Source organism: Oryx dammah, unplaced genomic scaffold (assembly GCF_014754425.2).
Source record: "Oryx dammah isolate SB20612 unplaced genomic scaffold, SCBI_Odam_1.1 HiC_scaffold_25, whole genome shotgun sequence".
Classification (NCBI taxonomy): domain Eukaryota; kingdom Metazoa; phylum Chordata; class Mammalia; order Artiodactyla; family Bovidae; genus Oryx; species Oryx dammah.
The window spans coordinates 33,517,520-33,589,608 of NW_024070209.1; the positions used below are offsets into that span (position 1 = coordinate 33,517,520).

Sequence of the window (72,089 nt, forward strand, 5' to 3'; positions counted from 1 at the left end):
ATCCTCTACATAGAAAACCCTAAAGACTCCACCAGAAAATTACTACAGCTAATCAATGAATATAGTCAAGTTGCATGATATAAAATTAACACACAGAAATCCCTTGCATTCCTATACACTAATAATGAGAAAACAGAAAGAGAAATTAAGAAATTAATGCATTCACCAGTGCAACAGAAAGAATAAAATACTTATGAATATATCTACCTAAAGAAACAAAAGACCTATACATAGAAAACTATAAAACACTGATGAAAGAAATCAAAGATAACACAAATAGATGGAGAAATATACCATGTTCATGGATTGGAAGAATTAATATAGTGAAAATGAGTATACTACCCAAAGCAATCTATAGATTCAATGCAATCTCTATCAAGCTACCAACAGTATTTTACACAGAATTAGAACAAATAATTTCACATTTTGTATGGAAATACAAGAAACCTCAAATAGTGAAAGCAATCTTGAGAAAGGAGAATGGAACTGGAGGAATCAACCTGCCTGACTTCAGGCTCTACTACAAAGCCACAGTCATCAAGACAGTATGGTACTGACACAAAAACAGAAATATAGATCAATGGAACAAAATAGACAACCCAGAGATAAATCCACACACCTATGGACACCTTATCATCAACAAAGGAGGCAAGAATATACAGTGGAGAAAAGACAATCTCTTTAACAAGTGGTGCTGGGAAAACTGGTCAATCACTTGTAAAAGAATGAAACTAGATCACTTTTTAACACCATACACAAAAATAAACTCAAAATGGATTAAAGATCTAAACGTAAGACCAGAAACTATAAAACTCCTAGAGGAAAACATAGGCAAAACACTCTCTGACATAAATCAAAGCAGGATCCTCTGAATATTGGAAATAAAAGCAAACATAAACAAATGGAACCTAATTAAACTTAAAAGCTTTTGCACAACAAAGGAAACTATAAACAAGGTGAAAAAGCCTTCAGAATGGGAAAAAATAATAGCAAATGAAGCAACTGACAAATAATTAATCTCAAAAATATACAAGCAACTCCTGCAGCTCAATTCCAGAAAAATAAACAACCTAATCAAAAAAAATGGGCCAAAGAACTAAATAGACATTTCTCCAAAGAAGACATATGGAATGCTAACAAACACATGAAAAGATGCTCAACATCACTCATTATCAGAGAAGTGTAAATCAAAACCACAATGAGGTACCATTTCACACCAGTTAGAATGGCTGTGATCCAAAAGACTATAAGCAATAAATGCTGGAGAAGTTGTGGAGAAAAGGGAACCCTCTTCCACTGTTGTTGGGAATGCAAACTAGTACACTATGGAGAACAGTGTGGAGATTCCTTAAAAAACTGGAAATAGAACTGCCATACGACCCAGCAATCCCACTGCTGGGCATACACATCGAGGAAACCATAACTGAAAGAGACATGTGTATGCCAATATCCATTGCAGCCATGTTTATAATGGCCAGGACATGGAAGCAACCTATATGTCCATCAGCAGACGAATGGATAAGAAAGCTGTGGTACATGTACACAATGGAATATTACTCAGTCATTAAAAGGAATATATTTGAATCAGTTCTAATGATGTGGATGAAACTGGAGCCTATTATACAGAGTGAAGTAAGCCAGAATTAAAAGCACCAATACAGTATACTGCTGCTGCTAAGTTGCTTCAGTCTGTCCAACTCTATGCGACTCCAAAGATGGCAGCCCACCAGGCTCCTCCATCCATGAGATTTTCCAGAAAAGAGTACTGGAGTGAGTTGTCATTGCCTTCTCTGCCAATACAGTATACTAATGCATATATATGGAATTTAGAAAGATGTTAATGATAACCCTATATGTGAGACAGCAAAAGAGACACAGATGTATAGAACAGTCTTTTGGACTCTGTGGGAGAGGGCGAGGGTGGGATGATTTGGGAGAATGGCACTGAAACATGCATATTATCATATGTGAAACGAATCATCAGTCCAGTTTCAGTGCATGAGACAGGGTGCTCAGGGCTGGTGCACTGGGATGACCCAGAGGAATGGGATGGGGAAGGATCTGGGAGGGGGGTTCAGGATGGGGAACACATGTACACCTGTGGCAGATTCATGTCAATGTATGGCAAAACCACTACAATGTAGTAATTAGCCTCCAAATTAAATAAACATATGTAAAAAAAATAAAAATTAAAATGCAAAGTTAAAAAAAAAAAAGAATCTGCCTGCCAATGCAGAGGACACAGATTTGATCTCCTTCACCATTCTAGCACCCTAAAACTTCATGTTTGATAGAGTAGATCTTAAAAGTATTCCTGGACTTCCCTGATAGTCCAGTGGGTAAGAATCCACCTGCCCATGAAGGGGACATGGATTCGATTCCTGGTCTAGGAAGATTTCAGGTGCAGCTAAACCCATGTACCACAAGTACTGGAGCTCATGTGCCCTGGAGCCTGTGTTCCACAACAGGAAAGAAGCCTGCATGCCAAAATGAAGAGTAATGCCTTCTCTCTGCAACTAGAGAAAGCCCATATGCAGCAATGAAGACCCAGTGAAGCCAAACATACTAAATTAATTAAATTAAGAAAAAATTTTATCTCATAAGAAAAAAAAATATGACTATGTATGGTTATGGATGTTAACTAGACTTATTATGGTGATCATTTCTCAATGTGTGCAGATAACAAATCATTATGTTGTACTATGCTAAATCTGAAATTCCAATATTTTGTCTGCCTAATAGAAAGAACAAACTCATTGGAAAAGACCCTGGTGCTGAGAAAGATTGAAGGCAAAAGGATACTGGGCGGCAGAGGATCAGATGGTTAGATAGCATCATTGACTCAATGAAGGTGAACTTAAGCAAACTGCAGCAAGCAAGTGGAGGACAGAGAAGCCTGGCATGCTGCAGTCCGTGGGATTACAAACAGTAAAACACAACTGAGCTTTTGAACAACAATGACAACAATGTTGTACACCTGAAATTAATGTAATGTAATGGGCATCACTGACTCAATGGACATGAGTTTGAGTGGACTCCGGGAGTTGGTGATGGACAGGGAGGCCTGGTGTGCTGTGGTTCATGGGGTCACAAAGAGTTGGACACGACTGAGCGACTGAACTGACATGTCAATTCTGTCTCAATGAAAATAACTGAACAAACAACAAAGCCCCTCACGTCTATGCCCTCCTCTTTCAGACACTGGTGGTGTCTAGTCTGGGCTCTTGTTTCCTGTCCTCTCTATGCAGTGGCCCTTCCAGCTCTGCCCTTAAGTGAGGCTCTCCTCCCTCAGTCCTTCCCCACACTCCTGCCAGAGTAATTTTTCCAAAATACAATTTACCAAAGTCACTCCTCTGCTTAAAAATATTCCAGTGAGTCAATAAATTAACGGGCTGGAAAGCTTCCGTTTGCCCTCCAAATCCACTCTTCACTGCTCCCCACCCTGTGCTGCATACCCAGCCCACCCCGGGAGGCTGACCTGTGCGGACTACATCAGTGGTCTTCCCAGGCCCTCTGGCTCCTGGTTGGCTTTGGCCAGTAGTGAGCACTGCAGAGGAGTGGATTGAGGGAAGAGAAAAGTGTATTTGTTTGCCCAGCTCTCACTTTATGAGGTTGCTGTGGGCTGTAATTCTTTTTTTTTTTTTCCCAAGATTTTTTTTTTTTTAATGATGAGGACTATTTTTAAAGTCTTTATTGAATTTGTTACAGTATTGTTTCTGTTTTATGTTTTGGTTTTTGGGCTATGAGGCATGTGGGATCTTAGTTCCCTCACTGGAAATTGAACCTGCATCCCCCTCCATGGGAAGGTGAAGTCTTGACCATTGGACTGCCAGGGAAATCCACTGTAATTCTTGAACAAAGGCCTTAGTTTCTAGTAACCAGTCCTTTACATGTAGCCCCTGCCTGCCTTTACCCCAACTTGCAAGCATGGTCCAGGTAGATAATGTGAATTGTCTAATGTGGTGTTGTATCAGCCCTGAGGTTTCCCCATATCTTGTTCTCATCTGAGTAGAGAGTGTATGTAGGTTTTTCTTTTATTAATTGGAATATAGCTGATTTATAATGTTGTGTTAATTTATGCTGTATGTAAAGTGTATTTTTAAATGCTCCCCAAAAACTTCCATGGTGGTTCAATGGCTGAAACTTCATGTTGCCAATGCAGGGGAACCAGGTTTAATCCCTGGTCATGCAGGAGATGCGGGTTCAATCCTTGGGTCGGGAAGATCCCCTAGAGAAGAGAATGGCAACCTGCTCCAGTATTCTTGCCTGGGAAATCCCATGGACAGAGGATCTTGGCAGGCTATAGTCTATGGGGTCACAAAGAATTGGACTAGCTTAGCAATGGCACCCTACTCTAGTACTCTTGCCTGGAAAATCCCATGGACAGAGGAGCCTGGTAGGCTGCTGTCCATGGGGTCGCTAAGAGCCAGACGCGACTGAGCGACTTCTCTTTCACTTTTCACTTTCATGCATTGGAGAAGGACATGGCAACCCACTCCAGTGTTCTTGCCTGGAGAATCCCAGGGACAGAGGAGCCTGGTCGGAGGCCATCTATGGGGTTGCACAGAGTTGGACAGGACTGAAGCGACTTAGCAATAGCAGCAGCAGCAGCAACTGAACAACAAAACAGGTTGTTCAGAACTAGATCCCACATGCTGCAACTAAGACCAGGCAGCCAAATAAATTAGTTTTAAAAATAAAATATGTATAAAAAATAAATCATTCCTCAAAAAAAAAAAAAAGACACTAGAATATAAGAAATTTGTAGAAGTTGCTTTTTATAACACTTTTATAGTGAAAAAATGAATGTAAGTCAATAGTCAAATTTTGGAAAAAATCATATTACCACAGAACTTTATTTAGTGTTTATGAAGAATTAGTTAAAACTATCCGCACTGTCCCAGAGAGATTCCTCTAATATTTGTTAAGTGAGAAAAGTAAAATATTTTGAAGTATAAACATTGTGCTCTCATGTCTGCAAAAATAAATTCTGAAAATGTAAAAATATGCTTGAAATTTAAAATTTAAAATACAGAAAAATACCAATAAATTCCTTAATATTGGCCATTGAAGCTGCTAAGTTAAGTTGCTTCAGTTGTCAGCTCTGCAACCCTATGGACTATAGCCCACTAGGCTCCTCTGTCCATGGGCTTCTCCAGCCAAGTATACTGGATTGGGTTGCTGTGCCCTCCTCCAGGGGATCTTCCCAATTCAGGGATGGAACTAGCATTTCTTTTGTCTCCTATTTTGGCAGGTGAGTTCTTTACCACTAGCACAATTTAGGAAGCCCAAAATCACTCAGTCGTGTCTGACCGTGTAACCCCATGAACTGTAGCCTGACAGGGGGAATGTGTAAATAGAGAAACAGGAAAAATATGGGAACTCAAGTAAAAAGGAATTAAATTTTTTTTTTAAGTAGTATGCACTTTATAACATTGCCAATTGCATAAAAATGTTATATATATTTGCCCATATCTATGTATACAGAGTTATGCCAGACATGCACAAATATTTACATTGGTTGTCTTTGAATGAAACTTCAGGTGATTGTTTTAATATTATACTGCATTATTTCAATTTTTAAATGATTGGCATACAACTAATACAATCAGGAAAAAAGTTATGTTCATGGTATAAGAGGAAAGAACTATACTCTTAAAAAAACTTGTGATGGCAGAAACAGACTAGAATTGTGAATCATGTGAAATATTTATATGCACTAAAGAGATTTGGGCCCCAAATTTCCATCTTGCTATGCAAGGAGTCAATGAGAGAAGATTATCTCTTGAATAATGTCTTAAAAGGAGGTTTCTTTTATCAAAAATTTCTTTTTTGACCCACCTTCTACAGTAATAAAAATAAAAACAAAAATAAACACATGAGACATAAACATAAAACCTTTTGCACAGCAAAGGAAACCATAAATAAGACAAAAAGATAACCATCAGAATGGGAGAATATACCTACAAATGAAGCACCTGAGAATGGATTAACTTCCAAAATATACAAAGAAGGCATGCAGCTCAATTTCAAAATAAAAACAAATAAACCAATCAAAAAATTAGTGAAAGGCCTAAATAGACATTTTTCCAAAGAAGACATACAGATGGCCAACAAATACATGAAAAGATGCTGAATATCACTAAACATTAGAGAAATGTAAATCAAAACTAGAGCTACCACCACACACTCATCAGTATGTCTATCACCAAAAAATCCTCAAACAATAAATTCTAGAGGGGGTGTGGAGAAAAAGGAATCCTCTTACACTGTCATTGAGAATGTAAATTGATACAGCCAGTATGGAGAAAAGTATGGAGGTCCACTGTAAAACTAAAAACAGATTTACCCATATTACCCATCAATCCTACTCCTCAGCATATACCCTGAGAAAACCATAATTCAAGAGGGCACCTGTGCCCCAGTGTTCACTGAGGCACTGATTACAATAGCCTGGACATGGAAGCAACCTAAATGTCCACCAACAGAGGAATGGATAAAGAAGATGTGGTGCATAGGTGGCTCAGAGGATAAAGCGTTTGCCTGCAATGCAGGAGACCCGGGTTTGATCCCTGGGTTGGGAAGATTCCTTGGAGAAGGAAATGGCAACCCACTCCAGTATTCTTGCCTGGAGAATCCCATGGACAGAGGAGCCTGGTAAGCTACAGTCCATGGGGTCGCAAAGGGTCAGACACGACTGAGTGACTTCACACACACAGTGCATATGCACAAGGGAAAACTAGTTAGCCATAATAAGGAACAAAATTAGATTATTTGTAGAGATGTGGATGGACCAGGCCACGTAGGGCCACCCAGGGCGGCTGGGTCATACTGGAGAGTTCTGACAAAATGTGGTGCACTAGGGAAGGGAATGGCAAACCACTTCAGTATTCTTGCACTGAGAACTCCATGAATACTATGAAAAGGCAAAAAGATAGGACACTGAAAGATGAACTCCCATGGTTGGTAGGCACCCAATATGCTACTGGAGATCAGTGGAGAAATAACTTCAGAAAGAATAAAAGGACGGAGCCAAAGCAAAAACAATACCTATTGTGGATGTGACTGGTGATAGAAGCAAGATCCGATGCTGTAGGAACTTGGAATGTTAGGTCCATGAATCAAGGCAAATTGGAAGTGGTCAAACAGGAGATGGCAAGACTGAATTTAGACATTTTAGGAATCCACAAATTAAAATGGACTGGAATGACTGAATTTAACTCAGATGACCATTATATCTACTCCTGTGGGCAGGAATCCCTTAGAAGAAATGGAGTAGCCATCATAGTCAACAAAAAGTACAAAATGCAGTACTTGCATGCAATCTCAAAAACCACAGAATGATCTCTGTTCATTTCCAAGGCAAATCATTCAATATCACGGTAATCCAAGTCTATGCCCCAACCAGTAATGCTGAAGAAGCTGAAGTTGAATGGTTCTATGAAGACCTAAAGACCCTTTAGAACTAACACCCAAAAAGATATCCTTTTCATTACAGGGGACTGGAATTCAAAAGTAGAAACTCAAGAAACACCTGGAATAACAGGCAAATTTGGCCTTGGAGTACAGAATGAAGCAGGGCAAAGGCTAATAGAGTTTTGCCAAGAGAATGCACTGGTCATAGCAAACACCCTCTTCAACAGCACAAGAGAAGACTCTAAACATGGAGATCACCAGATGGCCAACACCAAAATCAGATTTGGAGAAGCTCTATGCAGTCAGCAAAAACAAGACCGTGAGCTGACTGTGGCTTTGCCAAATGCAGACTGAAATTGAAGAAAGTCGGGAATACCACTAGACCATTCAGATATGACCTAAATCAAATCCTTTATGACTTTACAGTGGAAGGGAGAAATAGATTTAAGTGACTAGATCTGATAGATAGAGTGCCTGATGAACTATTAATGGAGATTCAGGACATTGTACAGGAGATGGATCAAGACCATCCCCAAGAAAAACAAATGCAAAAAAGCAAAATGGCTGTCTGAGGAGGCCTTACAAATAGCTGTGAAAAGTAGAGAAGTGAAAAGCAAAGGAGAAAAGGCAAGATATACCTATCTGAATGCAGAGTTCCAAAGATAGCAAGGAGAGATAAGAAAGCCTTCTTCAGTGATCAGTACAAAGAAATAGAGAAAAACAATAGAATGGGAAAGAGGCAATGGCAATGCACTCCAGTACTCTTACCTGGAAAATCCCATGGATGGAGGGGCCTGATGGCTGCAGTCCATGGGGTCGCTAGAGTCGGACACGACTGAGTGACTTAACTTTCACTTTTCACTTTCATGCATTGGAGAAGGAAATGGCAACCCACTCCAGTGTTCTTGCCTGGAGAATTCTGGTGGGCTGCCATCTATGGGGTCACACAGAGTCTGACACAACTGAAGCGACTTAGCAGCAGCAGCAGCAGAGATCTCTTCAGGAAAATTAGAGATAACAAGGGAATATTTCATGCAAAGATGCCCTCAATAAAGGACAGAAATAGTATGGACCAAACAGAAGCAGACAATATTAAGAAGAGGTGGCAAGAATACACAGAAGAACTATACAAAAAAGATCTTCATGACCCAGATAATCACGATGGTATGATCATTCACCTAGAGCCAGACATCCTGGAATGTGAAGTCAAGTGGGCCTTAGGAAACATCACTATGAACAAAGCTAGGGGAGGTAATGGAATTCCAGTTGAGCTATTTCAAATCCTAAAAGATGATGCTGTGAAAGTGCTGCACTCAATATGCCAGCAAATTTGGAAAGCTCAGCAGTGAAAACAGGAATGAAAAAAGTCAGTGTTCATTCCAATCTCAAAGAAAGGCAATGTCAAAGAATGCTCAAACTACTGCACAATTGCACTCATCTCACAGCTAGCAAAGTTATGCTCAAAATTCTCCAAGCCAGGCTTCAGCAATATGTGAACCATGAACTCCCTGATGTTCAAGCTTGTTTTAGAAAAGGCAGAGGAATGAGAGATCAAATTATCAACATCTGCTGGATCATGGAAAAAGCAAGAGAGTTCCAGAAAAACATCTCTTTCTGCTTTATTGACTTTGCCAAGACTTTGACTGTGTGGATCGCAATAAACTGTGGAAAATTCTGAATGAGATGGGAATACCAGACCACCTGACCTGCTTTTGAGAAATCTATGTGCAGGTCAAGAAGCAAGAGTTAGAACTGGACATGGAACAACAGACTGGTTCCAAATCGGGAATGGAGTACGTCAAGGCTGTATATTGTCACCCTGCTTATTTAACTTCTATGCAAAGTACATCATTAGAAATGCTGAGCTGGATGAAGCACAAGCTCAAATCAAGATTGTTGGGAGAAATATCAATAACCTCAGATATACAGATGACACTACCATTATGGCAGAAAGTGAAGAAGATCTAAAGAGCCTCTTGATGAAAATGAATGAGGAGAGTGGAAAAGTTGGTTACAGCTCAACATTAAGAAAACTAAGATCATGGCATCTGGTCCCATCACTTCTTGGCAAATAGTTGGGGAAACAATGGCTAACTTAATTTTTTTGGGTGCTCCAAAATCACTACACATGGTGATAGCAGCCATGAAATTTAAAAAACGCTTGCTCCTTGGAAGGAAAGTTATGACCAACCAAGACCACATATTAAAAAGCAGAGAATTTACTTTACCCACAAAGGTGTGTCATAGTCAAGACTCTGATTTTTCCAGGAGTCATGTATGGATGTGAGTGTTGAACTATAAAGAAAGCTGAGAGCAGAAGAATTGATGCTTTTGAACTGTGGTGTTTGAGAAGACTCTTGTGAGTCCCTTGGACTCCAAGAAGATCCAACCAGTCCATCCTAAAGGAGATCAGTCCTGGGTGTTCACTGGAAGGACTGATGTTGAAGCCAAAACTCCAATACTTTGCCCACTTGATGTGAAGAGCTGACTCATTTGAAAAGGCCCTGAGGCTGGGAAAGTTTGAAGGCAAGAGAAGTGGTAACAGAGATGGTTGGATGGCATCACTGACTCAATGGACATGAATTTGGGTAAACTCCAGGAGATAGTGATGCACAGGGAGGCCTGGCATGTTGAAGTCCATGGGGTTGCAAAGAGCTGGACATGACTGAGCAACTGAACTGAACTGAACTAGAGGGACCTAGAGACTGTCTTACACAGTGAAGTAAGTCAGAGAGAGAAAAAATATCATATATTAACACAGCATGTTGAATCTAGAAAAATGGTATAATTGGTCTAATTTGCAAAACTGAAATAGACACACACACATAGAGAACAAACCTATGGAGATTGATGAATGGGGGGTGGTGGGACAAATTGCAAGATTGGGATTGTCATATATACACTATTGATACCATGCACAAAACAGGTAGGTAACTAATGAGAATCTATTTGAGAGCTCAGAGAACTCTACTCAATGCTCTGTGGTTACCTAAATGGGAAGGAAATAAAAAAGAGAGGGGATATATATAAATGTGCAGTGATTCACTTTGCTGTAGAGTAGAAGCCAACACAAGATTGTAAACCAACTATACTCGAATAAAATTAACTAAAAATAAATTTAAATTTTTTTTAATGTTTTAAATCTTAAGATACTAAATTGGTTTTATCTGGAGAATTTTCCAAAAGTATCAGGCTTTGCTCTAAAATAATAAGAAAAGAAGAAAGATGACTGAGCTAGAAACAATTTAGTGGAGAAATAAGTCTAGATTACATTCTTGAAAGCTAAAGATTTCCATTGCTTAAGCGTAGCACCACAGGTATACCTAAGAGAATTACATATCTCAATTAATCATTTTAAAAAATAATGAGCATTCACGTGGTGAAATGAGTTGCAATCAATTTATCTTGCTTAATATTCAAAGAACTGAACTTAATTTCAAGACTGTGATCTTATGGGAGCAAAGCCTAGGAACATTATATATTTCAAACTACTTTTACATCAAGACTTCTTTCCTTTTCAACTGAAAAATCGCCTCTGTATTATAAATCAGTTTTACTCAAGAATCTTAATAATCCCATCAGTATGTTAGGCAAATATTACTGAGAATTTAAAATTATGTGCTGCCCCTTCTTCATTGGGAAAATTTTTTTATGATTGATTTTTAGATGCCTTTTCACTTTATTGTGTTTCATAGATAACAATTTTTGTTATTGTCGTTTTACATCTGCCAGTTTAATGTGAATGTCATATCAGTATTGTCTAAATCTGTTCTGGGAATCATCTGCTCTGTTGCCCTTTGGCTTCATGTAATAAATATATTTCTGCTATATATGTCTGACATATGCCCAAAGAAGGATAACATACTTGTTGATAGTGTTGCATGGTAACCATGGTTCTTGTCACTAAGAGCTTTTCATTTTTCATAACAGAGTTCCTTACATCACTTTAACATGAGTTGTCAATGTAGGTGCTTGACATAGTGTTCTTCCTATTAGAATGAAAAAAAAAAATCTCTCTCACATTTGTCTGTAACACCCTTTGAATACTGGCCTATACCTTTCTCTCCTCCTATTATTCTGTAATGATGGGAGGGGAAAAAATGTTATTTTGGCTTTTGAGAGAAATTTGCCTTTATTTTGAAAAAGTTGTAGTTTTCAAGATTTTTTTTTATTTATTTATTGCTGCAAATATGGGCAAAGAAGTATTCTAGCAGCTGTGGCAATTTAGCTCAAATGGATCATTTATATTGGCAAACATATGTACCATAAGCCATAAAAGGCAGCTTGTGAAGCCATTAAATGGTGAAATTCTACTTCACTGTTCGCTAAAACTTTGGAGACAGTAATTCTTTTATCTAAGCTTTGAAGGATGAATCAATATTCAGGTTAAGGGAGGGGGTCAAGTATAATTGATTATAGCCATAAGGGTAATGCTATGTCATTAAGATGATAATCATCAGGTATGATACCTTATTTTAAGACAAAGCTTATGTTTTGACAATCATTTCTATGGTAGAATGTAAGAAAAGTTTTATCTTGGACAGAATTTCATTTTTTTTTTTCTATGCTAATCTGTGACTGGTTACTTTAGGAAATAGGTATTTACCTTAAAGATTTAACTCCTTGGTGTGAACAGCTAGGTGCAAGGAAAGAATAAGAGTAGATTTACATATCATTTTAGAAACTTTCTGAAAAGAAATAGATTAAAGCCCCCAAAGTGATTCAAACCTCACTAACATCTTGCATTTTACAGCAGATAGGGTCACTACTGATCCCAAATAGAAACTCATTATAAAGAAAAGAGTGTGGGCTGGTGAGCTGACTCAAGAGCAAATCTGAATATTAGAAGAATGCTAGTTCTGGCATAGTTTGTGTCCCAGGCTAGAAGCTCTCTCCAACCTCATGCACACTGGCCTAGTAATCTTTTGGTCACAGTAGCTGGAAATGAAATCGGAATCAAAATAATTTTAAATTTAGGAACTCAAGCATGATGTACCAGTAGAAACTATGCAGGCATGTGTACTGCACAGAAGTGACCAAGGACACATCTTGTGTGTGAATAACACAAGAAGGACTCATAATAAGAAATCCAGGGTACTTTTGGTTAAAAAAATTAAAGAAAAGACCTCCCGATTATCTCTTTCCATCTGTCTCTCAACATTTATGACTGACTCCTGAGGTCTGGATAAAGAAGCCCTGAGGATTCATGTACTATGTTAACAGTTGAGGCACAAAAAGGAAATCTTGGAACACTTATTAATAAATTTGTGAAGTGTTTGAATAAATATATTTTAAAAATACTGATTAAGAATACTCTTAACTTTTTCTTTTGTTAGAGCAAACACAAAAAGATATGTTTGAAAAAATATTAACACTTCAAAAGTTTATAAATGTTAAAGTTACCTAAAAAGAAAGCTCTAAATATTTAAGAAACAGGTTTATATATAATACATCTTTTCTCCACAGTTATATAAATACAGTTTCACAGTATTCCACTGTAATAAAATTTGTGTAACATTATTAAGATTGAAACTTTATTTAAGGCCTATGTGTCACTTTCAAGGAGAAAGAAATAGATTCAACTTCCAGATAGAGTACTAGTAGTTAATCTAGGTATAAGCCATGATCTCATTATTTTCATAATGTTCTTAATATTGCAGTCTTCCTATTAATGTCTTGTCAAAAATCAGAAGTTACTCTATAAATGTGATTGGTGTTTCAACCAAATGAGTTGTAGAATTATTAGAGAAAGTTGAAAATATGGACCATGTGTCCTAAAATGTAAATAAAATGGTTTTTTTTTAATATAAAAGGAAAAGCAAATATCTTTCAGAAAGGAAGACAAACATGGGCCCCATGCTCCTACTTACTCTTCTTGCACAAATAGTGGCCACAGTTAGTTGACCACATTATCTTCCCTGATTAGCCTCAGAGTAACTTTGAAGTCAGGGTACCAGGCATCCATTATTCATAAAACAGAGTCAGAATTACAGATAAAAATAACCACCTGCACTTCAGTACTCTTGCCTGGAGAATCCCATGGACGGAGGAGACTGGTGGGCTACAGTCCACGGGGTCGCAAAGAGTTGGACATGACTGAGTGACTTCACGCACTCACACTTCAATCAGGTATATGACACAGATTGTGCGTGGGTTATTTGACAATGTTTTTTTTCTGATTATAAACATGTTATATGTTGTTGTTGAATTAAAAAACACAAGCTTAAAGACTGATGTTAAAACCATAAGTAAAGCATCTAGATTTAAGAACTATTAGTATTTTAGCACCAGCTAAACATTCACCTTTTAAAACTATTATTTGTGTGCATAAAATATGTATGTGTTCTTTAAATTTGAGACAATACATTTTGACCCATCCTAATTTTTCTTTTTTCAGTCCAGAGTAAAATAATCTTTCCAGATAAATTTCTCAACAAATATTCTTCAAAATCATTTTGCAGGTGAAATACTTTTCCATTGCATAGTTAGACCATTCTTGAATTCTGCCACTCTTTTTCTCCCAGATATTCATGATGTTTTTAACTTTTTCCCTAAGAAAAATTACAAACTCCATACAAATAAATAATTTCTATTTTTGCAAAATTGGTGGTGATATTTGACAGAGTATTATTATACTTTTGCAAATTTGCTCTGACAAAGGTTCTGACAGATGATTTAGAATGTGGTGAGGTAAAGATGCAGACCCAATGCATTTTAAAAGAGTTGACAAATCAGAACTAGCAGACAGCATAGTGTGAGCAGATTACATCCATGACAACTAGGACTGAAAGACTTCAGATCTGGCTTTCCTTCTCCAGAAAAGCCAGTATGCAAACAGGCCTCTACATCTTTTCAAATTCAGATTTGTCAGTATGGAGTCCCCAGTACACAGCATAAAAATCTATATCAGGGTCTGAATCTATAATACCAATAATATCTTAGAAATATTCACTCCTTTCATTATGAAAAAGTGTAAGTTCTCTGTAATATTTGTAAATTCCACTTTTTTTTTTTTTTGGTCCTCTCTGTTCCACTCTCTAGAATCATTTATATACAAGAAGAAAGAAAGAAGAGTAGGAGAAAGTATTGACTTGCTTTGGGCTAGAGACTAGGGAAGATACAATGTGATTTTAAAAAATAGATTATAAAGATCAAAAGAACACAGTAAAGTTTCCAAGTATAAAAATGGGATCTGTTTTAGAAATTATTTTATGAGAACTCAAATGACCTCATAAAATTGTTGGCCAAAATATGATGATAATATTTGAAGTAACATTTCAAATAGGTTATCTAATCATGGATACACTAAATATTTGGGAAGTAAACTTTATTCCTATATTTCCAATAATTTGGTAGAGTAGAAATCTTCCCTAAGAATTGCCTGGTGTCCTTCCAAATATACAAAACTGTAATTTGGAAGTGTATATAGCCAAGAGACTCTAGGGATATGCATTTCCTTTAAGAACTTCGTGTTTCATCTTGCTTTGATCAGGACAATGTTTCATGATTAGGAAGTAGATGTTATAGTGAATAACTTATGGAGTTATGGGAACTAAATTCAACTAGTAAGGGTGAAAACCTAAGATTAGTAGGTTAACAAAATGATGCTCTTTTGTATCATGCCATACCCCAGGAGTGCCAGTTTACAATATTTTGCTTATAAGCCACTGAATCATGTTCATCAGCATATGGAAAATGTTGAATACTTCCATTAATCGTTTGATTGCATAATAAGAGCATAGCACACCTAATGCATTTTCTGATGTTTTCAAATTCAGTGCTATTCCCAAAATAAGATTTTCAAACCAAAAATATAAACTGTAATTGTTTAAAAATATTATCACATAGACTCATAATAATTTCCAAATCAGGAGCAAGAATCTAGGCTGATACACAAAACAATTCATTAATACATAGGAAGAAAATGGTACAGATTTTTTTTAAAGTCATCTCTATTAGTTTGCTCAGGCTGCCATAACAAAATATCGTAAGTGGTGGCTTAAACGACAGAAATGTATATAACATAATTCTAGAGGCTGAGAAGTCCATCAAAGTGTCAGCTAATTTAGTTCTTAGTGAGAGCTTTCTTTCTGACTTGCGGACAGGTGTCTACTTGCTGTGTCTCCAGGGCATCTTCCTGAACCAGAGATTGAACCCAAGTCCCATGCACTGCAGGCAGATTCTTTACACTAAGCCACCAGGGTAGCCATATGTTTGGTATGTCTCATTAAAAAAGACACTAAAAGAAGCCTTTGTACAAGCAGCAAAGTTTGGAGACTGCTAATCTAGAGCATATTTTAATTCTAGTGGTGAGAAACTTACTGTGTCTCAAGATAGCACAGTCCATTTTTAGATAAGTATGTTGGAAGTTTTCTAGTATTTTCAATTAAAATGTATTTCACAGTAGTGCTCATTCATTGCGTTCACTTCTATTTCAGTTCAGTTCAGTTGCTCAGTCGTGTCCAACTCTTTGCAACCCCATGAATCTCAGCAGGCCAGGCCTCCCTGTCCATCACCATTTCCCAGAGTTCACTCAGACTCACGTCCATCGAGTCAGTGATGCCATCCAGCCATCTCATCCTCTGTTGTCCCCTTCTCCTCCTTCCCTCCAGCCATTGCAGAATCAGAGTCTTTTCCAAAAAGTCAACTCTTCACATGAGGTGGCCAAAGTACTGGAGTTTCAGCTTTAGCATCAGTCCTTTCAAAGAAATCCCAGGGCTGATCTCCTTCAGAATGGACTGGTTGGATCTCCTTGCAGTCCAAGGGACTCTCAAGAGTCTTCTCCAACACCACACTTCAAAAGCATCAATTCTTTGGCACTCAGCCTTCTTCACAGTCCAACTCTCACATCCATACATGACCACAGGAAAAACCATAGCCTTGACTAGGCGGACCTGAGTTGGCAAAGTAAGTCTCTGCTTTTAAATATACTATCTAGGTTGATCATAACTTTTCTTCCAAGGAGTAAGCATCTTTTAATTTCATGGCTGCAGTCACCATCTGCAGTGATTTTGGAGCCCCCCAAAATAAAGTCTGACATTGTTTCCACTGTTTGCCCATCTATTTCTGATGAAGTGATGGGACCAAATGCCATGATCTTCGTTTTCTGAATGTTGAGCTTTAGGCCAAGTTTTTCACTCTCCTCTTTCACTTTCATCAAGAGACATTTTAGTTCCTCTTCACTTTCTGCCATAAGGGTGGTGTCATCTGCATATCTGAGGTGATTGATATTTCTCCCAGCAATCTTGATTCCAGCTTGTGTTTCTTCCAGTCCAGCATTTCTCATGATGTACTCTGTATATAAGTTAAATAAGCAGGGTGACAATATACAGGCTTGACATACTCGTTTTCCTATTTGGAATCAGTCTGGTGTTCCATGTCCAGTTCTAACTGCTGCTTCCTGACCTGCATACAGATTTCCCAAGAGGCAGGTCAGGTGGTCTGGTATTCCCATCTCTTTCAGAATTTTACACAGTTTATTGTGATCCACACAGTCAAAGGCTTTGCATTGTCAATAAAGCAGAAATAGATGTTTTTCTAGAACTCTCTTGCTTTTTCCATGATCCAGTGGATGTTAGCAATTTGATCTCTGGTTTCTCTGCCTTTTCTAAAATCAGCTTGGACATCAGGAAGTTCATGGTGCATGTATTGCTGAAGCCTGGCTTGGAGAATTTTGAGCATGACTTTACTAGCATGTGAGATGAGTGCAATTGTGCGGTAGTTTAAGCATTCTTTGGCATTGCCTTTCTTTGGGATTGGGATGAAAACTGACCTTTTACAGTCCTGTGGCCACTACTGAGTTTTCCAAATTTGTTGGCATAATGAGCGCAGCACTTTCACAGCATCATCTTTCAGGATTTGAAATAGCTCACCTGGAATTCCATCACCTCCACTAGCTTTGTTCGTAGCAATGCTTTCCAAGGCCCACTTGACTTCACATTCCAGGATGTCTGGCTCTAGATTAGTGATCACACCATCATGATTATCTGGGTCGTGAAGATCTTTTTTGTACAGTTCTTCCGTGTATTCTTGCCACCTCTTCTTAATATCTTCTGCTTCTGTTGGGTCCATACCATTTCTGTCCTTTATCGAGCCCATCTTCACATGAAATGTTCCCTTGGTATCTCTAATTTCCTTGAAGAGATCTCTAGTCTTTCCCATTCTGTTCTTTTCCTCTCTTTCTTTGCATTGATCGCTGAAGAAGGCTTTCTTATCTCTTCTTGCTATTCTTTGGAACTCTGCATTCAGATGCTTATATCTTTCCTTTTCTCCTTTGCTTTTTGCCTCTCTTCTTTACACAGCTATTTGTAAGGCCTCCCCAGACAGCCATTTTGCTTTTTTGCATTTCTTTTCCATGGGGATGGTCTTGATCCCTGTCTCCTGTACAATGTCACGAACCTCATTCCGTAGTTCATCAGGCACTCTATCTAGTCACTTCCACTGTATAATCATAAGGGATTTGATTTAGGTCATCCCTGAATGGTCTAGCAGTTTTCCCTACTTTCTTCAATTTGAGTCTGAATTTGGTAATAAGGAGTTCATGATCTGAGCCACAGTCAGCTCCTGGTCTCAATTTTGTTGACTGTATAGAGCTTCTCCATCTCTGTCTGCAAAGAATATAATCAATCTGGTTTCAGTGTTGACCATCTGGTGATGTCCATGTGTAGAGTCTTCTCTTGTGTTGTTGGAAGAGAATGTTTTCTATGACCAGTGCATTTTCTTGGCAAAACTCCATTAGTCTTTGCCCTGCTTCATTCCACATTCCAAGGCCAAATTTGCCTGTTACTCCAGGTGATTCTTGACTTCCTACTACTGCATTCCACTCCCCTATAATGAAAAGGACATCTTTTTTGGGTGTTAGTTCTAAAGGTCTTGTGGAATTCATGGAACCATTCAACTTCAGCTTCTTCAGCGTTACTAGTTGGGGCATAGACTTGGATTACTGTGATATGGAATGGTTTGCCTTGGAGACGAACAGAGATCATTCTGTCGTTTTTGAGATTGCACACAAGTACTGCATTTTGGACTCTTTTGTTGACCGTGATGGCTACTCAATTTCTTCTGAGGGATTCCTGCCCACAGGAGTAGATATAATGGTCATCTGAGTTAAATTCACCCATTCCAGTCCATTTTAGTTTGTTGATTCCTAGAATGTTGACGTTCACTCTTGCCATCTCTTGTTTGACCACTTCCAATTTGCCTTGATTCATGGACCTGACATTCCAGGTTCCTACGCAATATTGCTCTTTACAGCATTGGACCTTGCTTCTATCACCAGTCACATCCACAGCTGGGTATTGTTTTTGCTTTGGTTCCATCCCTTCATTCTTTCTGGAGTTATTTCTCCACTGATCTCCAGTAGCATATTGGGCACCTATCAACCTGGGGAGTTCCTCTTTTGGTATCCTATCATTTTTCCTTTTCATACTGTTCCTGGGGTTCTCAAGGCAAGAATACTGAAGTGGTTTGCCATCCCCTTCTCCAGTGGACCACATTCTTTCAGGCCTCTCCACCATGACTTGCCTGTCTTGGGTTGCCCAATGTGCATGGCTTGGTTTCATTGAGTTAGACAAGGCTGTGGTCCTAGTGTGATTAGATTATCTAGTTTTCTGTGAGTATGGTTTCAGTGTGTCTGCCCTCTGATGCCCTTTTGCAACACCTACCATCTTATTTGGGTTTCTCTACCTTGGGTGTGGTGTCTCTTCATGGCTGCTCCAGCAAAGCACAGCCGCTGCTCCTTACCTTGGACAAGGGGTATCTCCTTACTGCTGCCCTTCCTGACCCTTCAATGTGGGATAGCTGCTCTAGACTTCTAGTACTTTATATCAAATAACCCATCCTTCCTTTCATGTCAGAGCCAGTTTGGTTGCATTTAATGCAATGATTAAATTTAATTCAATGCATTTAAATATTGAGTCTCTCTTATGCCATTGAATGTTGGGGATATAATCTTCACCCCCATGACTTTATGATGCATTTCTGGAGATATTCAATAACAAGGATTACTTTATTGACTTAAGGTCAGATCAAGGAAAATGATGTAATTAAATGAAGTGATGGATGTTAGCTAAATTTTGCAGTATATACATACATCAAATTATTCCTTAACTTAACACACTATTATACAAATTTTTTTGGGGGGGGTAAAATAAACCCTTTAATGTTTCAAACATTAGCAGGCTTCTAGGCAGAGAGCAAAGCTCAGATCTTGAAGTCCCCAAAGTGAAAGAGAATAAGGCATTCTCAGGAAGTGCCAGCAATTCAATAAATCAGAAGCAGATCAGGTGGTTAATGCTGAAATCTAATGTAGAATTAGATCAAAAAAGTTCCTGTCAGTAATGGTAAAAGTTGAGATTTTATACGTGGGATAATAAATAACAGTTAAAGATATTTAAATCTGGGAATGATATACTTAGTGTTTCAAGAAGTCCTTTCCAGTTATACAATGAGTAAAATGATTGGCTATTCATAGGCCAAGGAGGTAAGTATTTGTGGTACTCAAAATATCTACCTAGGCTAGAATGGAATTGATAGTGGCATGGCATTGCAAGAGCTATCAATTCCATTTCCATAACTTTTTTGTGTGTGTGTTGGGAAGGGGTGTAATATGGGTACAGTTATTTACTTGTAAGATCTTAAGACAAAGAAGTGAAAGCTCATTGATAAGATTGAGGATGTGGGAATAGTTACTTGTGAGTATTTCAAAAGACACAATGAGTGCCTTTGAGAAGTAAAATCAAGCAACAGGAGTTCAGAAGAGTATGATGATAAAGTATGAGTGAATATAGAAAAAAAACATAATTAAAAGGACTAATGTTTTGCAAAGTAACCAAGTTAAAGAGGGATATATAAGCCAGGTTGATAAAAGTTGGCTTTGAAAAGTATGTATGGTATATGTGTGTATAGTATGTTGCATTAAAAAAGAAGCTATTAATAGAGGCTTGTATACAAGGAGTAAAGTTTGGAGAGTGCTAATCTAGGGCTTATTTTAGTTCTAGTGGTGAGAAACTTACTCCATCCCCTTAAAATTTCCACCCTCTCAAAATCTCCATCCCCTGGTAGGTGATACAATGTAGACTTTTCTAGAGGGAGCCATTGATAGCCAAAACTGATAATTCTTCTGAGGCCATCCTGTCCCAGTTGACCAAGCTAGCTGTATGTTAAAAACAGCTGCACTGCCAAACAATTTCTTTGTGTTAAGCCCCTCTAGACTAAAGAGCTCCAGTTCCTAACTCTTCTTTGTAGGATATGAGACTATAACTTTTCATAAACTTGATTAGTCTTCACAAAAGAGATTACAGTTTGCTTATCACCACAGAAGGCAACACACTCCAGTACTCTTGCCTAGAAAATCCCATGGACGGAGGAGCCTGGTGTCCGTGGGTTCGCAAAGAGTTGGACATGACTGAGCAACTTCACTTTTTTTCACAGAGCAACTTATAAAATTTGTTTTTTTAATATATACCATATTTGTTGCAAAAAATGGCTAAAATAGGTGATATTAAAGTATGTTAGTGAGAAAAATGAGATAATAGGACAAAGAATAGTTTAAAAAAATAGAAGTCAATAGTAAGGTTAAGAATATAAAATATATGTTGTTATAATCTTGCATAATTGATAAAACTAGGCTACAAATTTGGCTATACTATTTCTTAATGTATATAGTATTTGTGTGTGATGTGTACATATGTTTGATATGTACATGTGTGTGAAGGTGTGCATGTGTATCTGGTCTTGATTTACAAAAAAAGAACAGTCAGAAAGCCATAAGGGCAGTAGTTTTTTGTGACTCTATTAGAGAGTTACCTCAGAATGTTTAAAGGTTTTAATGTACATGGCCTTTTGTGATGAATCTATCATCTGTGATTTCTGTTCACCAAAAGTTTGCTAAAAGGCAAAGCCCAAGAGAATGATATACTAAGGCTGTCAAAGATCACAGCAATCACTCCAAAATCCATTTCTGAACATCTAAACCTGTGAAGTTTGTGGAGATTTGGGAGCCTCATGCCTCTTGAAAATTCTTCTCTGCAACTAATCATACCAAGATAAATTTGGTAAATCACTCTACTGACCCCACACTCTGGCCAAGTCAATTATTCTAGATTAAAACAGATCTGACATTGCATATGAATTAGCTAATCTCACAGGTGCTCTGATCTGAAGTCAGCAGTCCTGGTTGACTCTGGCCATGGCACCTGAACTGCTAAAGTATGAAACCATTTGGGGCAGCTCAGATCTTTTAATGAATCTAAATTAGGGCCATAATGAACCAAAGTAAATAAATAACAGATGCTGATTAAAAAATGAAGTAGGAGGAACGAACCAATTTTGTTATGATTTTTCTTATATATCTTGACAATAAAGAAAAAAGAAAGAAATACATAATTTCAAATACTACATAAAACAAGGTAAATTTGTTCTTGAGTCTATGTCTAAAAGTTTCACATCATAGAATTCCTCAATGATTATATGCTTTCTCTTACATACTACAAAGATACTTATGGGAACTATATTTAAACCAAAGCAGAAAATAATTTGAAAAAGAATATTAAAAAGAAAATGTATGTATAAGTAAATCACTTTGCTTCTCAACAGAAATTAACATAATGTTATAAATAAACTATACTTGAATTAAAAATAAAAGATACATAAATATTGTATGTGACTCACCAAGACATTTAACTGATGCTTCTTTATTCACCTAGGTATGTACTTCCCTAAGGAATATACTTCTGCAGGAATGTACATGGCATGTGCTACCTAAAATAACCTCCAATTTATAGCAAAAAGACATTAAAAGTTTCTGATAGTGATTGTAATTGTTTTTAAAAATACTTTGAAAAGGAAGGATTTTGCATTTAAGGCTTTGGGGACAAGCATCATTGTCAATAATCAAAAAAAAAATAGTTTCATTATTTAGCTCTTTTTAAAATTTGCAATCTCTACTTCTATTTCTTTGGACTCTTCCTATCTTAATCCTCTAGTCTTCCCACTTTTTACTTATTCCCATCAGTTCAACCTTTTATCATTCTTTCCTGACCTATACAAGAAAGGCTTGTTTAGTCATTAATACCTGAGTATAAATTAGTTATTATGGACTGCCTCTCAGGACAATGGTAAATTCAGATGATGATAATTTAAATTATATGCCTGATAGAAATATTTTATAACTGAGAGATATACAGAAGAACAGAACATATAAAATTTTACTACTGATATTAAGATTTATTGAGAGTTACTCTGTGAAGTTCTTGTATGTTTTCCAAATAATATCTCATTTAAAATTCACAGCAGCCCTATGAGGTAAGACCTATAATTGTCATCATTAATACACATGGGGAAATTATGATAAATAGAAATTAACTAACTTTCCTATCTAGGTTTTAAATATTTTTCTCTTATGTAAACCCAAGTTCTTCCTCTAGCATTCAAACTTAGTATAGTTTAAAAATGGGACCTTTAAAAGGTGTATGTTACAATGTCTATATAAAAATCACAAAAGGAAAAAAATATATAGTAACACGGGATACTTATTTTTAAATTATAAATATTTATCAGCTAATTTAAATCATCTTTGTAACAATCTAATCCTTAAACATATATATATATAAAATATGTATAGTAACATATTCACTGTAGGTGACTTAGAACATATATAAACATTTAACAATAAAAACGTTTTAATTATGAGCAATTTTAACAACCACAGGAAACCACCACTTTGGTGAATTTCTTTCTAACCATATATTTATAGCTTATGGTGAATGGTGTTGGATTCATGATCTCCGAAGGAGAGAATTTCAGTTCAGGATCAAAGACGTGACTTCAGTAACTCAGAGCTTTGTGTGGCAAAAGATTTATTAGAGTGAAAAAGACACTAAGCTTAGGACATAGACATCACAAGGGGCAGAGAGTGCCCCACTCACTAGTTTTATCAAGGCCTTATTATTGAGAAGGTTCTTAAGAAGAAATATATCTTCAAGCAAGGTACGTTGTTGTTATATAATCATTAGTACAGAGTTTAAGGAAAACATACCCTTGAGTAAGATGAATTGTTTTGTTGTATAATCATTATCTCTGGGCTTAAAGAAAGTTGGTCTTTGAAATAAATTGTTGCCATAACAACTTAGAGCTTAAGAAAAAAAATGTCTTATGTGACTAAGACAGGAGAAGGAAATGGTAACCCACTCCAGTATTCTTGCCTAGAGAATCCTGTGGACGGAGGAGCCTGATGGGCTGCTGTCCACAGGGTCTCACAGAGTCGGACACGACTGAAGCGACTTAGCATGCATTCATGCATTGGAGAAGGAAATGGCAACCCACTCCAATATTCTTGCCTGGATATCCCAGGGATAGAGGAGCCTGGTGGGCTGCCGTCTATGGTGTCTCACAGAGTCAGACACAACTGAAGTGACTTAGCAGCAGCAGCAGTGACTAAGACAAAACAAGGTAAACAAACAAACAAAGTCTGTCATTTTCTCCATCTGGGGGGCACCAGACTTCTTATCAACCTACGAATTAATTCTCTCAATATACATGCACATATAAGTATTTTCTTTTACTTACTGTGTCAGTTCTGACAGTCTGATAATATTCATTCCATTCTGCCATTCATATGCACTGGCCCAGACACTGAAAAGCCAACTCTCTATAAAATCTGTTCAAATAAGTAAGAATGCTTTCTCCACAGTGTATTATAATTAACAGTGACACATAGATACTTCTATTTTCTTTGTCACTGCCATATTGCTGATTCTTCTCCTCTACAAATAGCCAAGTTTTAGAAATTGATATTGTCTCTTAGTTATCTTTGAAATTCACTTAGCACCAAAGAACAATGTTTTCTATGCTGTGGGAGTCACACAGCATAAATTAAATTAAACTAAGAATACACTGAAGACTGAAGAGCAGATCACAAGTCTTTTAAAACTTAAACATTTAACTAATCCACAATTGTAAGAGTTTTAAATAAGTATAAAAGCAAAATTAATTTGGAACCAAATAAGACAGTACATTTTTTTAATATTGCTAAGTTTATTCAGCAGAGTCTCACCAGGAATATTAACATCGTCTCCTAGTCTTGTGCATATATTATTATGTGTGTCCATTGATATTTACAGAGTAGTCTTGAGTGAACTTCTTAAGCTTATGAGAATAAGATCCATTTTTATAGCTTTTATGCCTTACTGAAAGAAATACACTTGAAGTATTTCTAAGTATATAATAACTTGATGGGTTTATGGAATATTGGAGCACATCATTATCTATTTTGTATGTCCCTAGGTTCTAAAAGGTTATTCCCCTTGCAGTTTCTGGAATTTGCTGAGAAAGCTAGTTGATTTAATTTGGACATTTTAAAATCAAGAATGCTATGCCTTCTACCTCATGTTACCTGAGGGAGCATTTCATACATTGCTTCCCCATATATTCATTAAAAATATAAATTCCCCAAGTGGTGTATATGAAGCATTACTTATGGTAGCAGGGCATGCCTGGGACCTGGTATATAAGAATATAAGGTAATAACATAAATCAGTTCATCACTGGTATGTAATATACCTCTCTGTCCATTGAAATCAGCCTGGGGAAAAGAACAGTGAGGCTTATTATACTTTTTTTTTTTTCTATCTCCATATGGTTTATCTCATATTACTTTTAAGTTCTTAGAAAGGAAATAGTAGTAAAACTCTTTAATATAGACCCAGAAAAAATATATATGCTTTTCAAAGTGTTTTTTAAATTCTTTGAAACCACCTTCAATGTAAATTTGTTAAACATTAAAAATTATAAGAATTATAATATAAAGACATTACTTTATTACTGCTAAACACAGGTTTCATAAATTTTATTTTTGAGACAAACTGATATTTAATATAAAATTTAGTTTGACTTAATTTAGCATAGAAGGTATTTATTTTTATTGGAGTTCTGTTACTGTATAAAATAGGTGTTAAAGTATATTTTGGTATAAACCTCTCCAACTTGTTTGCAGGTGTCATGTGAAATACATTTTTTTAAACTATAAGAAACTTCACCTTTATCTATGAACAAAATTATTTGCATGGCATAGTTGTGAGAGGTCATATATTTAACATGAAAAAGTTACAACTAGAGAATTTTATCTTTTGACTTTAAGAAAAAAAATTCAGCCTCTATATAACAAAAGAACAATAGTTAATAAATAAAACAGTGGGCTAGATTTCATCATGTTTTTCATTCTCTTCCTGTCCTAAAGGCAATGATTATAAATCTGTGAATCAGAGAAACACTGCAGAAATTTCAATATCTTAATTTTAATATTTTTTATTAGTAAAGATTAAACTTTAAATGATTGCTAACTGGTCATTTATAAAATGACTGTCAAATGTTTTTGCTCTAACTAGTGCAGCTAATGCAAAAGCAATAAAATACTACCCAATATACAACTTGCATTTATAAATCATACATTTGCCCATCTAACTAAAAGATACCCATGGCCCTCTTCAGCCTTGGGGTTCCTGAATAGCTGGATGTAATTTACAAAGAAAAAGAAAAAAAGCCTTTTAAATTTTACCTCATGATCTAGAGATGGTGATGAAAGAAATATAGAGATTCCACAACTCTTAAAAAGCTATAAACCATGGTGTCTGCTTCAACATTTATCAATTTTTAACCACTCCTACAAGGCTTCCAGCAATCAATTATTCCCTGACTCAATGAGGGACTTGAAGCTACACCAGATAAACCAGAAATCAATTTTACTGCCTTGTGGCTTATTTCTAAACATGTTTCTTTTTTACCACATCTAAAATAAACAAAGCCTGAATTTTACTGGTTCTGTGACAATTATTTTTAAAACACACGAAAGGGAAATGTTTTTAAATGAATGGAAAGGATACTTTCAGATTCAGACAATCTCCTTCCATTTTTCTTTTCTCTAATAAAGTTGAGGACAGAAATAATTTTTTCTTTTCTGTTTTTCATGAAACTGATTTGTAATTGATGAAAACCTTATTTATTTCAGTTAAGCCACTATCTTTCTCCATCCCATTTCTGTTGGATTGCTGTCAGATAATGCACGGAAGGATACTTATTTGGTAGAGAGAACTATTTAGCATACTCTATACCACAGCCAGTGGGACCAAGTGATCACCTGCCTCTTATTTTTCATTCTCTTATATATTATTTCTATTTGAATTGTTTTCTAACTTTTCATTCATAGCCCTTTGGTCCTCAATATACAACATTTCCATACAATTCAATCACCAGAACAGTATACTATATATTACAGAAAACATTCAAACTGGTCAGGAAAGTAAGGGATAAGTTAGGGTAATAGTTTTGAAATGATATTGAGAAAATATTTTAAAATAAAAAAAAATAAAATTTTGATTTAAATTTCAATGAAAATGTTTAAGTACTCCCTTGAGTATTTTTAATATACAGTTATTATAGATGTGGGCTCTGGGTTAACCAAAGAAAGAGTATAAAATGTGATTTCTATATATATTGCTATTAATTTGCTTTTCAGGAGAATAATTATTTTCAGAAAGTTATTAGTTGCACTTTAATAAATGAACATTTTAAAATATATAATTAGAAAATTGAAAGATTCCAAGAAAAAAAAAAAGACCCTGAAAAGAGTATCTAAGGAGGCAGGTGGAAAAAGTGTTAACCTAACTTTGTTAGCCTAATTTTGGAAATGAGTGAAGTACATAAGAGTAAAGACAAAGTAAATTGAATGTAAGCATTGTATTTTAGTTAATAAAACTGCTTCCCACTTGGGTTAACATTTCTGATATCACAGAATTGATACTATTAAGTAAATAAATGGCGGATGTTGGAAGCCACACTTCTCACTGTTAGATTTGGAGGTGACAGAGTGAAAGGCAGAAGACTAGAATGATCTTCTGGTAATAAGATAAGCTATGGATGGAGGTTCATGATATTGTACAGGAGAAAAGAATCAAAGCCCAAGTGGGCTTTATCCCAGGGATGCAGGGATTCTTCAATATCTGCAAATCAGTCAATGTAATTCACCACATTAACAAATTGAAAAATAAAAGCCATATGATTATCTCAATAGATGCAGAGAAGGCCTTTGACAAAATTCAACATCCATTTATGATAAAAACTCTTCAGAAAGCAGGAATAGAAGGAACATTGCTCGCTCGCTAAGTCTCTCAGTCGTGTCCGACTCTTTGCGACCCCATGGACTGTAGCCCACCAAGCTCCTCCATCCATGGGATTCTCCAGGCAATAACACTGGAGTGGGTTGCCATTTCCTTCTCTACGGGATCTTCCCAACCCAGGGATCGAACCTGGGTCTCCCGCATTGTAGGCAGACGCTTTACCGTCTGAGCCACCAGGGAAGTCCTCAACATAATAAAAGCTATATATGACAAACCCACAGCAAACATTATCCTCAATGGTGAAAAATTGAAAGCATTTCCCCTAAAGTCTGCAACAAGACAAGGGTGTCCACTTTCACCGCTATTCAACATAGTTCTGAAAGTTTTGGCCACAGCAATCAGAGCAGAAAAAGAAATAAAAGGAATCCAAATTGGAAAAGAAGAAGTAAAACTCTCACTGTTTGCAGAAGACATGACCCTCTACATAGAAAACCCTAAAAACTCCACCAGAAAATTACTAGAGCTAATCAATGAATATAGTAAAGTTGCAGGATATAAAATCAACACACAGAAATCCCTTGCATTCCTATACACTAATAATGAGAAAGTAGAAAAAGAAATTAAGGGAACAATTCCATTCACCATTGCAATGAAAAGAATAAAATACTTAGGAATATACCTACCTAAAGAAACTAAAGACCTGTATATAGAAAATTATAAAACACTGATGAAAGAAATCAAAGAGGACACTAATAGATGGAGAAATATACCATGTTCATGGATTGGAAGAATCAATATAGTGAAAATGAGTATACTACCCAAAGCAATCTATAGATTCAATGCAATCCCTATCAAGCTACCAGCGGTATTTTTCGCAGAGCTAGAACAAATGATTTCATAATTTGTATGGAAATACAAAAAAACTCAAATAGCCAAAGCAATCTTGAGAAAGAAGAATGGAACTGGAGGAATCAACCTGCCTGACTTCAGGCTCTACTACAAAGCCACAGTCATCAAGACAGTATGGTACTGGCATAAAGACAGAAATATAGATCAATGGAACAAAATAGAAAGCCCAGAGATAAATCCACACACCTATGGGCAACTTATCTTCAACAAAGGAGGCAAGAATATACAATGGAGTAAAGACAATCTCTTTAACAAGTGGTGCTGGGAAAACTGGTCAATCACTTGTAAAAGAATGAAACTAGATCACTTTCTAACACCATACACAAAAATAAACTCAAAATGGATTAAAGATCTAAACATAAGACCAGAAACTATAAAACTCCTAGAGGAGAACATAGGCAAAACACTCTCCGACATAAATCACAGCAGGGTCCTCTATGATCCACCTCCCAGAATACTGGAAATAAAAACAATAATAAACAAGTGGGATCTAATTAAAATTAAAAGCTTCTACACAACAAAGGAAACTATAAGCAAGGTGAAAAGACAGCCTGCTGAATGGGAGAATAATAGCAAATGAAGCAACTGACAAAGAATTAATCTCAAAAATATACAAACAACTTATGCAGCTCAAGTCCAGAAAAATAAATGACCCAATCAAAAAATGGGCCAAAGAACTAAATAGACATTTCTCCAAAGAAGACATACGGATGGCTAACAAACACATGAAAAGAGCTCAACATCACTCATTATCAGAGAAATGCAAATCAAAACCACAATGAGGTACCATTTCACACCAGTCAGAATGGCAGCGATCCAAAAGTCTACAAGCAATAAATGCTGGAGAGGTTTGTGGAGAAAAGGGAACCCTCTTATACTGTTGATGGGAATGAAAATTAGTACAGCCACTATGGAGAACAGTATGGAGATTCCTAAAAAACCTGGAAATAGAACTGCCTTATGACCCAGCAATCCCACTGCTGGGCATACACACCAAGGAAACCAGAATTGAAAGAGACACATGTACCCCATGTTCATCACAGCACTGTTTATAATAGCCAGGACATGGAAACAACCTAGATGTCCATCAGCAGATGAATGGATAAGAAAGCTGTGGTACATATACACAATGGAGTATTACTCAGCCATTAAAAAGAATACATTTGAATCAGTTGTAATGAGATGGATGAAACTGGAGCCAATTATACATCGTGAAGTAAATCAGAAAGAAAAACACCAATACAGTATACTGTAAGCCAGAAAGGAAAACACCAATACAGTATACTAACACATATATACTGTATACTGTATTGGTGTTTTTCTTTCTGGCTTACTTCATTCTGTATAATAGGCTCCTGTTTCATCCACCTCATTAGAATTGATTCAAATGTATTCTTTTTAATGGCTGATTAATGCCCCATTGTGTATATGTACCACAGCTTTCTTATCCATTCATCTAACACATATATCAGAGAAGGCAATGGCAAGCCACTCCAGTACTCCTGCCTAGAAAATCCCATGGACAGAGGCGCCTGGTAGGCTGCAGTCCATGGGGTCACTACGAGTCGGACACGACTGGGAGACATCACTTTCACTTTTCACTTTCATGCATTGGAGGAGGAAATGGCAACCCACTGCAGTGTTCTTGCCTGGAGAATCCCAGGGATGGGGGAGCCTGGTGGGCTGCCGTCTATGGGGTCACGAGTTGAACACGACTGAAGCGACTTAGCAGCAGCAGCAGCAGCAGCAGCAACACATATATATGGAATTTAGAAAGATGGTAATGATAACCCTCTATGCGAGACAGCAAAAGAGACACAGATGTATAGAACGGACTTTTAGACTCTGTGGGAGAGGGAGAGGGTGGGATGATTTGAGAGAATGGCATTGAAACATGTATACTATCAGGTAAAAAACAAATCGCCAGTCTATGTTCGATACAGGATACAGGATGCTTGGGGCTGGTGCACGGGGATGATCCAGAGAGATGATATGGGGTGGGAGGTGGGAGGGGGGGTTCAGGATTGGGAACTCATGTACACCCATGGCTGATTCATGTCAATGTATGGCAAAACCAATACAGTATTATAAAGCAAAATAAAGTAAAAATAAAAATTTTAAAAAAAAGAAAATTTGGGGTAAAGAGTAAAAATTGCAGCTAAACATTTTATCTGAGGTTCATAATTTAATTGAATAGATTTTTATAATTCATAAGACCTTTCCAGATAAATATGACAAATAAAAATTTAAAGATTTTCACTCTTTAACAGTGATAGTTTCCCTTCCATTTGAATGATCAGGGGAGAAGAGACTGTTTTAAATGATATATCAGTAAGTCCACCTCTCCATATTATTCCTAGAAAATTATAAGATGGTAGCACACATTTCTTATTTGCTTCATGACCATATTAAAAAAGAAGAAACATCTCATTTTTAAAGAAAACCTGGTACTAAGAAGAGCTCTGAACAAATATTTACTATAGTTTTGAATGCTGAATGTATTTTCATGTGTTTTTCAGATATGAGAAGGGTATTCAATGGTCTGATGTTTCCTTCTGCATTGAAATTATAGCATGAAGTGAGTTGTCTCCTTTTATAGTTAGCATTTTTATTGGATCAATCTTAGCTTAATCATTTGTATATAATTATTTGCATGTTCCTTCTCTTACATCTCTGAAAGGTTAGCATGCATTATTGTTCTGCATTGACAGTGGAGGTTACTAAAGTACACTAAGAATACAGAAGCTTATCAATGATCTCCAAAAGCCATTAAATTCAGCAGCTCCAACACAGAGAGCCTAATTTGCCTGCATACCAACTACCTATCATATTTTTTCTTAACCCTTTAGTCATCTTCCCAGCTTTTTATTACTCCCAATACTCAACTCAGTTCAGCTCTTGAAGACTTTGTTGAACAGTCACTCAGTGCCAGCAAAATGTAGCTTATCTGAAAGATATCATTATCTCAGAACATGGCATGCAGGCTTTTGATTGCTCCATGAATGGATGAGTAAATCAACAAATTCAAATGTACATAATTGGATACCTAACCCAATTTTAAAATGATACAAAATCTAGCTGAAAAGGAAAAGAAAAAATATTAAAAACAATGAATATAAGCTCTAAAGCAACTTACCTGTTAGATTATGACCTCCAAGAAAGTAGACAGTGTACCTATTTTACTCTACTTTGTTGCTTTTGTTCAGTCCCTAAGTCATGTGTGATTCTTTGTGACCTCATGGACTGTAGCATGCCAGGCTCCTCTGTCCTCCACTGCCTCCTGGAGTTTGCTCAAATCCATATCCATTAAATAGGTGGATAATTTCTCTTTTTGTCTTCAATCTTTCCCAGCATCAGGTTCTCTTCCAGTGAGTCACCTCGGGTGACGTACTGAAGCTTTAACTTCAGCAACAGTCCTTCCAATGAATATTCAGGGTTGATTTCCTTTGGAATTGACTACTTTCATCTCCTTGCAGTCCAAGGGACTCTCAAGAGTCTTCTCCAGTTTGAAAGCACTTCTCCAATTTGAAAGCATCAATTCTTTGCCTTTCATTCTTCTTTATGGACCAACTCTCCCATCTGTACATGACTACTGGAAAAACCATAGCTTTTACTATACAGACTTTTGTCAGCAAAGTGGTGTCTCTGCTTTTTAATATTATGTCTAGGGTTGTCATAACTTCCCTTCCAAGGAGCAAGCACCTTTTAATTTCATGGCTTCAATCACTGTCTGCAGTGATTTTGCAGCCCAAGATAATGAAATCAAATCAGTCACTTATAGAACTATACCTTACATAGATAGAGAACGTTCTTAAAATATATGTTGGTATAGCCACATAGCTGGTCTCCTTACTTATGCTCTAGCTCTAAGAGTATTCTCAAAACAAAAATCAGAGTGATTATCTTAAAATATAGATCAAATTATGGCACTCTGCCCCAAATCTTTCCCTGCTTTCTCATTTCACAAAGAACATAACTTAAAGTACTTACAATGGTTTCAAATTATCCAATCCCTGACACCTGCAATTCTCAAACTTTCTTTCTCACCAACCTACTTTGCTCCAGTCATTCTCACCTCCTCGGTTTTTTTTTTTTTTTTTTGTTTTGTTTTTAATGCCAAGAAACCTCCTATTTCAAGACCTTTAGAGTTGTTACTCCATTGGCCTAATATTGAAAGAATTTCTCCCTCATTTCCTCCTAATTACATTATATTAGCAAGACTCTCCTTAGTCAACTTATATTAAATTCCTCTTACTGAACCTCTGCCATTTCCTCTTATTTTTCTCCACAGCAATGACGACCATTTAAAAATATTTTAACCTACTTATTTACTTATTCTTTCTCTTTCCTGCTAAAAAGCAAGCCCCAAGAGGGGAGAGATATGACTTTCTGTTTCAGTATTATATAGATTATATCTCACATATTCCTGGTATGTAGCATGTGCTCAATAAATAAGAAAATAAAAGATCAGAAAATATTAGACAATGAAGTAAAAGCCAAACATCATGCCAACAATAGCAAAAACATAATTTGACAGTATGATATACTTATTTCTATTAAACTTACTATTATACTTATTATACTACCAAATGAGATAGTATTCATTTATAAATAATCATGTTATCAAAATAAGTCCCTCTTCCATTAATGGCATGGGTTGGAGTGATGTTGCATCACAAAGAATACAGCCTGTCCTAAAAAGCCTACCCCATGTCAAGGCATATATTAAGTCTTTAATACTTAAAAAGGCCTTAGTGATTGTATTTTTCTCTAAGCAATAAAGAATAAAGGATGTACCAGGAAGAAAAGCAATAGTAGAAGAATCCATAGGAGAGCTATGGATATATATGTCTATATATACCTCAATTGGGTCAGGATGATCCCCTGGAGGAGAAAATGGCAACCCATTCCAGTATTCTTGCTTGGAAAATCCCATGGACAGGGGAGCCTGGCAGACTACAGTCCATGTGGTCATAAAGAGTTGGACATGACTTAGCAACTACACAGATATCTCAAATATATATTTGAGGATAATATCAGGGAAAGAAAACAAATGGGACTAAACCAAATCAAAATCTTCAATATTAAATTTTTACATATCATTTTGCTTATTATCTCACTACAATTTCCAAAAACATAAACAAAAGTTCAATAATATGTGCTATAGTTAAAACAAACATTTACATAAAGTGCATGGAATTCCTTATTTTTATGTATCTCCACTAATTCATAGCACTTTATAAAAATCTGTCAAAAGGAGTTTGAAAAACTAGCATTGTTACATATTTGCAATCAGTTTTATCAAATGTATACTAATTCAACTTTTGCACTGAATTTTTTTTCAATTAAAAGTTAGAGATTCCTCAATACACCAAAGAGACAGGATGAATACACAGTAAAATTAATTTTAACACAATGCCTCTTATTCTACAAGTTTCCCTATTCAAAATTAATTCTTTAAACTACTGAACTTTTCATATAACTTCTTGTAATATCTCTTTTTTTCATTTTATTACATTCTATAGCCAGAATATTTGTAATGTTTTGACCTTCCTGGGCATTTGAAAAAAAAAAAAAAATGAAGCTTACAGGATAATTAGCTGAACAGGATTGCAGACATCTAGCACACTTGGCCTCAATCACAAATTTGATAATGAAAAAATCCACAGGGTTATGCAAAATGCTCCATAATGTAAATCATTGGTAGAGAAAAGACTGGGAAATAAAAAGGAAAGAGAGAGAGAATGAAGATAGGTATAAATGTAGTGCAATAATGCAAGCAATAAATGTGGAGTCTATGCTATGTCATTAATATGGGAAGAGGAAGAAGGCATGCAAGTAGTTGAAATATTTTGGTATTTATTATATACCTGTTTTGCAATGTTGAGACCTGAAATTATTGAAGACATATTTTGTTTCAAAGGTCCTCGTCCTTCCCAAATTCTTGTTTGCCACTCTGCTCTTCACATGTCATATATTAAATGTTCTCCTTCCTTTGTCTACTGTATTTTTCCAGCCTAAATTCACTCTTCCTCACTTCTTCTAAATAATCACAGTTGATTCTATCATCGTGCCCAATTGTCTATCTTCCTCCATTATCATTCTGCAAATCAGCACTTTTAGGAGTGGCTAAATTCCCCTAATCCTGGGGTCTTTCTCTGTCCTTATCACTCCTAATCTGTTGACAATATTTGCACCTTCATATTTTTATTGCTCTGTTTTTATACAATTTTTCTCCTCTCATGTTCACTGTGACACTTTCCCTTGATACTGAAAGGTTGTTGCTGAACGAAAGAACACTGGGATTCTTGGCCTCCAGAGGAGAAGAATCAAATCCAGGGCCACAGATGAGGCTTGATCACTCAGAGCTTTTGTGTAATAAAGTTTTATTAAAGTATAAAGGAGACAGAGAATGCTTTTGACAAAGGCATCAGAAGGGGGCAGAAAGAGTAGCCCCCTGCTAGTCTTCAGCTGGGTTATATAGTCACTCAGTTCAGTTCAGTTCAGTCTTTCAGTAGTGCCCAACTCTTTGCAACCCCATGAATCGCAGCATGCTAGGCCTCCCTGTCCATCACCAACTTGCAGAGTTCACTCAGACTCACGTCCATTGAGTCCATGATGCCATCCAGCCATCTCATCCTCGGTTGTCCCCTTCTCCTCCCGCCCCCAATCCTTCCCAGCATCAGAGTCTTTTCCAATGAGTCAACTCTTCATGAGGTGGCCAAAGTACTGGAGTTTCAGCCTTAGCATAATTCCTTCCAAAGAAATGCCAGGGCTGATCTCCTTCTGAATGGACTGGTTGGATCTCCTTGCAGTCCAAGGGACTCTCAAGAGTCTTCTCCAACACCACACTTCAAAAGCATCAATTCTTCGGCACTCAGCTTTCTTCACAGTCCAACTCTCACATCCATACATGACCACAGGAAAAACCATAGCCCTGACTAGACGGACCTCTGTTGAAAAGTAATGTCTCTGCTTTTCAATATGCTATCTAGGTTGATCATAACTTTTCTTTCAAGGAGTAAGTGTCTTTTAATTTCATGGCTGCAGTCACCATCTGCAGTGATTTTGGAGCCCCCCAAAATAAAGTCTGACACTGTTTCCACTGTTTCCCTATCTATTTGCCATGAAGTGATGGGACCAGATGCCATGATCTTCATTTTCTGAATGTTGAGCTTTAAGCCAACTTTTTCACTCTCCACTTTCACTTTCATCAAGAGGCTTTGTAGTTCCTCTTCACTTTCTGACATAAGGGTGGTGTCATCTGTATATCTGAGGTTATTGATCTGAGGCAATCTTGATTCCAGCTTGTGCTTCTTCCAGCCCAGCGTTTCACATGTTGTACTCTGCATAGACGTTAAATAAGCAGGGTGACACTATACAGCCTTGATGTACTCCTTTCTAGTCACTAGCAGTTTGTTAATGAAAGAAAAGAATGTCTTAAAACTCAAAACCACACCAGCTCTTCACCTATAAGATGCATTTTGGTATAATCTTGGCACCGAATGGTTCATCCTGGGCCATAAAATCATTAACTTGAATCTTGTAGAAGGACAGATTACCATACAAACAGTTTTGTTTACATAGATTAGGGAAACTATCATAGTATAACATACTGGTTTGTCAAGTAGGTTCTGAGCTATTAGGAGGAATGGACTTGAAAACAGAGTTTGGGGCAAATGCATAATACATTAGCATAACTTAAGACAAACATTTCCATAAGAAAAATGCATTGGCTATCTCAAGGTTTGAGAATAGTTAACTTCAGGTGAAACCAGGTGTCATTATGGCAATACAGTATTTTAAGAGAGACCTCCTTTGAAATTTGTATGGAGAAGGAAAAAAAAAATATATTGCTAGCTTGTTTCCTCCTGAGGCTTAAGAGAGATAAAAATGTCTGACACTTGCAGGCTATTTCCTCCTCTGTTTGGAGACCCGTGGCTTTCCTGCCTGTTACCTTCTCAATACTATTCAAATTGTCAGAAGGATAAAAAACGCTGCATTCTTTCTAGATGTTTTCTTTTTCATACTCACCAAACTTTTATGCCCTCAATATTTTTATCTCCTGTGTATCATCACTTCCACTCAGGTCTTTTCATCCTTCTTCTTCCCTATTTTCCTATTCCCTTTCTTTTTCCTTCTTTTCCCTTCTTTTTTTCTTTCCCTTCCCTTCTACCCCATTTCCCTTCTTTCCGCTTCCCTCCTCTTCTTTTGTCTTTCTAAACTGAATTAGGTTTGGGAAGATCCCCCAGAGGAGGGCATAGCAATACACTCCAGTATTCTTGTCTGGGAAATCCCATGGATAGAGGAGCCTGGAGGGCTACAGTCCATAGGGTTGCAAAAAGTCGGACACAACTGAAGTGACTGAGCATGCACACACGCATACTAAATTGTTTGTCTAATCTCCTTCAAGTAATAGTTCAATATAGATAATTCCCTTAATACCTATTATTGTATTTTAGCTTCAGTCCTATGAAGCATTTATACCTCTTTAATCATGGACAAATATAAAACCTAAAAAGGACTGAACAAATTCTCTGCCTCATAAAATGTCACTGTCTCCCTCCAGTTCTCTTAAAAACACTATTATTGCCCTATCATTGTTGTGCTTAGTTGCTCAGTCATTTCTGACTCTTTGCAACCCCACAGACCATAACCTGCCAGGCTCCTCTGTCCTTGGGAATTCTCCAGGCAAGAATACTGGAGAGACGTGCCATGTCCTCCTCCAGGCCTATCATTGTTAAACTGTTCCAAAATAAAGTCAGAGTCTTCTTTACCACTGATGCCTACAAGTGGCATTTAAGACTTCCATATTCAATTTTACTTCCTTCTTTACTTTGCTAACTTGATTTTTTATCACCTCTAGCTTGGCATATTGTAATATTTGTTGTTCAGTCACTAAGTCATGTCCAGTTCTTTGAGACCCCGTGGACTGCTTCACGCCAGTCTCTTCTGTCCTCCCCTACCTCCCGGAGTTTCCTCACAATTATGTATATGTTATAAAATACTCTGAACTAATTTTCCTGTTTTTAGATATGCCTAATTCAAAACCATTTAATTTCCAACTATTGAAATATATTAGGAAACCTCTCTAGATAGAATTGTTTAAGGCTTCTCCACAGACAAATGAAAGTCGCATTCTAACTGTGATATTTAAAGTGTTTTTTGCATGCAGTTACTGTTTCATTGCAGTTCAATTTGTTTGGTAGTTAGAATAGGGAAAAGTAGTCCAAAATGGTGGTGGCTAAAAGACAAGGAAGAGAAAAACCCACGAAAATAGAACAGAGGAAGATGAAAGGAAGGTCAGAGGACCTGAGTGAGGACTTCAGGTAGAACAGCACTCCTGACTAAGCCCAATTTTCATAGGGCAGGCCTAGGGGGAAGAAAAAAAACATATAAAAAGAGGAGCTAATGGGCTCTCTCTCTTTCTCTCTTTTCTTTGTGCGCTGGGGCAGTCTTCTCTTTGCATCTTTGGATCAACGTGTCCTCATGCCTGGAAGATGGATTTTCCTGCTACCTTCTAAATAAATTAGAGCTGTAACACTGAGCTGTCTCAGAGCTATGAAACGGTCTATTCATGACCTGAGAGCTATAACATGGTCTGTCCATGACCTGAGAGCTGTGACATGCCGAGGGGGCTTTAATTTCTGTCACTCCAAATCTTTGTTATGATGGGACAAAAACCGAGGAACGTACACTCACCTGACAAATTCATGTGAAATGTTATTACACTTCCTACATGATCCATCAAGCAATATTTTAATGGCAATAACATCTCATTTACTTCATAGCCCACTGATAGACATGGTTTAATCAGACTCTTGGCATCTAATCAATTAGTGACCTCTTATTTCCCAAGAAAATCTCCCCCAAGAGAACAGCCAATTAATGGTTAAAAATTATCATCATCATCTTCAGACCAAGAATAATCAGAGAACTAAAAACATTATTAAAATTGTTAAAGAAGAAAACAAAACAAAACAAAAATAGGCCCCATGTTTTGTCTCTCTACCTTTTCTTAGCTGGCTTTCATTTGCAGCAAGATTCATTGCTCCCATTTCCAGGCAAATGGGAACAGTAAAATGGTAAATAGTGGCATTGCACTGTTATCTATTGTAATACTTCTTATCTGTGGTGATTTTAAAATGTAGGCTCCAATTCAATAGCTTTGAGGAGGGGCCTGGATTCAACAGGTTTAAACATTTCTCAGGTAATGCTTTTCAAGACACACTTTGCATAACAAAGATCTTTGAAAGGCAAAAGAGGTGGAGATGGAGGAGAAAAGGTACACTTAAGAAGTGAAAGTAAAAAAATAAAAATGAAAAAACAATGACATCAGTTTTGCTGGGATGCCAGTTAATATGTTCCAGCTGGTTTACAATACGTGAATATAAAATCAATCAGAGGAAACATTTCATCAAAAAGTGAACCATATCACTGTGTTTCCACATACTTTGTAGACAATCCATATATATTTATTATCTCTCTTAATGAAGAAGAAGTTATCTGTAATTTTACAGTATTTTTATAACTTTTAATAAATTTGTGGTGGTGATCTCTCCAATCTTCATGCAGCTTCTGAGACTCTTTTTCTTCTTCATCTCTATCTTTGTTCAGTTGCTCAGTCATGACCATGTAGACAACAACACATCAGGTTTCCCTGCCCTTCTCTATCTCTTGGAATTTGTTCAAGCTCATGTCCATTGATTCAATGATGATATCCAACCATCTCATCCTCTCTTATCCCCTTTTCCTCCTTCCCCCAATCTTTCCAGCATCAGGGTATTTTTCAATGAAAAGACCCTGAGGTGACTGTTTGCATAGGTGGCCAAAGCACTGGAGCTTCAACTTTAGCATCAGTCCTTCCAATGAATATTCAGGGTTGATTTTCTTTAAGATTGACTGATTTAATCTCATTGCTGTCCAAGGGACTTTCAAAAGTCTCCTCTAGCACCACAGTTCAACAGTATCAGTTCTTTGGTGCTCAGCTTTCTTTATGGTCCAACTCTCACATCCATACATGACTGCTGGAAAAACAATAGCTTTGAATATATGGGCCTTTGTCAGCAAAGTAATGTCTCTGCTCTTTAATATGCTGTCTAGGTTGTCATAGCTTTCCTTCCAAGGAGCAAGTGTCTTTTAATTCCATGGCTACAATCATGATCCACAGTGATTTTGGAGTGAGGAACTTTAGTCTCTCACTGTTTTCAATTTTTCTCCATCTGTTTGCCATGAAGTGATGGGACTGGAGGCCATGATCTTCAGTTTTGGAATGTTGAGTTTTAAACCAGCTTTTTCAGACTCCTCTTTCACCTTCATCAAGAGGCTCTTTAATTCTTTGCTTTTTGTCATAAGGGTGGTGTCATCTGCATATCTTCAGTTCAGTTCAGTTCAGTCGCTCAGTTGTGTCTGACTCTTTGAGACCCCATGAATCGCAGCACGCCAGGCTTCCCTGTCCATCACCAACTCCCAGAATTCACTCAGATTCACATCCATTGAGTCCGTGATGCCATCCAGCCATCTCATCCTTTGTCGTCCCCTTCTCCTCGTGTCCCCAATCCCTCCCAGCATCAAAGTCTTTTCCAATGAGTCAGCTCTTCGCATGAGGTGGCCAAAGTACTGGAGTTTCAGCTTTAGCATCATTCCTTCCAAAGAAATCCCAGGGTTGATCTCCTTCAGAATGGACTGGTTGGATCTCCTTGCAGTCCAAGGGACTCTCAAGAGTCTTCTCCAACACCACAGTTCAAACGCGTCAATTCTTCGGCATTCAGCCTTCTTCACAGTCCAACTCTCACATCCATACATGACTACTGGAAAAACCATAGCCTTGACTAGACGGACCTTAGTCGGCAAAGTAATGTCTCTGCTTTTGAATATGCTATCTAGGTTGATCATAACTTTTCTTCCAAGGAGTAAGAGCCTTTTAATTAGGTTTTTGATATTTCCCCTGACAATCTTGAATTTCAGCTTGTAATTCACCTAGCCCAGCATTTTGCATGATATATTCTGCATATAAGTTAAACAAGCAGGGTGACAATATACAGTCTTGATGTACACTTTTCCTGATTTGGAACCAGTCTATTCCATGTCTGGTCCTAACTGCTGCTTCTTGGCTTGCATACAGGTTCCTCAGGAGGCAGGTTAGGTGGTCTAGTATTCCCATCACTTTCAGAATTTTCTACAGGGTGTTGTGATCAGCACAGTGAAAGGCTTTAGCATAGTCAGTGAAGCAGATTTTTTTCTTCTGGAATTCCCTTTCATTTTCTATGATCCAACAGATGTTGGAAATTTGATATCTGGTTTCTCTGTCTTTTCTAAATCCAGCTGTACATCTGGAAGTTCTCAATTCATGTACTGTTGAAGCCTAGCTTGAATGATTTTGAGCATTATCTTGCTAGCATGTGAAATGAGTGCAATTGTCTCATAGTTTGAACATTCTTTGATATTGCCCATTTTTGTAATTTCTTTATGTATTTTAACCTTTGCATTTATGTCATTTCAAATTGAATAGGACTAAGAAAAGCACTGACAACTACAAATATCAAGGTATTATTTTCTATTATATGAACTGTTTCCCCAAATCTAGTTACAGGTCCCTCTGGTTTAGTAGGTTACAATAAATGAGCAAACAGTGTCTCTAACCACCCCCAACCTCAAAATCAAAAACTCTATGATAATTCAGGCTCAAGTATAAAATCATAAAAAAAACTGGTTCTTAACTTCTGTGAGGAAAGAAGAAATAACAGGGGTGAGAGGAGCAACTGTTTTCCTTGCTTTGGAAAAGAATGTGCAGAATCTATCAATGCCCAATCACACAACACCTGCTCCCATAATAATCACTGTTATGTTGTCATTGTGCTAACAACGGCCCATAGACATGCTACTTATTGAATTGTCCAGCATTGTAATTTAAAGCAGACAGAAGTACAGTGGCCACATACAAAATCTGTGTTTGTGAGGAAGCCAGTTTCATTGTAAGAAAAGCAATCTATGATGAGGAATAAGAAATAAAATAGAATATTTGATGTGTAGAAGAGATCAGACATATAATTTGGAACTGAATTTATAAAATGCTAGTAGCTTCTGGAGTTTATTTTTTGAGGTGGGGTCTAGTACTTGCACAGTGGTACCAGATGTGTAGATAGTTTAAAGCAACAATGGAGCTGAATGAATATAGTAGTCTACAATTAATATGCATTTATAAACCATAAGAGAATTTTATCCTGCACTTATGGACTTATAAATGGGTCCATATATCATTTAATGAATTCTTATAACTAACCATTTTATAAAGCAGAGTTCTTTCATATACAATTTCAAAAATCTCAGTTTAGAATATTTTAAATTTTATAATATGGAATATAATATGGAATATTATATATATAATATTTCCATTAATTGGACATATAAAAAAACTATTTGATAGGTACATTATGTTTATTTATCTGTCCAATTAGGATTCCTAGTAATTAAGATCAAAATCTCATGAGTTCTAACAGGATGGTCATTCAGCAATCACATAATAAGATGATTTTCAAGATGAAACTGACTTTAAGGATAAGTTTAATATATAATGTCATTTTAAAGATGAAAAAATTAAAGCCTAAAGATATAATTTGACCCAAAGGGAGTTATTTTTAAGTTAAAATAATCTGGTTTCAATTTCTAAGAATCAGAATCTCTTTAACTTACTATTCCACTCTTATTCAGCAAACAAAAAATATGACATACAATTAAGTCCACTAGCATCTCTTGAGTCATTGATTCTTTATGAATATTTTTTATTCACATAAGAGTCTGACCATTATGATGGTGGTTTGGAAATAAATTACTACTGCCATTCAAGCTCCTCAAAATCTGTCAAGTGAGATTTGTACACACATGGAGTCATAAACACAGAATCATTTTATGAACCTGATAAAAGAATAAGCTGAGTAGAAAACTGTGGTCGGGAATATATGTCTTTCTTAAACAATCTTCTTATCACTCTCCAAAGACCATTAAGCCAAACTGCATTAACTTGAAATTTGACCCCATTCCCATAAGTCTGGGCTACATGAAGAGACAATGCCTTCCCCTCTTTCTCCTCTAATGAATGCTTACTTTGATCTCTGGAGACAGTGTTTTACCCATGTTTGTTAGACAGTTGAGTAAAGGAGAACTACTAAATTAATCAGAGGGACAATATAATCAATTTAAGATCATTGTACACTATTAGAAAATGTGGATGTTAGGAGAATTTTTCTGGACAAGATTTGTAGTAGAAATGAACCCTTAGGTAATTCTGTATACCTTCACATGGATGCTCCTTACCTGTAATCAGTGAGCATATTTTTATTTTAATGGCAGTTTAAAAATACACACACACACATATATTCTCTTTGGATAAGGGAATGTGCTTTTCTTTCTTTCTTTTTTTTTTTGGACTTCTAACAGGGAGAAGTTTAAAATAAAGATATAAAATAAATTTCTTATTTTATGTCTCATGGTACAAAAGATTTCATCATAAAAATATAGTCACCCTCACATACACATGCACATATACACATACCCATGTGCACACATGTGCACATACACACACTATTCCACACGTGTACACACTACTCAAAATCAAAAGACAACAAGAAATCAATGTTCCCCAAAGAGCCAGGCAGGCTGTCGTCTTGTATCATATCTTTTAAAATAAGTTCTTTAAGTTCTACTAGCTTTGCTTGTGACAAGAGAGGCACAGTGCTGACAAATTTAAGTGAGGACTAGTAGCTCAGTTGGTGAAGAATCTGCCTGCAATGCAGGAGACCCAGATTTGATCCATGGGTCAGGAAGATCCCCTAGAGAAGGGAAATGGCAACTCATTTCAATACTCTTGCCTGGAGAACTCCAAGGACAGAGGAACATGGTGGGCTACAGTCCATGGGATTGCAAAAGAGTTGGACACAACTGTGTGGCTAATTTTCTTTTCTTTCTTCCCAACATTGTAACTCTAGGAAATATTATGGGTTCACTAAACATTTTTCTCTTTTAAATTCTCTAACCCTTTCCTGCTTTATCACTTGCCCACCTTTTCTGAGGTAGAATAGCCATGCTGAATAACTAGGAGGTAAAACATGAGGAAAATTGTCCTCCTTAACTAAACAGAGTTACTAAGTTGATACTACTTTGTGTTAAACACATACTTGAATATTGTCTCTAGCTTTTCAGGCATATAAATTTGATTTTTCTCAGTGTGTCCATGGATATCCAGATTTACTTTAACCAATTACATAAATGAATAATATAGGAATGAATTCCAAATATTGATTCATCACAAGAATTAATGTTTGGTTGTATGGACTGATTACCTTTGTCTATAAAAGAGAAATTCTATAGTGAGATTTAAGGTAATTTGAATTTTGCCTGATATGCTCTCAGTTCAGTTCAATTCATTTCAGTCGCTCAGTCATGTCCGACTCTTTGCGACCCCATGAATCACAACACGCTAGGCCTCCCTGTCCATCACCATCTCCTGGAGTTCACTCAGACTCACGTCCATCGAGTCCGTGATGCCATCCAGCCATCTCATCCTCCGTTGTCCCCTTCTCCTCCTGTCCCCAATCCCTCCCAGCATCAGAGTCTTTTCCAATGAGTCAACTCTTCGCATGAGGTGGCCAAAGTACTGGAGCTTCAGCTTTAGCATCATTCCTTCCAAAGAAATCCAAGGGTTGATCTCCTTCAGAATGGACTGGTTGGATCTCCTTGCAGTCCAAGGGACCCTCAAGAGTCTTCTCCAACACCACACTTCAAAAGCATAAATTCTTCCACACTCAGCCTTCTTCATAGTCCAACTCTCACATCCATACATGACCACTGGAAAAACCATAACCTTGACTAGGCAGACCTTAGTCGGCAAAGTAATGTCTCTGCTTTTCAATATACTATGTAGGTTGGTCATAACTTTTCTTCCAAGGAGTAAGCGTCTTTTAATTTCATGGCTGCAGTCACCATCTGCAGTGATTTTGGAGCGCCCCCCCCCAAACAACAAAAAAAACATTGTACTGTGTGCCCAACTATTTCCCATGAAGCGACGGGACCAGATGCCATGATCTTCATTTTTTCAGTGTTGAGCTTTAAGCCAACTTTTTCACTCTCCTCTTTTACTTTCATCAAGAGACTTTTTAGTTCCTCTTCACTTTCTGCCATAAGGGTGGTGTCATCGGCATATCTGAGGTTATTGATATTTCTCCTGGCAATCTTGATTCCAGCTTCTGTTTCTTCCAGTCCAGCATTTCTCATGATGTACTCTGCATAGAAGTTAAATAAGCAGGATGACAATATACAGCCTTGACGTACTCCTTTTCCTATTTGGAACCAGTCTGTTGTTCCATGTCCAGTTTTAACTGTTGCTTCCTGATCTGAATACAGATTTCTCAAGTGGCAGGTTAGGTGGTCTGGTATTCCCATTTCTTTCAAAATTTTCCACAGTTTATTGTGATCCACACAGTCAAAGACTTTGGCATAGTCAATAAAGCAGAAATAGATGTTTTTCTGGAACTCTTTTGCTTTTTCCATGATCCAGTGGATGTTGGCAATTTGATCTCTGGTTCCTCTGCCTTTTCTAAAAGCTGCTTAAACATCAAGAATTTCACAGTTCATGTATTGCTGAAGCCTGGCTTGGAGAATTTTGAGCATTATTTTACTACCATGTGAGATGAGTGCAATTGTGTGGTAGTTTGAGCTTTCTTTGGCATTGTGTTTCTTTGGAATTGGAATGAAAACTGACCTTTTTCCAGTCCTGTGGCCACTGCTGAGTTTTCCAAATTTGCTGGCATATTGAGTGCAGCACTTTCATAGCATCATCTTTCAGGATTTGAAACAGCTTAACTGGAATTCCATCACCTCCACTAGCTTTGTTCATAATGATGCTTTCTAAGGCCCACTTGACTTCACATTCCAGGATGTCTGGCTCTAGATTAGTGATCACACCATCATGATTATCTGGGTCGTGAAGATCTTTTTTGTACAGCTCTTCCATGTATTCTTGCCACCTCTTCTTAATATCTTCTGCTTCTGTTAGGTCCAGACCATTTCTGTCCTTTATCGAGCCCATCTTTGCATGAAATGTTCTCTTGGTATCTCTAATTTTCTTGACGAGATCTCTAGTCTTTCCCATTCTGTTGTTTTCCTCTATTTCTTTGCATTGATCACTGAAGAAGGCTTTTTATCTCTTCTTGCTATTCTTTGGAACTCTGCATTCAGATGTTTATATCTTTTCTTTTCTCCTTTGCTTTTCTCCTCTCTTCTTTTCACACCTATTTGTAAGGCCTCCCCAGACAGCCATTTTGCTTTTTTGCATTTCTTTTCCATGGGGATGGTCTTGATCCCTGTCTCCTGTACAATGTCACGAACCTCATTCCATAGTTCATCAGGCACTCTATCTATCAGATCTAGGCCCTTAAATCTATTTTTCACTTCCACTGTATAATCATAAGGGATTTGATTTAGGTCATACCTGAATGGTCTAGCGGTTTTCTCTACTTTCTTCAATTTAAGTCTGAATTTGGTAATAAGGAGTTCATGATCAGAGCCACAGTCAGCTCTTGGTCTTGTTTTTGTTGACTGTATAGAGCTTCTCCATCTTTGGCTGCAGAGAATATAATCCATCTGATTTTGATGTTGACCATCTGGTGATGTCTATGTGTAGAGTCTTCTCTCGTGCGCAGGCTCGCAGCTGCCTGAGCTCAGTGGGCTGGCTCGCATCCGAGGTCAGTGGCGGCCGAGAGGAGACACCTCGCACCTCAGGCCAGGGGCGGTGACCCTGAGGAGCCACCCCCAGCCCGAGGCCAGGGGCGGCAGCTGGGAGTAGCCACCCAAGCCCAAGGCCAGGGCCGGCGGCTGGGAGGAGCAACCTGAGGAGTGGTGGCTGCGCAGGCACAGGAGGGCCTAGAGGAGCTATCCCACGTTGAAGGTCAGGAACGGTGATGGTAAGGAGATACCCCTCGTCCAAGGTAAGGAGCAGCAGCTGTGCCTTGCTGGAGCAGCCGTGAAGAGATACCTCACAGCCAAGGTAAGAGAAACTGAAGTAAGACGGTGGGTGTTGCAAGAGGGCATCAGAGGGCAGACACACTGAAACCATACTCACAGAAAACTAGTCAATCTAATCACACTATGACCACAGCCTTGTCTAACTCAATGAAACCAAGCCAGGCCTGTGGGGCAACCCAAGACAGGTGGGTCATGTTGGAGAGATCTGATAGAATGTGGTCCACTGGAGAAGGGAATGGCAAACCACTTCAGTATTCTTGCCTTGAGAACCCCATGAACAGTGTGAAAAGGAAAAATGATAGGATACTGAAAGAGGAACTCCCCAGGTCAGTAGGTTCCCAATATGCTACTGGAGACCGGTGGAGAAATAACTCCAGAAAGAATGAAGGGATGGAGCCAAAGCAAAAACAATACCCAGTTGTGGATGTGACTGGTGATAGAAGCAAGATCTGATGCTGTAAAGAGCAATATTGCATAGGAATCTGGAATGTCAGGTCCGTGAATCAAGGTAAATTGGAAGTGGTCAAACAAGAGATGGCAAGGGTGAACGTCAACATTCTAGGAATCAGCGAACTAAAATGGACTGGAATGGGAGAATTTAACTCAGATGACCATTATATCTACTACTGCAGGCAGGAATCCCTCAGAAGAAATGGAGTAGCCAGCATGGTCAACAAAAGAGTCCGAAATGCAGTACTTGGATGCAATCTCAAAACGACAGAATGATCTCTATTTGTCTCCAAAGCAAACCATTCAATATCACAGTTATCCAAGTCTATGCCCCAACCAGTAACGCAGAAGAAACTTAAGTTGAATGGTTTTATGAAGACCTACAAGACCTTTTAGAACTAACACCCAAAAAAGATGTCCTTTTCATTATAGGGGACTGGAATGCAAAAGTAGGAAGTCAAGAAACACCTAAAGTAACAGGCAAATTTGGCCTTGGAATGTGGAATGAAGCAGGGCAAAGACTAATAGAGTTTTGCCAAGGAAATGCACCGATATGCTCTAGAATCTGTCAGAAGAATGATATTAACAACTATATAATAGTGCAAAGCAGCCATCTTTGTGATAGGTATAAACCTACTAAATGGACCAGTCATCCACATAAGCTCACTGAAGTAGGTGTTGTTTTCTAATGGAAGGTGCTAAAAATTTATTTCAGTTCATTCTTGTTGTCTTAAAAATACTCTTTCAACACTCAATTATATTGATAACACTTAAGTTTTCTTTACCTGAATCACAATCTAATTGTATCTCTTTGAGATTAATCCCAATTTATGTTGATTTTATTTCATAACTTTCTCAGGCTCTTCAATCTCTCATTTATAATATATTCCTTATGTTTGCTATGATGATAAATTATTAACTCTTTCTTAATTGTATTTTCAGTTGATAACTCTGAATTTTAGTTTTAACCTTTATTGTGTTGGGAGTATCTGTTTAGTTTTCATCTTCATCTGGAAAAGATTGATCTCTAGGTGCTGACATGAGAAATGATCTTTTCATTTCCTCTAGTCCAAGATTCTATGTCAATGGACATCTTGTGGCAACAAGATAGAGGCACTATAAGACACCAGAATTTTCTCACTAATGTCAAGCTAGAGGGATAGAAGTATATCTGTTTTCTCAATAATCACTTTTATGCCATTACTTATTAGTAGTTCAAGCATTTGATCACACTACCTTTTGGCATACCTAAATCCAAAACAAAACAAAAAACTCTTATGTAACAGAATATTACTCAGCCACTAAAAAGAATGAATTAATGCCATCTGCAGCAACATGAATAGACTTAGACTGTCATAGTGAGTGAAGTAAGTCAGACAGAGAAGGAGAAATATTGTATAACATCATTTATATGTAGAATAAAAAAGAAATGATACAAATGAACTTATGTACACAACAGAATGAGACCCACAAGTCTTAGAGAAAGAAATTACAGTTGACTGTATACACTGCTATATTTAAAATGAATAACTATAAAGGACCTACTATATAGCACATGGAACTCTGCTCAATGTTATGTGGCATCCTGATTAGGAGAGGAGTTTGGGAAAGAGAGAATACATGTATATGCATGGCTGAGTCCCTCAGCTGTTCATCTGAAACTATCACAACATTGTTAATTGGCTATATCCCAATACAAAATAAAAAGTTAAAACAGTTAACTCTGTATGGTATATTGAGATATTTTTCCTTCTTTTCTTACTTTAGTTCTGTAGCTGTACTAATAGGTATTGAGGACTTACTTTGAGCCGACCTTATGTTAGGCATAGGAAATTAGAATAGCGCTTAGTATGATAAGCACTATCAGAAGAATAAAAGCAGGGTCTTTAGAAGAACATAAAAACTTTTAATCTTGAATAAAGTGTAGTTGCAATTTTTGGGGTCCCCCCTCAGTTTCAACAATTCTCTAGAAGGACTCATAGAACTTAGGAGTCTTTAAACTCATGGTTAAATTTTAGCACAGTAGAAGGATACAAAGAAATATTATCTCACAAGTGTTAAATGATTGTCTTCAAAAATACAAGACATAAGTATTGGCAAGGATGTAGAGAAAGGGAACACTTGTGCAATATTGGTGGGTGTGTGAATTGGTATACCACATAACAATACACTGGATTGCATATAACCATTAGAAAAAGTCAATATATCTTTATAGATGTTATATCATTAACTGAAAACCCCAATTACACATATGCAGGATGATGTGAGGCGCAGGACACAAATGATTTTCAGGGTCCAATCAGAGGAGAAGTCTGCCTTATCTTAAGAACACTTGTTGCTAAAGAACTATGACTATAATAAATGAACCAAATCTGATCCCCTATTTTGTTAAGACTTTCTAAGCAGCTCTAAAACTTTCTCATATCTTTGGTTTATCTTCAAAAAATTCCTAATGAACACTGTATCCCTCATGCAGACAGCTACTAGAAACGATTCCTAACGGTGCCTGTAAAGCATAGTGCTGGTTTACTCACTGAGACAGGCAGCATTAACGTTGGCCACCCTAACTTTGAAGGAAACACAGTACACAAGTGTATGGAGAATCACATATCGACTGCACAAAATAGGCAAATTTCATCTCTTCTTGCTTTCAGGAAAAAAAAAAAGGTCAAAGTGGTCACTTGAGACCAGAGCTTTTCTGATTTTTCTGTCTGATTAAACTTAAAGTGGAGTGTCAGTGGGCCAAGGAGCTTAAGGGCAAATGAGAAATTCAGTGTGCATTGTTACAGAACAGAGCTAAATCCCGTCTAGAGAAAAATGGTTTGGGAACTTGCTAATAGAAGAAACTCGGTCAGTTGCAAATATCTTATATAACACAGAGTAAACTCTTTTAAAATTGACAAAGACTGGATAGTTTTCAATTACTTTTCTGTCTACAAATCACATTTAGATGAAAGAGCAAGAGAGTAGGAAAAAACAAAATGAGACACAATTGTATTAATAAGGATCTTAGGGACACTTAGGACCCCATAAAGATAGAGATCAGAGCTGATCCTTTGACTTCAAGCTAATATTTGGTAGGGAGCTTGTTAATCTGCACAACAATATTAAAAGGAAGAAAGAAGAGGGAAGAAATGGAGGAAAGGAGAAGAGAAAAGAAAGGTGGAATGGAAAAATGGAAAGGAAAAGAGGAACAGAGAGGAGATGGAGGGAGGGAGGAAAACTGTTCTTTAATAACTTTTCTTTCCACTCCTCTGTTGAAACTGAATTCTAGATAAATCAAATCACTTGCAGTTTAACAAATATGATGATCTTTCTTTCTCTTGGTTCTTTGTCCAAGTTACTCCCTTTGCCTATGACACTCTTGTCCTTACCCATTCTAAGGGATATTTTCTACTCCTCCTTCAGAACCTGGCTCAGATGCATTGTTTCCTGGAAAATCCTCCCTGATGAACAATCAGATATATTTATAAATAATTGAAAGTAGTACTCAAAAACAAATCTTTAGCATAGCATTTTGATATATTTTATTTACCATTTTGCTTTTACATCTTATTCAGTTAGCTAGGTGTGGGTATTATCATGTTATTCAGTTCAGTTCAATTCAGTCACTCAGTCGTGTCTGACTTTTTGCAACCCCATGAACTGTAGCACGACAGGCCTCCCTGTCCATCACCAACCCTTAGAGTTCACACAAACCCATGTCCATTGAGTCGGTGATACCATCCAACCATCTCATCCTCTGTCATCCCCTTCTCTTCCTGCCCTCAGTCTTTCCCAGCATCACAGTCTTTTCAAATGAGTCAGCTCTTCACATCAGGTGGCCAAAGTATTGGAATTTCAGCTTCAACATCAGTCTTTCCAATGAACACCCAGGCCTGATCTCCTTTAGGATGGACTGGTTGGATCTCCTTGTAGTCCAAGGGACTGTCAAGAGTGTTCTCCAACACCACATTTCAAAATTATCAATTCTTTGATGCTCAGCTTTCTTTATAGTCCAACTCTCACATCCATACATGACCAATGGAAAAATCATAGCCTTGACTAGACGGACCATCTCTGCTTTTTAATATGCTGTCTAGGTTGGTCATAACTTTCCTTCCAAGGAGTAAGCGTGTATTATTAGCACCTAGCATAGTAACTGAGATCTAGTACATAATAGGTGATTAATAATGATTTCATGATAAATCTAACAATGATTCTCTAACTGTAACTACTACCATCTAAGGTTGAGAAGCGACAAAGAATTTGAGAGTATGTCAGAACAAACATGTTGCTAATAACGTAAAATAATGTATCCAAAATATAAAGATAGATCAGTGAAATCATGTTCATTCAAACATGATTAATAATTTAAGTAGAAAGAAATATAATTGAAGACATGATCCACATTATTTTTCAGTAGTAATGAGATATACTAGCTGGCAAAATGTGGGTGGCATTGCATCCCTTCTAATTCAAGCAGACTTCAATCAAATCAAATGTCCCTAGCTCCTTTCTCAGATCTACAAAATCTCATTAATATAATCCTTCCCTCCAAATCACAGGACACTCCTATCCCCCCAACCCAATTTCACATTCTGCTCCTTGACCCTCAGTCTTCCTCTCCTTTCTTACCAAATACCCGGCAATATAAAACTACTACCCCATACTAATATATTGGATAGTAAAATTATTTTTTAATGATAAGCTTTATGCTTAAAGAACATAAAAGTTGCCTGAGAAGGATTTCTCAAAGTATCATATGTCTCCTCAAATTGGAAAAGCAGCCCTCTTAAAATGTGACAAAGTTACATACTTGGACACATAGTACAATATACAGAGGAAGGAGAAATGAACTTGATTTTTTTCTTTTTCTTTTTAACCTGCCACATGCCAAGAATTAAGTGAAGAAAATCTAGCTAAATTCTCAGGATTATTTGGTTAACGATAAGTTAAAGTGGCTCAGTCGTGTCCAACTCTTTGCAACCCCATGGACTATACAGTCCATGGAATTCTCTAGGCCAGAATACTGGAGTGGGTAGCCTTTCCATTCTCCAGGGGATCTTCCAACCCAGGGATAGAAGCCAGGTTTCCTGCATTGCAGGCAGTTTCTTTACCAGCTAAGCCACAAGGGAAGCCCATTATTTGGTTAGAAGGGTATTATATATCCCATTTAGAGGTAAAAACTTAGACTCAGTATTTTGAAATAAATGCTAATACTCACACAGAGACTAGTAGAGTAGTATAGTTTATTTCCTTGGTCATAAATAATAATAAATGATTAGGTAGGGCATCAACTTTGGTTATTGAATCCACTGTTTAAATAAATGTCTCAAGACATTACTATATTTTTCTGGGTAGACAAGCATGTTTTAAATAATGGATGTTTAAGAGGGACATTCTGCAGTAAGGTGGAAAGCAAACATGTCATGAGAGTTTCAAACAAAATCCGTGCTTTGAAACACAGCCAAGTTATATTGAATATATAAACACAGCAGTGTGTTTCTGTTATTTGAAATAAATGTGGATGTTGTTTCCATTCTTGGATGCAAAATAAGATCATTGAGTGTTTAGGAGAGTCATCATTTTTTTTTTTTACTTGAAAATTTAAAATAATACAAGCCTACAGACCAGTGTCACTTTTCATCATGTGGTTCAATAACTACTCTAATACTTGAAAACCTAATTCCTGACATCAGAGATTATATCCCAAGTTTTAATAGGATTTCAGTGGGATAAGAATATGTGGGTGTGCTCAGTCACTTCAGTCCTGTCTGACTCTTTGCAATCCTATGGATTATAACCCACAAGGCTCCTCTGCCCATGGGATTTTTCAGGAAAGAATACTGGAGTGGGTTGCCATTTCCTCCTCCAGGGATCTTTCCTACCCAGGGGTCAAACCCACATCTGCCAGCGTCCCCTGCACTGCAGGCAGATTCTTTACCTACTGAGCTGCCTGAGAAGCCCTGGAATAGGAACATGAGAGTACAATGAAAGCTTTAGCAGATAAAGCTCCACCAGTCCTCCCTTTGTGTTACCAAAGGATGACCACATCATCTACAAATGAATCTCTAAGTTATAATCACTGCTTTTGTGTCTAATTAGGAACTAAAAGAAGAGGTGTTGAAATGGGCCTTGGAGTTGTACCTGGCTTGTGATTTATGAACCTTATTGTTGGGTAAAGGCTGCAAAACCATCTGTTTCTTACAATGATACGCAGCCTCTTAAATATCCAAAGCATATTTTTTCACATTAATGCTGGAATTTCCTTTCCATAAAAAACTTTATCCCTCGCTCAATAAGTCTGGCATTTTTATTCTAAGCTGCACATCTATATCTACATATTTTCCCTAACCTATATTCCTAGATCACTTCCATTTTATTGGTATATGTCTATATTCCTTTCCCTATATCAAATATTACTTTGGCATAATTTAAGAGATGTTACTTCTTGGTTATTTCTCACAGTTACCATGGTTAAATTTTTCAGTAAAATTTATACTCATTTGTTTTTTCTACTTCTGAATGGGCTATTTAGAATTAAATGCTGCATAAATTCCTGAAATTGGGAGTATACCTTTGGAGGATCTAAATCATATCAATATGACACTCTGCTCAGTTAATCAATGTAACATGTCTGTTTCTCTGTGGAGATGGATTGAGCCATGTTTTCGCTGAACCACAGACTGCTGAGTCTCATTTGACTACAGCACTACTAATGTGTCTTTATCTGAGGTATGTACTATTCATAGATGGGGTCTCTTCATCATCACCTGACCCAGGTTTCATCATTCTCCTTTTTCAAATTCTGTTCAGTACTTGACTTATGTTTTTCTCATAGACGTAGTTGTAATATGGTGATATCAAACCCTTATATGTTTAAATTACTTTTGTGAAGTCGCTCAGTCGTGTCCGACTCTTTGCGATCCCATAGACTGTAGCCCAACAGGCTCCTCTGTCCATGGGATTTTCCAGGCAATAGTACTGGAGTGGATTGCAATTTCCTTCTCCAGGGATCTTCCCAACCCAGGGCTCGAACCCGGGTCTCCCGCAATGTAGACAGACGCCTTACCGTCTGAGCCACCAGCCCACAAATTATTTAACACCATCAATCAAAGTTTGTCTTTGCTTAAATGGTTATGTCAACCTACACTCTCCGAATCTTACAAGCTAACTCATATTCATTATTCAAGATCAAGCTCCAATGCCTTCTCATTTGTTTTCAACATGACTCAAATCCCCTTTATAACTTTATTTTGAAATTCCAAGGTGTCTATGTATTTTCTGTGCAAAATTTCCTTAGAGATTGTTTTTGCTCATACATGTATTTTCTAATTATACTGGAATCTTTAACACAAATTTAGGTAATAATCTCCACAGTTGTTTTGGTAACTTTAATATAATAATCACTGAAATAATTTCAGCTTTCAACTGTAAGAAGTTTTTCTCCTCCAACACATCTCCACCATTTAACTGTAAATTTTTTAAAGAAAATTGCCTTTTCAGAAGATATAAAGCAGTGATTTATTGTTGGTAAAATCAGTACATTATTTTTGACAATCAAGCATTAATTCAAAACTAGTGAGATGTTTGGGACATTAAGCAGTTTCTCTTATTCTAAGTCATATGTGTAGAAGATGAGTTAAAATAGGGCAAACCTTTTTTTGAAGGGGCAGGTGAGCAAAATCTTCTTCCAGAAAACCTGAACTTCTGTCAATGAAGATTACAGATCCAAGCATGTGTGGTACACAAAAATTGAACTAAACTGTCCTCTAAATCAGTATTTCCATCCTTTTAATCATTTCAATACAATTTATTCAATATTGAATACATATCTACTGTGTTACTTGAACTGGTCTAGGCATTTTGAAGTTACAAAATTCAACTGTATGTGATTCTATATGATTCTAACTTTCAGCCTTCCTTACTGACAAGTTTGGGAGAAAAGATAAAAATTCAGATAAGTATAAATAAAATATATATTACAGAATGTGCTCTGGTAAGATTATAATTGAACATCTCTCATGTCCTAAGTGTTTGCGTGTATGTTTTTCTAATGTATCCCACAAGAAAGACTTTAATTCCAATTAGATAAAATCTTCAGGAGAAAGAGTAGTTATTATATTGAGCTTCAGAGAATGAGTAAAATATTGACAGATTTGAACAGGGTAGAGGTCTTCTGAGTCAGATGGGAACTCTTAGAAAAAGATGCTGCTACTCTATTTCTAGAAAAACAAATCGGGAAACCACTTCTATCTTTAGTGGTCATTTTTGTCAAATGGGTCTAAAAGCTTTCTAACCTTTGCCAAATGCATCACTCATCACTAACACTAATGATGCAGAAACTGACTCCTTCTCTACAGGATTAACGAGACCATGGTCTGTAGTCTTTGTTGGGAGACTAAAAGATGAAATAAAAAACAAAATGCCACAGCTAAATCCTCTTTAATCCTACCTGTTCTCTGTACCTGATGAATAACTTCTAAAGCTAGGGAACATTTGATTTGAAGTTCTATGTTAAGAACCAGGAGATTAAATTGAAAATATAAAATGCTCTGAATAGTAAAGACACACATTCTTTATTGTGAATTAACACACTTAGTAAAGATGTCTAGATATCAACATAGGGAAAATTTTAATTAGAAATATCCCTAAACCATGTGTAAGTAGAGAAGTCACATTAATACTCAACATTAGTTCTGCCAAAGGGCATGCTATTTTTGACTAAATGTTATGATTAGGATAGTTCTTTGCCATTAATGTTATCATGAATATACAGTTTTGCACTGGAAAAGGCTTCTGGTTGCCTTTAGTCTCCTCTTCTCATTTCAGCTGAACAACTTTCACTGTATGAGAGAGAATCTGTCCATGGAAAAGTATTTACTAGAACTCAGGGATTTTATTCTCTACATGAGTATTCTTTCTAAAAGCCCCCAATCAACTTATATTTCATCACTTTCCACCTCAAACGAGCACTGAAAGAAAAGTTTCTAAAGAATCAACTTAGTTTCCTTAACAGTAATCCTTTGTTTAGATTCATGAGCAATTAGATATTTAGTTCTTCTATAATCTTTCTGTGGCAAAACTAACAGATATTGACCAAATACTGTCCACCATTTGCTGTTGTTGTTCAGTTGCTCAGTCATTTCCAAATCTTTGCGACCCCGTGGACTGCAGCATAAGAGGCTTCCCTGTCCTTCACCATCTCCTGGAGTTTTCTCAAACTCATGTCCATCGAGTCAGTGATGTCATCCAACCATCTTGTCCTCTGTTGTCCCCTTCTCCCCTGCCTTCAATCTTTCTCAGCATCAGGGCCTTTTCAAATGAGTTGGTACTTTGCATCAGGTGGTCAAAATATTGGAGCTTCAGCCTTAGCATCAGTCCTTCCAATGAATATTCAGGACTGATTTCCTTTAGGATTGACTGGTTGGATCTCCTTGTAGTCCAAGGGACTCTCAAGAGTCTTCTCCAACACCACAGTTCAAAAGTATACTTTTTTTTTTCTTTTTCAAAAGTATAAATTATTTGGTGCTCAGCCATCTTTATGGTCCAACTCTCACATCCATACATCATTATTGGAAAAACCATAGCTTTGACTAGATGGACCTTGATATGCAAAGTAATGTCTCTGCTTTTTCATATGCTATCTAGTTTGGTCATAGCTTTTCTTCTAAGGAGCAAGTGTCTCTTAATTTCATGGCTGCAGTGATTTGGGAGCCCCCCAAAATAAAGTTTCTCACCTTTTCATTGTTTCCCATTCTATTTGCCATGAAGTGATGGGACCAGATGCCATGATCTTGGTTTTTTGAATGCTTAGTTTTAAGGCAACTTAAAGGTCCATCATTCTAATGGCCACCATTAGAGTCTTAGAAAAGGACTACATCTACTCCAAAATCAAGAAAAATTTTTAGAAAAACATCTTGTGCCCAGGGATCTCTATCTCTTGCATGCATGCTAAGTGACTTTAGGTGTGTCCAACTCTTTGCAACCCTATGGACTGTAGGCCCCCCAGGCTCCTCTGTCCATGGGGATTCTTTGGGCAAGAATACTGGAGTGGATTGCCGTGACCTCTTCCAGGGCATCTTCCCAACCCAGGGACTGAACCTTCATCTCTTATGTCTCATATATTGATAGGCAGGTTCTTTACCAGGTGCACCTGGGAAGCTGGGGATATCTTAGAAAGTGATATTTGTAACCATAATTGGCAGATTTATCTTCATATGTAAATGTTTGGTTCATTATATATTGATGTATAAATTTTAAATAGGTATTCCTTAAAAAATTGTTGGAATTCATCTTTTTAATAATAAAAAAGAGCTAAGAGAAGACTCTTGAGAGTCCCTTGGACTGCAAGGAGATCCAACCAGTCCATCCTAAAGGAGATCAGTCCTGGGTGTACATTGGAAAGACTGATGCTGAAGCTGAAACTCCAATACTTTGGCCAACTGATGCGAAAAACTGACTCGTTTGAAAAGACCTTGATGCTGGGAAAGATTGAAGGCAGGAGGAGAAGGGGACAATAGAGGATGGGATGGTTGGATGGCATCACTGACTCAATGGACATGAGTTTGAGCGAGCTCTGGGAGGTGGTGAGGGACAAGGAGACCTGGCGTGCTGCATTCATGGGGTCGCAAAGAGTCAGACACGACTGAGTGACTGAACTGAACTGAACTGAAAAGAAAGCTTATTCATATGGTTTATTACTTGTCTAGTACTATTAGTACTTTGACATAGACATATGTTAATTGGAGTATTAGAAAACTCATGTTTGCTTAATACTAAACCTGTACAAAATAGACAGAAGCCTTATCCCAAATAAGACAACAGAGGAGTTGGCTTAAGAGCTAGATAGATTCCTATTCGTAATTTATTTTACTACATCTCAAGCATTTTGAAAAATGAACATTGTCAAAGGGAAGCTAAAATTTAAGAATAGTGATAGAAACCAGATTAAATGTAAAAGAGAAACAGAAAGTAGTCTATGGAAGGCATGTAGCATAGTGGTTGAATATATGGACACTGTGGTTGGACTATATGGATTCAAATCTCAACTCTACTATATGTGGACTTTTTGACCATGGATATAGTACCTTACCTTTCTGTGATCCTGTTTGTTCATATATGGAGTCTGGGAAAGAAACAGCATGTGGACATTTAAGGAAGGGCAGGGTGGAGTTTGCAGAGGTCTGAAAACAAAGATAGGTCCCCAAGCTCATGTTCAGCATTTTAGTAGTTTCAAAAACAGTGGACTATTTTTCTCAAAGGAAAAGCATTGAGTTCTTGAGCTAGTTATCATTGGAGGAACAAGTTAAAGAAAAAAGTTATTTAATTTAGAGAAAAATACTGGGTTTTAAAAATAGGCCATAACTTCTTCAGGTCTTGAAATAGAAGTGAAAATAGTAGATAATAATGAGTGGTACTGAATTAGCTGTACTACAAGATAGATTTCAGAAAATCTCCTGAAGGCAAATATGATCCCAAGACTTCAGGCATACAAAGTTATAGGTATCAATCATGAAACTACAGGTGAGAAGTAAGTGAACTGCATTCTGTGGATCTTCAGAACCACAGCACGGAACATACACATACAGATACACATGTGCTTGCTAAATATCTTGTAAGGAACAGGGTGATTTTTAGTTCTGAATATTTCAAATTTTAGTTATAGAAATGAAGAGTGAAATGTCAAAATGTAGCAACATCCTTGCACTCAAATTTGAAAGATAGTCAGATAGCCATTAAAAATGCTTTCTAGTTTATACAGAAAAGTCTTAAAAATCATACTTTTATATTACAACACATTGATATGACTGAAAAATCTAATTGGAGATAAACAGAAAGTAAACAAATTCAGATTGTTCAAACAGTACTTTAATAGCATTACCAGTGTTAATTAATTAATTAATTAATTTCACTATTTAATTAACAAAAATATAAATGAAATTATATAGCTCTCCTTCCCATAGATTTAATCTGATTAGTTGATTTTGTTCCATTTTTTAGGATGAAATACTACAAATAAAAAAAACAACACTTAAATGTAAATAAAAGAGAAAAAGGAGCAAATGTCAAGCTTCATCATTTGTGTTAGATGGTAATTATTGTTTTTCAAATAAAAATGTAAACTAAACCTACTTGTTTTTATATTTCACTGAGATTGTTATCTTATACTAGAATGAAAGGTACATTTCAAATATAATCAACTTAAAATCATATAACTCCAATACTTTGGCCACCTGATGCAAAGAGCTAAGTCATTTGAAAAAAACCCTGATTTTGGGAAAGATTGAAGGCAGGAGGAGAAGGGGATGACAAAGGATGAGATAATTGGATGGCATCACCGACTCAATGGACATGGGTTTGGGTGAACTCTGGGAGTTGGTGATGGACAGGGAGGCCTGGTGTGCCATGGTTCATAGGGTTACAAAGAGTGGGACACAACTGAGCAGTAGAACTGAATTGAACTGAACTGGAAACCATATTAAAAAATTGGGATCATTTAGATGAATGATATCTAAATAATTCTGAGTCATTTAACAGGATTCCAATAAGTAATGACTCATATTTCACTTTGATAAAATGCTTGGGTAAATTAAAGAGTTTGCCTAACATGACAAAGCAACAATAACAACAAGAATAAAACATTATTTATTAAACATTCTCCAACTGATAGGCCTTGTTCTAACATAAATCTAATAAGGAAAATCTATATTCATTCCCATTTTAGAGAGGGGGAAACCAAAGTACATTTCTCTTCAGTAAAATCACCAGTGCCACACAACTGGCAATATTGTAGCTAAGATTTGTCCCTACATGGTCTGGGTCCAGAATCCAAAGTTAAACACTTAATAATATTCAGTATCCCCAAAATGCTATTCTATGGGCATAATGCACACACAAACACCCACATTTTTAGCCCTAACTTTTTGCAAACACTCTTATGAGAATCATAATATCAAATGGCTCTCTGAAAGTTACTAATTTTATTTTGGAATTAATTCATTAATGAAAAGTGTCATCTGTAATAGCATGAATACTTAGATTATTTTATAACTTTTATTCCCCTGTCTTAATATTTTTCCAAGGCATAGACTCAAGTATTTTTCAATATGAACTAAGTTGAGTAGTATTTCACCATTATTCTTTAGAATATAGTAAGTCAAACTCAACAAAAAATTAAGCATACACAGTGTGTTATTTGGATATTTGGGTTAACTATATAGTAAAATGAAGACAGACTTTGTGTAGTAAAGGTAACTTGCAGAAGTCAATTCAAAGAAAACACTAGTATGCTATTATGACTTCATCAAAAGTAAAAAAATAAAAATAAAAACAGGAATATTTGAGTTTAAATATGACTAGTGGACTGGCTTTTGAAAGAAAACTCTGCAAGCAAGATGCTATCTTTGATTCAAATCTGTGTAAAGAGAAGTGTCTTATAAAGAATGCTAAATTTAAATCCCATTGTATTATATTTAAAATAATGTTGGCTGTACATTATCCAAAATTATTACTTTGGTTTTCAATTGCACTATTCTTAATACTATGGAATATGAATAAATGTATTGGAAATTTTTCCTTTAAAAAGGTCACTTTTCGAGTTGGTCTAATGAGCCGTTTCTGGTCAATAAGAAAAACACACCCAAAATGAGCTCAAACAATTAACTACATAGAAAATAAGTAGGGCACTTCACATTTATCCATATTTAGTCTACTCTACATTTTATCACCAGACACTATTGTTGAGTGCTTTGGGGAAATCATAACTACTAAGAACTCTGTGTAAAAGTAGGGAAAATCATAAAAGGAAACTATTTCATAGTTATAGTTAGTTTTCCTTAAAGGTAGATATATTTCTCCAACAATCGGGGAAAGGAAAAACAAAATTCAGGGCCGGTGATAGTGAAATAACAAATTATTCTGAGAAAATTAACTTTTTTCCTTATATGATTTCTTTGCTGACCATTTATTTACTTATAAGGCTGCAACTTGGAGTTCTTCCACCACCTCAACTTTTGGCTTCAAGCATCACAAATACAAAAGAAGAAAAAAAGCACTCTAACAGAATCTCATTCCAAATTTCTTTCTATTATGTGTTGCAAATTTTCTTTCAAAAGCTTCTTTGACATAAATCACAGCAAGATCTTCTTTGATCCACCTTCTAAAGTAATCAAAATGAAAACAAAAATAAACAAACAAGGCCTAATTAAACTTAAAAGCTTTTGCACAGCAAAAGAAACTATAAAAAAGATGCAAAGATAAACCTGAGAATGGAAGAAAATAATTGTGAATGAAGCAATTGACAAAGGATTAATCTCCAATAGCTCAAGCAGCTCATGGAGTGCATCGTCATCAAAAAACAGGGAGAAAATCTAAACAGACATTTCTACAAAGAAGACATAAACAAGCGAAGAAAAGATGTTCAACATTGCTTATTATTAGAGAAAAACACATTAAAACTACAATAGGCACTGCCTCACACTTGTCAGAATGGCCATTATCAAAAAAATCTACAAACAATAAATGCTGGAGAGGATGTGGAGAAAAAGGAACCCTCCTCAACTGTTAGTGGGAATGTAAATTAACACAGCCTTTATGGAGAGCAGTATGGAAAGTGCTTAAAAACCTAAGAATAAAACTTCTGGGCATACATTGTGGGAAAATCATAATTCTAAAAGACACACATACCCCATTGTTTATTGCAGCACTATTTACAATAACCAGGACCTGGAAGCAACCTAGATGCTCATTGACATATGAATGGATAAAGAAGCTGTGGTAGAATATCACAATAGAATATCACTCAGCCATAAAAAGCAACAAATTTGAGTCAACTGTAGTAAGGTAGATGAGCCTAGACTCTGTTACATGGAGTGAAGTAAATCAGAAAGAGAAAAACTAGTATTGTATATTAAAACATATACATGGAATCTAGAAAAGTATACTGATAAACCTATTTTCAGGTCAGGAATGGAGATGCAGACATACAGAACAGACTTGTGGACACAGTGGGGTAAGGAGAGGGTGGCATGAATTAAGAGAATAGCATTGAAGTATATACATTACCATATGTATACCATACCATATATATATATACCAATGTAATGTAATTGTATGTACATTACATTATGTAATGTAATACATAACTAGTGGGAATTTGCTGTATAACCTAGAGGGGTGGGATGGTGGAGTGGGTGAGAGGAAGGTTTAAAAAGGGGGGGACATATGTATACTATAGCAAACTCATATTACTGCATGGCAGAAACCAACGCAACATTGTAAAGCAACTATCTTCCAATTAAAAATAAATATTAAAAAGTAAATATTGTCCAAGAAAAAAAAAACAAAGATTTCTGAATTCCTGGGAGTTCTCAAAGATGACTATCTAATCAGAATTATAAACAAAATAATCAGTTGGGAATGTTGATGTTAGAACATTTAAAAGATAATCATATTGATATTTTTTCCCTGCTTCCTGTACTTATCTAGCCAGTAGACTTAATACTTATAGGCAGAAATTTTAGAAAAATGATGGCTCTGAGATAAAGACCCAATTTTATCATAAATCCTTAGTCAGAATCTATACTCCCCACTGTAAGTGAAAAGACAATGTTCTAGAGAAGGTTCAATAGAGTGAGATAGGTTTTGGGGGGTGCAAGACTTATATAATTTAGGAGTGCTCATTAAATTAAAAATACAAATTATAAATATAAAATTAGAAAAACTTATACATGTTTTATATCACTGAAAGGTGAACTCCCCAGGTCAGTAGGTGCCCAGTATGCTACTGGAGATCAGTGAAGAAATAACTCCAGAAAGAATTAAGAGACAGAGCCAAAGCAAAACAACATCCAGTTGTGGATGTGACTAGTGATGGAAATAAAGTCTAATGCTGTGAAAAACAATATTGCATAGTAACCTGGAATGTTATGTCCATGAATCAAAACAAATTGGAAGTGGTCAAACAGGAAATGGTAAGAATGAATACAATATTTTAGGAATCAGTGAGCTTAAATGGACTGCAATGGGTGAATTCAACACAGATAACCATTATATCTACTACTGTGGGCAGTAGTAGTTATCAGAATCTCCTAAGAATCCCTTAGGAGAAATGAAGTAGCCTTCATAGTCAACAAGAGTCTGAAATGCAGTACTTGGATGCAGTCTCAAAAGCGACAGAATGGTCTCTGTTCATTACCAAGGCAAACCATTGAATATCACAGTAATCCAAGTCTATGCACCGAGCAGTAACGCTGAAGAAGCTGAAGTTGAACGGTTTTATGAGGACCTACAAGATGTTCTAGAACTAACACCCCAAAAAGATGTCCTTTTCTTAATAGGGGACTGGAATGGAAAAGTAGAAAGTCTACTATCTGGAGTAACAGACAAATTTGGCCTTGGAGTACAAAATGAAGAAGGGCAAAGGCTAAGAGAGTTTTGCCAAGAGAACACATTGGTCATTGCAAACACCCACTTCCAATGAAAAAAGTGAAGAATCTACACATGGACATTACCAGATGGTCAATACTGAAATCAGATTGATTATATTCTTTGCAGCCAAAGATAGAGAAGCTCTATACAGTCAGCAAAAGCAAACTGGGAGCTGACTGTGGTTCAGATCACAAATTCCTTATTGCCAAATTAAGACTTAAATTGAAGAAAGTAGGGAAAGCCACTAAACCATTCAGGTATGACTTAAATCAAATCCCCTTCAATTATTACAGTGGAAGTGACAAATAGATTCAAGGGATTAGATCTGATAAACAGAGTGCCAGAAGAACTATGGACAGAGGTTCATGACATTGTACAGCAGACAGGGATCAAGATCATTCCCAAGAAAAAGAAATGCAAAAAGGCACAATGGTTGTCTGAGGGGGCAGCATTTTAAAATGCTAACAAAGGTCCATCTAGTCAAAGATATGGATTTTCCAGTAGTCTATAAAAAAAAAGCTGAGTGCCAAAGATTTGATGCTTTTGAGATGTGATGTTGGAGAAAACTCTTGGGAGTCCCTTGGACTGCAAGGAGATCAAACCAGTTCATCCTAAAGGAAATCAGTCTTGAATATTCATTGGAAGGACTGATGCTGATTGAAATTCCAATACTTTGGCCACTTGAGGCAAGGAACTGACTCACTGGAAAAAACTCTGATGCTGGAAAAGATTGAAGGCAGGAGGAGAAGGGGATGATTTCAAGAATTTCATTATTCTTCATTTTTCATGAAAGACTAGACTGCTTCACATCACTTCTTTTAAAATGATGAATTTGTTTGATGGGTGTACTTCTTTTTAAAAGGTTACATACAGCTCTGTTTTCCTAATGTCTCTGCATAGTGCAGAATCAAACACCTGCACTTGATGCATCAGCTCAGTTCAGGCGCTCAGTCGTGTCCGACTCTTTGCGACCCCATGAATCGCAGCACGCCAGGCCTCCCTGTCCATCACCAACTCCCGGAGTTCACTCAGACTCACGTCCATCGAGTCCGTGATGCCATCCAGCCATCTCATCCTCCGTCGTCCCCTTCTCCTCCTGCCCCCAATTCCTCCCAGCATCAGAGTCTTTTCCAATGAGTCAGCTCTTCGCATGAGGTGGCCAAAGTACTGGAGTTTCAGCTTTAGCATCATTCCTTCCAAAGAAATCCCAGGACTGATCTCCTTCAGAATGGACTGGTTGGATCTCCTTGCAGTCCAAGGGACCCTCAAGAGTCTTCTCCAACACCACAGTTCAAAAGCATCAATTCTTCGGCGTTCAGCCTTCTTCACAGTCCAACTCTCACATCCATACATGACCACAGGAAAAACCATAGCCTTGACTAGGCGGACCTTAGTCAGCAAAGTAATGTCTCTGGCTCTTGAATATACTATGTAAGTTGGTCATAACTTTTCTTCCAAGGAGTAAGCATCTTAATTTCATGGCTGCAGTCACCATCTGCAGTTATTTTGGAGCCCCCCAAAACAAAGTCTGACACTGTTTTTACTGTTTCCCCATCTATTTCCCATGAAGTGATGGGACCAGATGCCATGATCTTCGTTTTCTGAATGTTGAGCTTTAAGCCAATTTTTTCACTCTCCTGTTTCACTTTCATCAAGAGGCTTTTTAGCTCCTCTTCACTTTCTGCCATAAGGGTGGTGTCATCTGCATATCTGAGGTGATTGATATTTTTCCCGGCAATCTTGATTCCAGCTTGTGTTTCTTCCAGTCCAGCGTTTCTCATGATGTACTCTAGAATTTCAATAAGCAGGGTAGCAATATACAGCCTTGACATACTCCTTTTCCTATTTGGAACCAGTCTGTTGTAGAGAATTTTTTTTTTTTTTTTTTTTTTTTGCATTCTCTGATCTCAGGAGGCATCACTGAAGGAAGCACCTAAATCTTTGAAATGTGTTGGTTTCATGATGCATACTGTTAAGATGAGACTTGTGTGTAGAGACTGTATTTCCTTTACAATTTCATCACAATAATTTTTATAATGCTAAGTTAATATTCCTCTGAAAGTTTCAAAGAAGAACATGATGCAACAAATTTACAAGCAAGTAGATATGCCTACTCAAAAAGGTTTTTAGATTGCTTCACTCAATCAGAAATGAATTATGAAGTCATTTTCTGTCAATCATCAGAGATTAAAAAGTTAATAAAATATATTAAAGGAAAATTATGTGTTTGAAGATATTTTGAATGATAGAAAACCTACCAAGAAACAACTTGAGAACAATTACAAACAAATATATTAACCGGTAAAAAAATGGATATTACCCAGGTGACTAGGTACTCAAAGAATAGACTTTAGATAGAAATTCTTCAATAAGATAACTTTTATGTTCCAATTAAATCTAAAGCTTAAATTCATTTGTTTGATATTCTAAATGCTACTGTCAGATTTGGGTTATCTGTATTTTCTTAATCAACTCATTTCATACAATACCAAGTTATTCCTGATTATTTTTTTCCTGTTTTATTTGATCTAAACCCAAATCATTAAATATTTAAAATTAAAAAAAAACTTACTAATAATTTAATGAGGGCTTCCCTGTTAGCTGGGTTGGTAAAGAATACGCCTGCAATGTGGGAGACATGGGTTCAATCCCTGGGTTGGGAAGATCCCTTGGAGAAGGGAAAAGCTACCCACTCCAGTATTCCAGCTTAGAGAATTCCATGGACTGTATAGTCCATGGAGATACAAAGAGTCAGACAAGACTGAGGGACTTTCACTTCACTTCAATAATTGAATGAAAAGTACAGTTTCAGGGCTGGCTTCTTTGGTGGCTCAGAGGTTAAAGCATCTGCCTCCAATGCAGGAGACCCAGGTTTGATTCTTGAGTCAGGAGGATTCCCTGAAGAAGGAAATGTTAACCTATTCCAGTATTCTTGCCTGGAGAATCCCATGGACGAAGAAGCCTGGTAGGCTACATACAGTCCACAGGGTTGCAGCATCTGTCACGACTGAGCGACTTCACTTTCACTTTTCACTTTCCAAAATTATGGTAAGAACGATTGCAGTTCAAACTGGAAACCAACTAGAAGGGCTACTGTCATAATTTATCCAGATTTTACTTTTAATGAACAGTTTGGACTTCCTGTGTAGCCAAAGCTATTTCATTTAATCAGAAAAATCGGTAAATGTGAGATCTCACAAAATTCTTCAGCACTGTTAAACAGTAACTGTAAATAATGCAGTTAGTGAGTTAATAAATAATAGCCTAAAGTGAAAGAATGCAAAGGAGAAGCTGCTACAAGTGAAAAAGATTTATTTCCAACATCAATTGTGAATTAATCATAGAATCATAGAATCAAAAATCTGAAAGGGATCACAATAGAAAATGCTTTTTGAATTTTTGATCTAGTTTTTCCCAAAAGGAATTTTTAAAATTTTTATCAAATCTTTGAAATCACTTTTTTTTTTTTCTTTTTTCTAACACGGAAAAACAAAAGGAAGTCGCTCAGTCATGTTTGTGACCCCATGGACTGCAGCCTACAAGTTTCCTCCATCCATGGAATTTTTCAGGCTAGAGTACTGGAGTGGGTTGCCGTTTCCTTCTCCAGGGGATCTTCCCAACCCAGGGATTGAACCTGGGCCTCCATCATTGCAAGCAGACAGTTTTACTCTCTGAGCCACCAGGGAAGCTCTAACATGGGGAATGTAAAATCACAGGGGTGATTTTTGTTAGATCTATTCTTAAGTAATATATAACTTTTGTTCACAGTCTGAATAATACCTTGTTCTTTCATAATATATTTTTATTGATCATTGTTCTGTAGAAAGATTATATATTGATCCTTTTGTTTATCTTTTATTGAAGTTTAAATTACACACAGATCACAAATCTTACTTATGTATCTTGATACATTTTATATGCATATACTACTATGGAGTATTCATTAAAATGAAGTTACAGAACATGGCCAAACCTACATTTTGCACCCTCTCAATATGTATGTATAATCATGTAATTTTTCCAGATTTTAAATATAACAGAAATACAATTATATATTGTATACATTTAGTCTGGCTTCCTTCAGTGTACATCACATCAGCAAGATTTATTCATATTGTTATTTGTAGTAGAATTCATTATTTTTTATTTCCTTATAATATTTTGTCTTAAGAGTAATGCCATAGTGTTTGGTTTGTTGTTAATAAACATTTATCTTGTTTCAATTTGGGACTCTGATGAATAAATCCTTAAAACCTTTTTATATGTCCCTGAATTTTACATACGTACATATTTCTACTGAGTACATTGCCAGAACAAAACTTACTAGGACTAAGGTTATGCGTTCTCTCTTTTTTTTTTTCTTTTATCTTTAGTGAACCCTATCAAAACATTTTCTTAAAAAGACTATATCAGTTAAAAATTGGCAGAACTGAATAGATTTTATTATTCCAAAGAAGATATACAAATGACCAACAGGTACATGGAAAGGTGTTCAACATTGCTAATCGTCAGGGAAATGCAAATCAAAACTACAATAAGATATATCACTCTATGCCTGTTAGAATGGTTACTATCAAAAATATAGGAATGGTGATAAGGATATGGAGAAAAAGGAACATTTGTGCACTGTCAATGGGAATGTAAATTAGTGCAGTCACTATAGAAAACAGTATGGAGTTTCCTCAAAAAATTAAAAACAGAACTACCACATGATTCAGCAATCCCACTTATGGGTAAATATCTAAGGGAAATGAAATCCAGGTCTGAAGAAACATCTGCATTTTCTTGTTCACCACAGCACTATTCACACTAACCAAGATACAGAAACAACTTAACTCTCCATAAATGAATGAATGGATAAAGAAGATGTGATACATACAAATAGGTCTATTTCTACCTTTAGTTCTATCATTTTTATTAGTCATAAACATTTTAGTTTATTAGTCAAAAATATTTTCTATTAATATATTGATCTACTATGTTGTTTTATTATTATAAACTATCTCTTTCATTTCTGACCGTACTTACTTTAAAGAATACTAGATTTTTATGTAGGTATTAGACATATATCCTTTTTTTAAAAAAGATTTTCTTCACCATTTTAATGAAAATGTGGCTGTTATTGGCAATAAGTTTTTTTTCTTTTTCTTTTTTAAAATCATCTCCATCAAATTTTGCCTTTTGCATGGGTATATGCTACTTCTCCATTTAATAAGATTACTGATATATTTTGGTTTAAATCCATCAACTTGCTATTTGTTTTCTAATTTTTCCATTTGTTCTTCATTTTCTTTGTCCTTTATTGCCTTGGTTTTGATTAATCAGTTAATATTATTGTTTATTTTGCAAGTTTCTTTGTAAGTCAATATTCTCCCTTATAATTTTGATTAAGAGATTATAACATTCATATTTAGTTTATTATGGGGCTTCCCTGTGGTTCAACTGGTAAAGAATCTGTCTGCAACGGAGTAGATCTGGGCTCAATGTTTAAATATGAATAAACATTCATATTTAGTTTATTATAGACACCAGTAAGTTAGTATTGCATTTTTGAAGTCAATGTAATACTTTCCCATACTTTATCTTTACCAATCATGTGGATTTAGTACTTTTGTTGCTATATATGCCAATGTATTATGTATTTAAAACCCCCAAATTTTAGTTTTATTCTTACACTTGCCCTTTTTGTGTATGCACGTGTGTTTTATTGCATAACTGTGGTTCTATCTCTGAATATTTTTCTCCTGTTCCCCAGGTATTTCTATTTTAGTACAATATTATATCCTCTGAATTCTTCAACTTTTGTTTGTGTTGGAAATCTCTTGCTTTTATTTTAGATAAATAGTTTGGCTGATTATAAAGTTGCATGCTATAATCCTTTCAGCACTTCCAAGAAATAATTTCATTGGCTTTTGGCTTCCAAATTTTCTGTTAAAATTACAATGTCAGTTTTATTATTGCTTCTTTAAAGGTTATATATTTTCTATCCTGTGACTAGTTTGAAAACTTTTCAGTTTTAATAATTTGCCAGACAGTTTTCCAACAAATATTTGGAATATTTCCTACGTTCCTATTATTTTCCCCAGGCCTCTAGGCTGAAATGCAACTAAATTAAGTTTCTCAAACATGTTTCATATGTATTGCTTATGTTCTGCCTTATCTACTTCAATCATTGTATTTTTTTAATTTCTACAATGTCCATTTATTTTTTTAATATACATATAGTTCAACTTTCTGATAAAATTCTTCCCTATTTTCTCTATTTCTTCAAACACAGTAATGCACTATTTGGACATTCTCTTTCTTTCAAACAGCTCATGCAGCTCTTTGTCAAAAACAAACAATGCAAACAAAAATGGGCTGAAGATCTAAATATTTATTTCTCCAGAAAAGACATACAGCTGGCCAAAAGCACATGAAAAGATGCTCAACATCACTAATTATCAAAGAAATGCAAATCAAAACTACAGTGAGGTATCACCTCACACTAGTCAGAATGGGTATCATTTCAAAAAGTCTATAAACAATAAATGCTGGGAACGGTGTGGAGAAAAGGGAATCCTCTTACACTGTTGGTGGGAATGTACATTGGTACAACCACTATGGAGAAGAGTATGGAGGTTCAGTAAAACAGTAAAAATAGAGCTACCAAATGACCCAACAATCTCTTTCCTGGTCAGATATCAGGAGAAAGTCATAATTTGAAAAGACACATGCATCACAATATTCAGAGCAGCACTGTTTAAGATACCCAGGACATGGAAGCAACGTAAATGTTCATCAACAAACAGAATGGATAATGAAGATATGGTACATACATACTGTGGAATTTTAGTCAGCCATAAAAAGAATGAAATATTGTCATTTGTAGCAATATGGATGGACCAAGAGATTATCGTACTAAAGGAAGTAAATCATACAGAGAATGACAAATATCATATTACTCATATGGAATCTAGCTTAAAAAGATAATATAAATGAACTTATTTACAAAATACAAATGAACTTACAGATTTTGAAAACAAACTTACAGTTACCAAAAGGAAAGGGAGGGGAGGGATAAATCAGAATCTTTGTAATAATATACACAGCACTATACATAAAATAGATAAGCAACAAGAACCAACTGTATAATACAGAGAACTCAACTCAATATTCTGCAGTAACCTATATGGGAAAAGAATCTGAAAAAGAATGAATATACGTATATGTATAACTGAATCACTTTTCTGTACACCTGAAGCACAGTATTTTAATCAACTATAGTGCAAAAAAAAATGTTTTTTAAAGAGCTGCACTTCATGAAATAAAGGAAAAAGGGTTCTAAAAAAAACAAATGAAATTTGAGGAGGGATGATTCATTATTTTTTGCATGCAGAAAAAATATTTTTGCATGATTTTTTGTTAAAAGACAATTATATATCATTTGGCACCTTAGGATTCATTTTTTTAAAAGATTATTTTCAATTTTCTGTGTTCCTTTGTGTCAAATTTATATACTTTTAATGGTATTGTCTATAGCATGCAATTATCAAAAAATTACTAAGCAAAATATTAGCTTATACTTTAAAAAATATCCTGCATGAAGTATTTCCCCCCTTTTTAATATTAAAGTATGCCTATAGTTTCTTCTTTTCTTTATTATTCTCTTCCAAAAGTTTGATTTTCAAATAACTTTTATACTGCTGGTGATTTCTTGTTATTCCTATAATTATTCTTATTTTCTTTCTCACCTATATCATTGTAAGAAAAAATTTTTGAATCTCTCATGATGTTGGATTTTCATTTTTGCTGACTGGTATCTTGAATTTTATTTCACAAATCAGGATGCTATTTTCTTATGTATAAGGTCATGATTGTTGCATGATACACTGTCTTATTATTAAGATATGGCAATCTTTGCTTAATTTTGCAATGTAATGCTCTGATGTTAAAAGTTTTATATTAATCTTATTTGATTAGTTTTCATACCTTCATTTCAACCTTTGCATCATTATAATCTAAGTAAATCCATTGCAAAAAATACACAGGTTAATGAACCTATGTCTAATGATGAAAGAATTTAATTAATTTAAACTTATGGCTTCTCTGATGTGCTTAGAATTACTAATAAAACCTTATTTTGTATCTTCCATTTAATACAAATTTCCTTAACTTTGTTATACTTCCTTTCTTAACCGTGTTTGATTTATTGTTATCTTTATTTCACTTTATCCCCTTTTAGTTTAGATGCTGAAGATTTTATTTCTATTCTTTAGTAAATATTTATTTATATGCACTTTTTGATTCATAAAATTTTGTGTTCCTCTACATTTCAGTTCAGTTCAGTTCAGTCGCTCAGTCGTATCCAACTCTGCAACCCCATGAACCACAGTACGCCAGGGCTCACTGTCCATCACCAACTCCCAGAGTTTACCCAAACTCATGTCGATAAAGTCAGTGATGCCATCGAGTCATTTCATTCTCTGTCCTCCCCTTCTCCTCCTGCCCCCAATCCCTCCCAGCATCACAGTCCTTTCCAATGAGTCAACTCTTTGCATGAGGTGGCCAAAGTACTGGAATTTAAGCTTTAACATCAGCCCTTCCAATGAACACCCAGGACTGATTTCCTTTAGAGTAGACTGGTTGGATCTCCTTGCAGTCCAAGGGACTCTCAAGTGTCTTCTCCAAAACCACAGTTCAAAAGCATCTATTCTTCGGCACTCAGCTTCCTTCACAGTCCAACTCTCACATCCATACATAACCACTGGAAAAACCATAGCCTTGACTAGA

General features: G+C 36.4%; 1 non-coding gene across 1 annotated transcript; it reads right to left on the reverse strand.

Moving 5' to 3' along the window:
- Positions 1 to 27,695: 27,695 nt before the first annotated feature.
- Positions 27,696 to 27,767, reverse strand: TRNAC-ACA. The gene has a single exon. It is a non-coding gene; the product is annotated as a tRNA-Cys (tRNA).
- Positions 27,768 to 72,089: the final 44,322 nt, after the last annotated feature.